The sequence below is a fragment of the Onychostruthus taczanowskii genome, unplaced genomic scaffold (genome assembly GCF_017590055.1).
Source record: "Onychostruthus taczanowskii isolate IOZ18803 unplaced genomic scaffold, ASM1759005v1 scaffold73, whole genome shotgun sequence".
Classification (NCBI taxonomy): Eukaryota; Metazoa; Chordata; class Aves; order Passeriformes; family Passeridae; genus Onychostruthus; species Onychostruthus taczanowskii.
This window is the reverse complement of record NW_024505118.1, coordinates 4,194,585-4,266,673: the sequence shown is the minus strand read 5'-3', so window position 1 is coordinate 4,266,673 and position 72,089 is coordinate 4,194,585. Positions and strand designations below refer to the sequence as shown.

Genomic DNA, 72,089 nt, shown 5'->3' with positions numbered 1-72,089 from the left:
AAGACAAAAAGACAACTAGTAGGTTGAGATAGGGCAGTTTACTAAAGCAAAAAGAAAGCAAATTTTTTTGCACCCATAAGCAAAGGGGAAAAAGTTTAATCTCTACTTCCAATGGTCAGTCTTTTCCCCAGAAGCAGGACTTCAGCAGGCATAGCAGCTGCTCTGGAAGGCAAACACTGTAGGATTATGAATGCCCACTGTTCTTCCTCCCTTAGCTTTTATATCTGAACTAAGAGCAGACAGTGTGGAATATCCCTTTGGTTAATTTGGATCAGCTGACCTGTTCTGCCCCCTTTCAGGATCTTGCCCACTCCCAGCCCCTTGATGGAGAAGGGGAATATTAGAAAGATAGCACGGCTCAGAAGCAGCCAAAACATTTGTGTGTTACCAACACCTTTCTATCCACCAATGCAAAACACAACACTGTGAAGGCAGCTATGGAAAAATGAATTCCATCTCAGTCAGATCAAATACCACTCTTCCAATAAAAGACACAACAACTACCAACCTTGCCTCATGGGTATCCCTAGATCACCAGGACCACAGTAGATCCCCCATCACTATGAATGATGGTCATCATCCTCATTTACATCTTGTGATCCATTTTGGACCAGCTTGGGGAAATATGCAGCTCAGGAAAGGTAAGTAATGGAATCCTGAGTGGTTTTGGAATCCTGAGATGTGTGAATAAGATTTTATGGCAAGGATGTTTTGGGTCTTTCTCTTTAAGGTAGTTAATCTCTGTGCTGCTTAGCTCTGAGACAAAGGCCATCAGTGAAAGTATTTCAGTGGTTCACATATGTCCTGCTTTTGGCTGGGATATGGACAATTTTGTTCTTAGGGTTTTGATGTTCTCCACTATAAGGCAAAGTACAGGTGGATCCTTTCCTTTCTCTTCTAATCCAGACCACAAACATGAGTATCTTCTCAGCTGTTCCAGCCTTCTCCTTCCCCTGAGTCTTGTGGCTTATTTTGCACCAAAATATACTGTCTAGGAATAATACCTTCCAGTCCATCTCTGCTCCTTTACCTCAACATGGAAAAGCCATTTCAGGATGATGATTTCATTATACTTCTTTGATGGGGGATAAAATATTAAAGCAGCTCATACAAAATTAAAGACATTTTACACGGGAAAGAAGTCCTGACAGTAACCTAGATATGCCACAAAAATTGACTCCACCAGTAGGAAAACCTGCCCCTTGCCAGAGCAAAGTGGGATAAATTATGAAAGATGCATAAGGGTAGAAGGAATGTGAACTGAAAATGAAGTGACTGGAATGACAGAGCAGAAAATAAACACATCAAGGTAAAGGAAACAAAAGATAAAAGTCAGTGGAGGAAAGGGGGAGTGAATGGGGGTTAAATACTTTAGATTAGGATTTATAAGAGTCTTGAGGAAAGAAGGGACCATAAGACATCTAGGAATCACTGGCAGAAGGGAGAGAACCAACCAAACTCAACATGATATTCATGGCATTAAAAAGAGCTATTGGATATTTTGTGCCTTGAAATTGAATCGCCCCAAACCAGGTGGAGAAACAAAGTCCGAGAAGTGGGCATTTGCTTTATTCAGTGTGCCAGGTGTGCAGGGCATATCTCCCCCTAATACACAACACTGGTACCCAGCAGATTACAATATATAGTTATAATTCATGCATATTCATTGTTTTCCTTAGAAAAGGTGTGGTTAGGCAAACTATTTCTTAGAACCCATCATTTCATTAGCATACCTAAAGCACAGGCGTAAAACACCCTGGTGGTCGCACTGAGGAAGGCTCCACATCTTCCTTGGTGGTCCTTTGATGAAGGCTGGACGTCTTCCTTGCATTCCCCTTTCACCCTTCTCCTCTAGGCATGCGCCGTCTTTTGTTAGCTGTTTCAGTGATTTCCTCACTGTTTTTAGCAAGCTTTGCCCTCCATTTTTTTTTGTTCCCTATTTCTTGCCAAGTTTCATCTAGCTTCTATATTGGTTACAGTGTATCTTATTCTTGCCCAAGAATGCCTAGGCACAATGCCTTAACCCTTTCAAAATTAGGAATTTGTTTTACATAAGCAAGCAGAAGAAATTAGCATAAGTAAGTAAGTACTTAGCACACGCATACATAAGTGCTTAGCATAAATTAGCATAAGAAAGACGGATAGACCTAGCTTGAGGTGACTGTGACTTGACAAAAAGTTTTAGACTTGGTATACCAGAGTAGCTAACAGGCAAGTAGGGAATCACCCGTGTGCAAGGAAGCAATCAGGAAGACTAGCTGCTTTAGGCTGTGTAGATTGTGCATGGACAGCACACGGACACTAACTTAAAGTGTAGGAATCTGATGCAATGTATTTTTAACAGCTTGCTTGTCGAATACTAACCTTACAGGTGTAAGGATGTATGGTATTTTTGATGAAATTTTTATGTAAGCCCACTGAAATTTTTAGGTGTTGGAGAAGTACTTTGGTGGAGTGTGGACCCCTGCTCTCCCAACAACTAAGTAAAAGCGCTTTTGCAGACAATCCATTTGTCTCTCAATTCCTCTGAAACACCATTTGGACAGACTTTGACTCGGGTAAATCAGCAAAGAGTCAATGTAGTTCTGCATAATTACACCTTATCAGGACTGTAAGGAAACAATTTAATTTTTATTTATGCCTGGACATTTTCTGGATTTCATGTTATAAACCCATTTTCTGACATCAGGTGGAAAATTACTACATGGGCTGAGCCCAACACGTGACATGTGTAGAAGGTGTCTAACACGAGTGATCGGGGGAGGAGACTGCCAGCATTACAGTCCCTATGCAGGCAGCCCCTGTACAATACGGATGGAAGCTCTGTCTCTGGGGTGATTTCCCCTGACAGCCAGTCGGGGAGAGAAAACTTCCACCACTGGGCTGCAAGCCACTCTCCTGCAGGCAAAACCTTGTTGTCCAGCAAAAATTTCCCTGACTAGACAATGGTCATGCTCAAAGGCCGGGCTATAGGAGGAGTCTTAGCACATAAAAGCTTTTAATTGCGCCATAATTACTTCCCGCCATCTCGTTTCTTGGTGGAGAGGTTTGGCTCGTTTGACTTCTGCTCGCCTTCTCCTTGCTGTCCTGCATCTTCCCGGCCTGTCTCCCCTGTCGGCGCCTGTTCCGTCTACCCTTGCTGCCCCGCAGCAAGCCTACACACTCCCGCCGGCAGTAGCCGCGCATGGAATGTGCCCGTCCCCACGGGAACACCCCGCTGTAATTCCAGCCTGCCCGACCCACCGGGAACATCCCGCTGCTACTCCAGCCTGCTAGCCCCCCTTGGAACATCCCGTTGTAATTCCAGCCTGCCCACCCCCCTAGGAACATCCCGCTGCAGCTCCAGCCCGCTCCCGCCGCAGCCGCTCCCTCCGCAGCCCATCGCTGCTCACTATCCCGCTGCGACGCTGTCCATGGTTCTGATCGCCTCCACGACCCCGTCGCAGCCTGTCGCGACGCTGTCGAGGGTTCTGACCGCTCCTGGGGCGCTGCAGCTTGTCCTGCCCGCCACTCAGCGCGGGCGGCGACCCCGCGGGTCTCCCGCCGCCCGTCCGTGCGGGAGATCCGCTGTCTGCCCACCATGGAAGCCGCGGCTCGGGAGTGCGGCAGGAACGCAGCTGCCGATGGAATGCCGACGGTGCGTCCCAGAATTCTGGTGGTTCTGTCCCTGTCCTCCTTTCTCTCTCTGTGTCATTCTTTTCCTGTCTCTGCTTGACTTTCTGGCCTTCTCTGGTCGGGACGCATACCCGTCTTTATCAATAAACAGTTCTCACATGTAATATTTGGCTCGTTTGTTCTTGATTTCACCTGAGAACTCTGTTAAAATTAACACCCCATGGTTTCCCTTACAGCAGAACGCAACAAGGACATAATCCATAAATAAGAAGGACAGATTAAACAATCCCAACAGTTCTGGTCACTTTACACCACAGACACTGTTGGCCTCAAAGCCTAATTGAATCCTCTTTCACTTCTACCCTGGTCTCTGATGGATCTGTCTGGAGCTCTCCTTAGCCACTGAACAACTTCAGTCACTGCCTCATTAAAAAGAACTAGCCCATAAATAAGGAGCTTTGCAGCATTAATCCCTGCCCATACTGCCAGTGCTGCTGTGACTAAAGCATCTCCAGTGTGAACTTTACACGTCTCCTTATCCCTGGGCAATGCTGTTCCCTGAAAAATCAGCAAATGCCCTCAAAGCTGTGAGGTCTAGAGCCTACAAGGGGTGAAATCCAGTTCGAAACACTCTCCCAAGCACTTTCTTCTCCTTTGTTTTTCAGTACTGCTGCACCTCTTCTCTAGGGGATATGTACTCTCTGGACCAGTATTACCCAGCTCCTGGATGGAGGAATAGAAAACTTTGCCCCTTTGTTTCTATCTGCCTCCATTGCATTATTGTCTGAGTTTGAAACACTAGTTTCATTGCTCTAATTTCTGGTTTCCTGTGTTGCTCTTATTTCAGCATTGGCTTTTTTTTGCTTGGGGGATTTCCTCCTTTCCCTCAGCCTTATACATTTACACCACTGCTGACACAAACCACAGCCAGGGCTGGAAGAACGTGGGACATACACCACAGATATATGCAGGCATGCAAAATTCAGCAGCATTGAATTAAGCTTGCTGGTGGGAGGGTAATTCCTACTATTACATGTATTACAGAAATACCTCAGGATAAGATCAAGATGAGCAGGTCACAAAATTAGAGAAACTCCCAGCTGCAAAGACTTGCAATCTAAAAGGAAGACCAAGAAAGGAAATAATCTATAATACGTGGGGTGGGCAGTGCAGTTATTAACTTGATTATTTTTGAAAGTAGGAGGGACCTAGTAGAAGAGAACATAATATGTAGGGAAAGAAAAGGTAGTGGAACAAAAAGTGGAAGGAAGCGGGTGTCTGAGGATAGCAGCTGACACCGGAAGGGAGGGGACAGAAACACTAGAAATAGAGAAATTAACAATTTTTCTTAATAAACTGTAAATATTCCAGCTTGTGGCAAAATTAATATTTCAATGTGATAAGGAAGTGATGCTGGCCTGCATCCCCCCAGTGTGGGCAGCTGAGGAGGGGGGAGACTCTGCCCTGTTCAAGAGCTCCCCACCTGCAGGGCTACCTGCAGCTTTGCTGTCCAAAATTAGAATAACATGGAGCTCCTGGAGCAAGTCCAGAGGAGGCCATGGAAATGCCCCAAGGAATAGAGCGCTTCTTTTATGGAGACAGGCTGAGAGAACTCAGTTCAGACTGGACAAGAGAAGGCTCTGGGGAGACCTTAGAGCCCCTGTCAGTGCCTAAAGGGACTGAGAGAGACACGGAGGGACTTCGGACAAAGGACTGGAGTGACAGGACAAAGGGGAATGGCTTCCCACTGCCAGAGGGCAGGGTTAGAAGGAACATTGGGAAGAAATTCTTGGCTATGAGGGTGGTGAAGCTCTGGCACAGGTTACCCAGAGAAGTTGTGGATGCCCCATGCCTGGAAGAGTTCAAGGCCAGGTTGAACAGAGCTTAGAGCAACCAGGTCTAGTGGAATATGTCCCTGTTCATGGCAGGAGGGTGGAATGAGATGGTCTGTAAGGTCCCTTCCAACCCAAACCATTATATGATTCTATGGTAAGTCAGAACACTGCAGTACTATATGAAATTAAATTAGAATTTTATTTTTTTTTGCTGTTTGTTTGTTTGTCTGAAATATTGTACCCAGTCTGGTGGAAAAATATGTTACTATTTACACAAATGTTACACAAATGTTACACAAATATTTTCTTCTGCCTTGATTTAGGTCAGCATTTAAATCAGCTCTATTGCTTCAAAACCTACCTCTGGGAAATTTCACATTCTTCAAACACATTTACCTACATTTCCCACTGGTGAAATGAAAGCTGGTGACCATTTGTTCCTGCTCTCACCTTCAGGGAACTGAAGAGGCAGACAAAATGTTTGTCTTCTGGTGTGTGTTTTGGTTGGATTTTTTGCCTTTCCAAGCCACTCCCAATAATCAGATACTGGTGGAAGAATAAGCCTCTTTTTCTCAAGTTTTCCACCATGGATATATGGGTTACTACCCATAATTGTGTAAGATAAGATCTTTGGCTAACTGGACACCAACAGCTCCAGGAAACTACAGCAAAACCTCCTGCAGTAAACAAATATCTGGCACTCGACCTTTGGACTGGTCTCCTCTCTAATAATTGTGGAATCATGGTAATTTTATACAAGAACATTTAATTACTTAATCATATGAAACAAGCATCCTTGAGCTGCTGAGTGAGGCACACACTCAGTGCATTATTCACAGGCATGTATTCTCCATCCCTTTGTAGTGAATATTTAGTTACTATTAGTTACTCTTGTCAGAGTAACTCCTCACAGGATGGCTTACCTGTTCTGCCTATCAGCTGCTGGGATATCTCAGGGCATCTTCTCCCTCACATGAATTTGCTCTTTGGTGAGATAACTCAAGCTGGACATCTGTCTGGTAGTGAGTTATTTCTTGTGCCATTGAGGTGGCATTTCCAGCTGACAGTAAATATCTTGCCCTAAGAGTGAGACTGAAGGAAGATAAACTTGAATTTCTGACTGACAGACACTTCACTTTACAAACTGTAAAAGCTACACAAAACTTTCACAAAGCAGAAGTCTTATGCACATTTCCTGGAAATGTGTGGGGCTTTTCCCTGAAGTCAGGACCGTACTTTGTGGTCACTCTTCCAGAGGTTGAGTGAAAGGACTCTATGTGGGATTGACTCATCATCAATTGGTGTAAAGAACACTGACTCCTAATCTATACTATTTCTTTGCTAGCTGTGATATAGGCACGTTTATGTTGTGCACTGTTTTATGGAAATCTATTAGTAGTTCTCTGTTTTAACCTTATAAACTTTAAACAGAGTAAGTAACTCTGTTTAAGGCCTTTTGTCTGTTAATCTTCTGTCTATTCATTCAGTAATTCATTTTATAATAGACCTGATTGGCCATTCCTGAGAACTTGCAGGAACAGGTTGTCTGAGTAAAGCTGCTGCCAAAAATCTGAACCTAAGGCAGAGCTGGTCTAAAGGCTCTCACTTGATCTACAACAGGTTGTAGAAACACAGTTGTGACAAATATTCCTCTCTATTTTATCCCTTTAACAAGGAGGATCTTTCCAACCTTCCTGCTACCAGAGAACTCCTCACAATGTGAACATTAGGAGGAGGAGGAGGAGGAGGAGGAGGAGAACGAGGATGTGGACAAGGAGGATGAGAAGGAGGAGGAGGTGGAGAAGGAATATCATGGACTTGCATTTTCACTTTGAAATATGTGAACGACTTCTCCAACCACAATGCAATTTTCTTATGAGCTAGACTCAGCAAACCAAACCCTCTGGATCTGGAGGGCTATGGAGCTGCCATGCTCCAGGGACTTCTCCCCACCTCCAGTGAAGTACCTGCTTTGCATGACTAATTTGTGAAGGAAGAGCAGCCTTTTGCCTAAAGTTACCACTTTAGGAAAGTAAACCTAATCTCAGCTCTGAGTGTTATAACCCTTCAGCCTAAACCTAGAAATATTTATTGCAGTGTGCTGAGCCACTGCCTTGCTGGAATTGCAGTCTAGGGTCTCCATGCCATCTGTACAGGACAGGCTGTAGAACTGGATTGCATCTCCCATCATGATGCCACATGCACCCTATACGGATCATAAAGGTTGGAAAAGACCTCCAAGATCACCCAAGTCCAATCTTATGAACTTACAGAAACTCACCCAGAAAATATGAACATACAGAACAACCATGAGTTGACCAAAATTTTCCTACATTTCCAATAGTGAACAACCTCACAATTTTTCAGTAAAACATTTTTTAAAAAATAAGCTGAGAATACTAATTTGCCAGCTTGTTGTCTTGTCCAGCATTTGATAAGGACTCTAGAACACCTCCCTGAAGAAGACAGGCTGAGAGAGTGAGTGCTGTTCAGCCTGGAAAGCAGAAGGTTGCGTTGATACCTTGAGAAGGCTGACCTAGAGCAGAGGCTAGACAGAATTAAAGAATAAACAAGGTGTTTATTAAAAAGCCTTAATGGATATACCTTGGACAGTACAAGAGCCTGGCCAGGGCTACACCCAAGATGAGCACAAAATTGTCACAGAAATGGATGACTGGTCATGAGGTCTCTCACTTCTATAAGTTCTGTTCCATTTGTATATTGGGGTTCATTGTCCAATTACAGCTTCAGATTATGAAGTCACATCCTTCTTGTTTTCTTTCTTTAAACTACCATTGTTTATGCTCTTGGGCCTGAAACTTGTAACGGTTGTCCTTGGTCCCAAGCTAGAAAAGGAATTGTTTTGTCTCCCTACTTTGTGAAGAGATCTTACCAATACTTAATATGATGCACACCTAGGCAGCACAGAATTTGAAATATATGAAAGCTAAAACTTAAGGCATCACCTCGATACCTCAGAACATCTTTCAGTATCTGAAGGAGCCTACAAGGAAGACAGAAAGGAACTCTGCATTAGGAAATTTAGTGACAAGACAAGGGTTCAGACTGAAAGAAGGGAAATTCAGGTTAGATATCAGGAAGAAGTCCCTCCCTGTGAGAGTGGCAACACCCTGGCACAGGTTGCCCAGAGAAGCTGTGGCTACCTCAACTTGGAAGTCTCTAAGGCCAAGTTGGATGGGGTTTGGAGCAACCTAGTCTTGTGGAATATGTCCTTCCCCATGACAGGGCAGTGGAACTGGATGATCTAATAAGGTCCCTTCCAACCCAAATAATTCTATTTGCTTTAAGTCATACCCAAATTGGCAATCAGTTTAATATTAACAGCCTCAGAAGAAGGTCTGAAATATTTGTGTCACTACAGCACAGTGACAAGGGGAGCTGCCAGATGTTGCACAAGGTGTGTCTTACCTGGCAATATCCAAACACAGGTTCCTGACAGTGTATAAAGTCTTCCAAGGATCTTTGAAGAGAGTTGTTGTTTCTATCAACCAGGTTTCTGGCATAATCTCTGAAATCCAGTGTGATCCTTCCACAGCCTATGGATATGAATCTATCTCTCTGTTGCCCACATAAAATAGAGACCTTTAAAACCAGTGTTGCTTCCCATCTATGAATAAAGGGAGAATTGGATCCATTTTTTTCTGTAACTTTACTATACATAAATCAAGGCACAGACATGCTAAGTACATCACCCAATAATTTCAAAGTGCTTGAGAGACAACAAAAGTTGTCATTCAGCTCTCATAATCAGCTTTATTTTATGCCAGCCAGACAATACACATTTCATGCGAACTATACATTTGCTCCAGCTGATGCTCAGATGAAGGTTCCTGACTTCATGTGAATTCATCCTTCACTAAGGTACTTGGTTCTTGGTCTGTAGCACCAATGTTTTTTTCAGAGGTCCTGGAAGCAGAAAAAAGAGCATCATTGTAAAGTTACCAGAGCAATCAGCTGACCCATGAGAACAAAATGCCACCCCTGAGGTGAACTTTGCTCCATGGCTCTGCAGAGTGTTCCCCAAGCAACCACACATTTGGTATGTCCTCAGGCTGGCTGGTAGGAATTGGTGCAAAACTCATGGTCCACAAAACATGTGAGGGCTTGGACTTTTTGACCAGCCCTTGGCTTAAATGTGACCAGGATCATGTCCACCATCAGCTACAAAAAATACTTGCCAATTGATTATAACATGCATTGAACAAACACCTTGCTGTAAAATTGTCTCACAAAGAGGCAGTTTGGTTCCCTCATGATGGGTGGTAAAAGCCCTCTCACAGTGGAGCCAAGCTCTTGTGCCACTCAGGAAGCACCTGGAACCTGTTAAAACAACCAAAGGAAAGTAAGCCCAGCTAACATACACTAGCCCCAGTTTGAGAGCGCCCCTTTTCTCTTTGATACCCCCAGGAGACACCAGTAGGTGATGGTGGCACCAAGGAACTGGATGACTGGCAGGGTCACCTTTGTACCTGGATAGTCTTGGGTGGCAGTACAAAAGGACAAAGGCACCCTGGAGGTAGGGTAGATGCTGCCAGTAGAAGCTCTGGACATGTGTTGGAAGGAAGGCTGGGTCTTGAGAAAGCACAGAGGGAGGGATGGGAAAGGAAAGACCTGTAGGAAACAAGGGATTCAGTCTTCATTAGGAAAGAGGAGGAGGATCTCTGGGGATAAGGATGGGTGGGAATGGGTCCATGAGGGTGCAAAAAGGCAGAAAGTTGTTGATGATGCAGTTGATGATGCACGAGAAAGCAGTTGATGATGCATGAGAAACCAGCTAAGATATAAAATGGGCAGCTTTACATGGTGGTTGCATCAAGGGACTGTGGAGATGCCCATATGTCCCCCAGTCTTGCACCATTTTTGTGCAGGGAATGGTTCCAGGTTGGAGGAGGGAAGGAGGGGCTGACACCATGGAGTGGCTGGTTACCATTTTCTTGGTCTATGAAATCAACCCAACCCAGACATGAGAAAAACCATTTCTGTGTGGGAGGCTCATGGGGCAGGACCATGTGAAGAGCCCTGGCAGGACACCTCTCTCTCAAATACTCACTCTCACCTTGCCCTTTTTGCTTACTACAAAGAGACATTAGCTGCCAGAAGCTGTTGGCAGAAGCTGGTAGGGAATCTGCTAAGTTATTTCAGCGCAGTAGTTCCTATGGGAATGAGGTGAGCCCAGAACCATAAATCAAAGGAAAATGCAGAGCAGCTTCTCTTTGGATAATGCCCCACTGTCAGGGTAGACCAGGTCCTTACTGCTGATGCAGAGGCATCTGCTAGGACAGGACCCATTGCTGGTCTTTGGAGGAGGCTGGGGATGCCTGCACATCCTTGCCAGTGGAAATGCTGCCCAGCAGCACCTGCACTTGCAGTTTGAAGGCCATCAGTAACTACTGCAGCTACCAAGCACATCTTCACACCTCATTTAGTGAGGGAGGATGCAGGAACCATGGGACATGATCTCAGGTTCTCCTGTGCCAGTGTGTACATGATGATCCACCTTCAACCCAATCCAGGTGGGTCAACACCAGAGCCATCCCACCTCTTCCTTGGTATCCAACCCTGCTTCTGCTGCCACCCTGCATTTCAGAGGAGAGCTTTGAAAGTAAAAAAATCATCTCTCCCTGATGCAACATGAACTATTTTCAATCCACCAACATTTTCTTGAGCCCTTGCTAGAATCACCAGGGAAATTTCTCCATCTCAGCAGCACTAGGGTGGTCCCTCCCTGTTGAGACAGTCGGAAAGCTGCTGCCTGAAGTGTGTGTTCTTCCTTTTAATCTACTGGCTCTTTTCCTATGACTGTGTGCATACTTCAGCCATGGATTTCAGGCCTGAGGAGGAGAAAGAGACTGCATCCCATCTCACCCCCTGGCTTCCCCTTTGTTTGCATGAATATAGACAATTGTGTGATTGTCCATCCAAACCTGTTTTAAACTGGAGGGAGTGTGAGTGGTAGGTAATTACTTCCCCCCAGAGCTGGTATTCAGAAACAACAGAGCATGCGCAGCAGAGAACAACCATGGCTGTTCCCTGCAGGGCTGCACAGCGAGGTCTAGCTCTAGGTACCAGCCTTGGGAAGAGTGAGCTGGCAGTGTGCAAATAGGAGAGTTGAAAGGAAAGCTGATGCTGAAACATAACAATCCCCAACACACATGCAGTAACATTTATAAATGATCTTTGTTTAAGCCAAGCAAGGAAAGAATTTGAAGATCTTTGCCCTCATGAGGGCTGATGATGGCAAATAGTAGTGTGAGAAGGTGAGAAATGTAGAAGAGATGAATTAGAGGTGACAGATTTCTCCTTGTTATGCCTGAGAGAGGTGCAGAAAGAGTATGAAATTCAGCAGGGGTTTGTTTCCCAGAGTCAGCACAAGGTGTCTGGAAATAACTAAGGTTGTTCATGGGCCACCATGAGCTCACATAGCACCATTTCCTCTTTGTTGGTCCTGGTATAACCACATGGAACTGGGATTTTGTGACTTGGGGTCTAAACTTGCCTCTGACAGCTCCAGAAATATTATCCTGTTCCTCAGAGATGTGGAGGACCTGCTCACATCTCATCTCTGTTCCTCTATGAATTCACTTCTTGATGTTTTGGTGGCCTCATATCAAAATGAGCTGATGACTTGTATTGTCTTCTGCCAAATTACTTTAATTTAAAGCAGTTTAGCTATTTGGGAGCTGTTATGAGTCTGTATAGGCACACAGAAAATTAAAAGTTGCCTTTAAGAGAACTAGAAGCAGCAGGACTCCTCTACCTGAATCAGTGGCTCAGAAACAGCAAACAGCATCAGCCACAGAACTTTGGTGCTGAAGGAACGTTTTAAAGAAAAAAACCATGAGAAGTCTGTCCTTTCTTTCCCACAGAATTCAGGTGAGGAAACAGCTCTTGCTGTGGTGGAACCACCTTTTGGTTAGTGCCCTTATCCAGGAGGGCATTGGCAGGTTCACATTCCTCAAAAGATAGAAACTCATTGATTTATGGGCAAATGCAATTCCAAGTTAGATTATGAGTAGGTTATGACAAGTCACTTCTGTCTTCTGAATGCTGTGTTGCCCTTTGTGCACTGAAGCTTGTTGTCTTTACAAAACAGCAACAAAAATACAAACTTTTTTTGTACTAAAAACTGTACTGAAAAATTACTTTATAATTGGTCTCAGTTGCATTCTTTGGAAAAGGCACATCAAGCAGTAGATATAACACTGTGAATTGCATCAGGGAAGTGCAGAATTTTAGCCTTGTTCTATACCTCAGCAAGCAGAGAGCTTGCTGTCCTTGCAAAGGTGTGAGACCTGGGAACATGCACCTGTATGGGGCCAGCAAGGTCTGAAGAAGAAAGTGCCTGGTTGTGAAATCAGGCCTGATGTAGGTGTGGGATGAGCAACAAGGAACTCAGCCCTTCAGAGTTCAAACCAAACCAGCAGATAGGCAAGCTCTCACAGAGCTCTGCCAGCCGAAAAGTAGGTGTTAGAATACTTCTGCATACCTTCAAATGAGATGAGAACCTGAGAAGCATAGATGAATCATGTCCTAAATACTGGTCAGACCCTAAAACTGCAGCTGAGATTTTTTTTCAGTGCTTTTTTACTGGTGGAATCTACAGCTTGGAGGAGGAGGCAGCAGCACTGTGGAAGCAAGGCAGGTGGAACTACGTTATGGTGGCATATAGGAAAGGATGCAGGATATCACCTACATCAAGGGATTGATCCTCTTTCCCAATGCTTCTTTCCAGCACCCACACCAAAATTCTTTCAGCCTGGAGATGTCAGGCACAACCCAGCTTCAAGTCTTGCTTGTTCTAGATGGCATTTCCAGGCTTCTCACTGAGGATTTGAGGTCCCCACACATTTAATCTCTTCTTTCTCCTCTTGCAGGCAGGACAGGACAGGAAGAGACACTGAAAGAAGCCCAGGGGACTGAGCACTGCTTGATCCCTCTCCTATCCATGTCCACCAAACTGCTTCAGCTTTGCCTCTCTTTAGGTCCTCAGACCTAACTCCTGCAGATGGCCCATGAAACCAGACTGGTGACCATGCTCTGAGCTCACTCATCATGACCAGGAGGCTCCTTTGCTTTCTGGCAGGCTGGTGTCACACCACAGGCAGTGAGGGTCACTGTAAGGGTAGAGGAATCGAGCTGCTCCTGCAACTTTCCATGTTTGTAAGGAGCACATGGAAAGAAGCACCATCTCCATGTACACCAACAGCTCAGCCAGCACCAACCAAACTAGCACTTTGAGGCAATAAATTAGGACAAGGAGGCAGCAAGGAGCCATCTGAGACTGAGCGACAGGTGGGTCCTTGATGTACTCACAGGTAGAAGGAACCACAGACAGGTCTAGTCCTTGCCTGGGATGAAGGAAGCAGATGTCCAGGGCACCTTCTCAGCCACAAGAAGCCTCCTGGGCATCCATCTCTGAAACATGCTAAGCCAGCTTTTGCTGATTCCCCTGAGAGATATATCTGCTTGGATTTCCACTGACACATTTCTGCCCACTGCTTCCTGTTGCAGGGGAATGTTCTTCCTTTACCATCAGCCACTTCTGCTCTGGGCTACAAGATTTCTCCTTCATTCTCCTCGGCTGCTGCTTTTGTAGAGCCACCTGGCAGCACAGGACATCTCTGCAGGAAGCTGGAGAAAGGCCAGCCTCTTTATCAGATGCACCAGAATGGCAAGGGACAGAAGATCCTGCTCTGAATGTGCCAGGCTCCTACACTGACAACAAAGCTGGTCCCTGTGGCTGTAAAAGAAAAGAAACAAAAGTACGAGAGGACAAAAGCATAAGCAGTGTCATCCTAAAAGACAGACAGGTCTGCAGAAGCAAGACCGACTGCTTGACTGGCCACCAGGACAGACACACAAGGCACTTGCAGACACATCTAGTGAAGTCACGCCAAGAAAGGAGAGAGAGAGAAGGGGCAGTTGGTAGGTGAGGTATCATTTATTCAAGCAGTGAGTGATATCACACAGTACAGGCAAAGAAAAAGGCTTACAGTCCAAGATAGACAGGACATAGACAGTATCTGAGGGAGGATGGGAAGGAGAAGGTCCTTGGTAGAGCTGGGTATTTGGGGTGATGTGGAGGGGAAAGTTGTTGGAGGGGGAGAGGTGGGAGAAAGCAAAGGACTGGAGAATCAGTGGTGGGACAGACACAGAAAAGCTGGCAGACAGGATGGAGGGAAAATTCTTCAGAAGGCAAGAAGGAATGGTGGTGTAGCAGGCAAATGGGGTGCAGATGGGGAGGTGAGGGCACTGCAAAGTGAAAGGGAAGGAGCCAATGGGGAGAGATCTCTGATCAGCAATGAACCTAGGGGAGAGGCAAGAGAGCAGGGGCAAGGGGGAAAAGACATTCACTGTCCTGCAGCTCCAAAGCACTATCTGTTTCATTAAATTCAGGGCACATTGGGGGGTTGTGTCTCTGCTGATAAACCACAGGATCACAGAATTATTTGGGTGGGAAGGATCTTCAAGATCCTCTTGTTCCCACCCCCCTGCCATGGAGAGGGACACTTTCCACTAGACCAAGTTTCTCCAGCTCCAGTACAACACTCGCATTGAACACTTTCAGGGATGGGGCAGCCACAGCTTCTCTGGGCAAATCTCTTGGGTCCAAGCAAGGTGGCCACAGCTGAGCTTGTCTTCAGTTGGGTACTAAATCCTGAACGAGGCCAAGGAGCAGGTCAGTCCAATGGCCAGGGGCTGTTCTCAGGATTTCCCTGCCTTGACCATCTGGTACTGGAACCATCAAGTGCTTATAGGTGTTGCTAAATGACAAGAACAGACCCATCTGCCACCCATCATGTGGTGCAATTCCCTCCACCATGTGCCATGCAGGGTGCTCCTCACTCTTTGCTGTGACCCAGTTCTCCAGACCTCTTTCAGGGCTAGAGAGGACACACTGGTTTCTCCAGCTCTGTTTGGGGACTTGGAGTTGTTGCATGCCACAGGCTAGGTTGGGGTGGGCAGAGGACAACAAGGAAGATGCAGAAATGCTTTCCCCTTCCCATCTCTTACATTGAAACACATTGAAAGCAATCAGGGCTCTCACATATCACTAAGATCTGCCACTCCCATCCATCATTTTTCTGATGGCTGGTCCTTGTCGTTGGCTTCCATGGAGTAGACTTCCTTTCCCTGAAGGGCAAGTTGGCATTTTAGAAAGCATAAAGATGCCTTCAATCCATGAGGAGGATTTTGTTTTATTCTTGCCTCACATGTCCTCCACCATGACAGTCAGGATTAGGGAGTTGTTCCCAAGTCACCCTGCAACAGAAATTAAGAGTCTTTACAAGCAATTCAGAATTCGTGACAGATCACCAGTCCTGAAGTATTCAGAGCCGTGTTACCCCTTATCACACACCCCTGAGCTTGGAAGTAGACCCAGTGGCATTAGTGAAATTGCTCCCAACCCAGAAAGTTCATGTGAATAAGGGCAAATGGAAGTGAGGTGCCAATTCCCCAACTGAATCAAACTTACCATGACACTGTTGGAACAAGGCAGAGCAGAAGCCCCTGTCTGAACACCACAATATTTTCCAAATGTAGAAAAGATACTGTTCTTAGAGCTGAGCACATCCGTATCATCATGTTTATACTAGGGAATTTCTCCTTCCTGTATGGCTCCTCTTCTTGATCTGATGTCACTGTTGGTTGTTATTCCTTGGATGTTGGGAGGTACAAGCTATGTCAGAAGCACCTTCTTAAAAAGTCTCTTTCTCTCCTGCACTGGCACATCTCTAAATAAACCCTAAATCGAAAGAATATCATGGCACAAGAGGCTGCATTTGTATAATGGCTGATATGTCAGCTGATGAAACATCCTTTTACCAGTCAGGGATGTAAAAATGATGACGGAGGTTTTCAAAGGGAGCTCAGTTCTGTGCCCAAGCTGGAGTGGAAGGATGGAGAGTGTCAAGGAAAAACTTCTTCATCCACCCATGCACAAGGATCCCAGACGAGTGTACACAATGTAGTTAAAAGCAGCTCAGTAAAATTGAAAGCAGGGAGGCAACTCCTCATGAGACTGCTCATGGCAGTCAAAGCGACACCTCTGCACAGCCTCTGATCACTCTCAGATCACAGAATTATTTAGGTTGGAAAAGACCTCTAAAACACTCTGTTATTAATTATTTGGGAGGGAGACTTGGCTTTCAAAATTCAATTTATTTTTCACTTCACCCAGACACTAACACTAACAAATAAGACTATTTCTCCTCCAGCCAGTGCCTCAACATCTCCACACTAAATGCTTTTGTAAGACAAAAACACTTCATTTTCAGTGAAGCCCTCCAGCACAGCCCTTGGAAAGAGGTGGGCAGTGCCAGTCACTAGTGATTTGGTGAAGATTAAGGAGTCAGTCAGTACCAGTGGGTTCAGATAGTGATGGTTAAAGACCAGGGATGGGTCCTACTGTTCCCTTAAATGCATCTTGCGCCCCTTTCTGCATTTGGGCTTTGCAAGGCTGAGTGAGTTCAGAGATCAACAGGGCAGCAAAAGTGTTTTCCAGCATTCACTTTGGGCAGCTGCAGGGAGGAGATGGATTACCTGTGAAGACAGCAGCATGGAAAAGACCCTGTACCTTTGTGTCATGGGAGAAGCACTTTGTTGCCCATCATGGATTGTCACAGATAAGCCCCAATAATAATCAATCCTTTAGAAAGGAGCATTTTCTCCACTACCAGCTGTACAGAGTGAAATGGTAAATCCTGCAACCTGCAGCCCAGCTGAAACACTCCAAAAATCCTGTAGATAGGTGTGATTCATGAATGGATGAAACTGGTGGAGAAGGGAGAAGGGAAGGCAGGGTGATAGAGAGGACATCAGAAAGCAGCACTGTTACTAGCATGTGGTCACAAATGGAATAAATTCAGAAAGTGATTTGTAAACAAGGCAGGGATGTGAAATAGCACCCTTAGCAACAGGAAGGCCCATGGATGTCAACAGAGAGGAGGAGGAGGTGGAAGAGAGGTTTTGAAATCATAGAATCATGGAATAGTTTGGATTGCAAGGGACCTTAAAGACCATCTAGTTCCAAACCCCCTACCATGGGAAGAGACACCTTCCAGTAGACCAAGTTTTCCAGGCTTGGTTTAGGGAGAAAATAAAAGCTGTAGGCAGTTTAAAAAAAGTGTAATTAACATTGGTAAATACACATCATCTACCCTCCCTCCAGCTCTCAATGGGATTTGATCTCTGCTCCCTGAGCCAGGACAAGGTGGACATGAGCAAGGCATTGCACTGACTCTCTACTCAAAGATATTTTATACAGAAAATAAGAGAAAACTTGCACCATCCACAAGACTTTACTGTCCATCTTTGCATTTGCAAACACTTACAGCTCATGCCAGACTGGTCTGAGATTAGCAGCCACCTAAAGGGAGTTAGACTGTGCCAGCCCAGCTGTCCCTACAGCAGGCATGAAAGTGGCAGCTCCAAGCAACACAAGCCTCATTTTGGTTGGACAGACATTTCTTTCACTTAACTGTGCTTCTGATTGAGAAAAAAAGATCAAGGAGGAGGTATTTGTCTTCAGCATTTATTTATCATTGGAAAAAGAACCCTTTGAGCAAGCAAAGATCACAAGCACATCACAATCAATTGGCGGTACATTAATGTGTGCACGTGTGTGTGTGTGTGTGTGTGTGTGTGTGTGTGTGTGTGTGTGTGTGACTTTCATCAGAATATCAACAATGAAAAAGCACCACAAGGAGGTGTGCTTAACATGTATACAAGAGACAATTTGTGATATGCAACCAAACCCAGGCCACAAAATATTAATTAGACACTTCCTATCTGCCTCCAAGAGGCAAGAGTTTGTGGAATGCATGAGCACCAGGTTTTGGCACCGGCTGTGCTGCAAATGAAGAAGCAAGTGATTAGTGTGCAAAGCAGTCAGAAAACAGGAGCTCAGTCAGCAATTAGCACCATTTTGCAGAAAGGAGTAACAGTACAATACAGTGAAAATGTGAAAGCAAGCAATAGCACAGGAACTCTCACAGAGTAAAAAGCAAAACATTTCTCTTTTTTTCTTTTTACAAGAAAAGGAAAACATATTACAAATCAGCAGTGGAACAGAATCAGCATTGTGGTCGCTGGAAACACAGAACAGCAGAGCACTGTTTCCCAGTGGAATTGACAAGTTCAGAGCCCAAGTCAATTTGAAATGGCAGAGATTTGGTCTCCTTTCTGATAAACCTGAGTGGGTTGGATGGGCATAGTGGAAGGTACAGCAATGCAGGATTTCACCCTGAGGCTTGCCTCTGCTGTAGTTCCTGGTATTCAGTGCAGGGCCAGCCCACGTGCTTGGATGTGTGTATGCTTGGATGCATGCTGCAGATGTGGTGCACATGGAACACAAGCCAGGATTTCTATTCCTATTTTGTTGATGTGAGAGGAAGGTATCCAGGCCTTACCAGTCTCCCAGGCTTCTTCTGCAAAGAAATCCTTTCAAGGACCATTCATTCCACCCAAAGACAGGTGTCAAAAATAGGCAGCTCAATGGTCCTTGGAAAGTTCCTTCGCTATAGAGGGAATTAAAACCACTGGCTAACACTTCATACCTAGCTTTGTAGTGAGCTGATGGAATGGCTTGGGTTAGAAGAGACCTTCTACTTCCAAGCCCTCTGTCACCAAAAGACTTCATGTATTATGGAAACAAATATTTTGACTACTCACTGTGTATGTTTCAAACACTGTGATAGATGCTCTTCATTAAGAAGAAACCATCCCAAGCTGGATAATCAGCAGTTCCTCCAGAGCCATGGAGATGCTTGGATTAGGTGGTCTGAGCATCTTAGTGATGTTCCTTGGTCAAAATTTAGTTCACCTTGAAGTCAAGGGCTGAATTCTCATTGAATTCCAGGTGAAATGGTAGCAAGTGTGGTGTATCTTTAAATGTGAAACTTAGGGCTGAAAAATAATAGGAAGAATTGTTTTGCATGGTCTGTCCTTATTGGAGTAATAAGAAAAGATTGGTGTGTTAAGCTATTTGAACTGTCTAGTGCCTTCCTGATGTGTTCTGCCTGCTGTGACATATCATCTTCACAGCTTATGCTACATCCTGTAAGGAAGGACATTACTGACGAGTGTGAAGATACATGAAACATCTCAAAAGACAAGGAATCACACCAAGTCTTGGGAGCTGCTCTTCTCTGGCCAGTTGTCCCTTATGTGACAGGTTGGAAGAGCTGTGAGCAGCATGCCTCCCCGCGAGCTCAACACAAGCCTTTTGCCGAGCTGCTCTGGACACAGAGCTGAGCAGTGCTGCAGGGCTTCTGAGCACTCAGAAAAGCAATGATCAATATGGACAGGTCAGCATCTCCATGAGGCATGCATATCAAAAAAAAAAAAAAAAAAAAAAAAAAAAAAACCACTACATTCACAAAGTTTTACTTCCTGGAGGATTTTCCCTGGTCTCCTCCTAAACAGCAGAGGTTTAAATATATATATATATTTCTATATATGAATATATATTTTCCACATACACAACCTGACTAGCTCATAGCACACAGTCTAACACAGCTAAGCTTGGAATTACACCACTGAATTCAGAACACTACATTTACTGATACTCAAAGGTTTAGGCTGTTAGCGCAAGGCAAACAGGACACATCACATGATACACTGAACTTAGCATTTATTCATTACTAAGGCCAGCAAATGTCATTATCTGTTAATCACAGAGCTTTCCTCCTCACTGGAAACTTTCACTCAACCTTGTAGCCCACCACTCATTTACGTTTCCAAAAGACTAATTCTAATAGGAAGAAACCCCAAAAAAGGGACTCCTCACCCTCCCAACTCATCCATTTTTCTGCTAGATAGCTTCACATCTCTAAAATACCCCAAGCAATAAGACTTTCCTTATTCCACCACCTCTACAGCAACACACCACCTCCCCACTCTACTTCCCATCTCTGTCTTCATGCTTCCCAATTATCCACTGCAAGTTTCAAGCTGGACTTCATATTAGGAGAGAAAATTTGGAGCTGCAAATATAAGGAACTGCATCTTAACTTGCAGCCACTCTGCTATGGGAAAGTCTAACAGCTCCATTTGGTGGGATAAAAATTAATCCTTATGTATTTAGGACCCAATCCGGAAGTTAGGCACATAAATTTGGATTGGGACCACAACTCTCCCACTGATCCAGTGACCCAGATTCTGTGGCATGCAATACCAGTCTGTTGGGCCAGTTCATAATCGCTGACAAATGGTCCTGCTGTGTTAAGGGCTTCCAAACTGGTCCTGGGGATTTCCTAGTGTAAGAGCACAGTAAATACGACTAAAACCCTGAGATCTTGTCTGGAGGGAGTCTAGGGATCCCAGAAACTTTTTTTTATGGCCCTCATGAGTTGCTCATGAGCCAACATGAACACAAACAGCTGGAAGAATAGACACAACGGGGGCTGACAGCTCTAGCCAACCTTGGTGACACATTTCTTTCTACCCCTCAGAAGGTCATGCCTGCAAACTAAACCACTTATTGAAACCTAGCTCTGCCTATTGGCATCCCAGAAGTGAAGAAAGCAGATCAAGATTTAAAACAAAACAGGAATAATTATAAGATCCATAACTAAGGGGAAACAATAGGGAAGAACAACCTGCTGACAACCTAGTCTAACCTGCCATGTGATTGGAAAGTCTTCACTGCTCACTGCACCTTCCCTCACAAATTTTTTTTTTTTTTAAATCAAGGCCTTCAAGTGGAATGATGAGTGAAGTTGCCTTGATGCAGCTAGATGTACTCCCAGCTACCCCTGGGGAGGATTTGGCCCTTTAGTTCCATGGGATCTCCTTTCCTGTTGCTTCTTGGAGCAGAATTCCCATCAGTGTCAAAAGGGGAAATCGTTCTTGGCCCACACCATTGATTTTGGTGTATTTACAGCATATCCATGGCACCATGAATGAACCTGATCCTCTCTGCCTCCAAACCCCTTTCCCTGTTGACACTAGTGGGAGATGACACAACAATGGCCAACCCAAAAGGGCCTCATGGGATGAGAGCACAGCCCCTCCATGGCTCAATGGGCACTTCCATGCTGTCAAAGCACTGAAGAACCAAGCCCAAGGAAAGGGACAAGCTGTTGGATGTAATCACTGTTGATCCATCACCTTCATCTCTTAGGACCCTGCTTATGCACTCTCACATCCCTCACTCTGTGCAGAGCCGTGTTGTGCAGGCAAAGCAGAACAACCTGACCTCAGAAACAAGGATTTCCTAATCCTCCTTGGAAATAAAACAGAAAAGCTTCTAATACAGTCAGAACAAAAAGCAGATTAGAAGCCTCTAATTAATTTTGTGGCCTTTATTTAATCAAAGGGGAAAAAAAAGAAAAAAGGAAGGAAGAAGGAAAGAAAAGGAAAAAAATGAGAAAGAAAGTGCAGTGACATTTACTCTTTTGCCTCAGCCAGTTTATTGTTCATCTCTTTACTTTTCTCCTTATCTTCTGGCTTTGCAGTGTTGGAGGTCTCGGCGCTCTTTTTCTTGGCAGCCCGGCCAGATGCAATCTGCTTGTCTTTGGCCTTTTTCAGGGGTTTATGGCTTGTTGTGGTCTTTTTTGGTTTGGAAGGCTTTATGCTAGGCTTTTCCACCTGCATGGAGGGCGACAGGGAAAACAACAACATAGAGATGGAGAAAGAGAGAGAAAGAGGGAGAAAGAGAGAAGGAGAGACACAAGGACAAGCGGAAAACAGGATTCAGATCTGAAACAGCACAAATGTTACTTATCTGCTCATCTCTGCCCTGCCACAAAGGCAGGGGACCAGCTGAGCTTATGCTGAGTTGCAAATGGCCAGCTGCTTTGAGGATGCCCTGAAGTCAGTGCCCCTGAAGCCAGCAGAGCCCATTGTATCCAGATCAGGATAGAGCAGGGTGAATAGGAGAAGGAATATTATTGGTCATTTTATCAATTTCTGCATCTTTCTCTGACTTCAGGAGGGGTTTTGCAAACCCACAGAGGATTCTCTCTCTCTGGACTAGAAGCAGAGAAATGGTGCTCAGGACAAAGAGGCTGCTATAAATCTCCATCCTTCTTGCAGGAGAGGACTCCTCTGTTTGTTTGTCCTTAACAGATTCCCAAAATGGAGGAAAATTACCTTGGGATACCTGAGGTGCAGAACACTAATTGGCACATGAGAAAATTCCACAATGTCTTGTTTCTACACCCCCAAAGTAGGAAGGACAGGTAAAAAAAATTAAGGGAGAACAGAAGTCTTCATCTCCTACATGCTCGCCCTACAATCTCTCTTAGTCCTCACAGATGTAAGCACTCATCAACTTAGGGAACAACTTATGGTCCTCCATTTAAAACTTCACAGACAGACTCCTTTAATATGCAGATCCTCTGTTGGTCCTAGAAAATAAGGCTGGAAAACATTTCAGCTCAGGCCCTTCTCTACACATGTTCTTAATCTGATCAAAGCCAGAAGTGCATATTGTCAAAATCTGTGTAATGCTCTGAATTAACAGCAAAAAATGTAATGTGGGGGTCCTAAAGTTTTGGAGGGAGGAAGAAAAAGCTGCCTGGATAATCACATAGGAAATGACAACAGAAAAACCTTTTCATCTTGGCTCTACCATCACTCGACGTAGAGCACTATTGTCCCCAAAGTGCCTCAAGCTCTCCTAGAGCCCATAGAATTATAGAGCAGTTTGGGTTGGAAGAGTCCTTAAAGAACGTCTTGCTCCCTACTCCCTGCATATGCTGGGACATCTTCTACACCTGATTGCTCCAAGCTCCTTCAAACCTGGCATTGGACACGTCTAGGCATGGGGCAGCCACAGGGCCTTACCACCCTCACAGCCAAGAATTTATTTCCAATATCCCTTCCAACCCTGCCCTCTGGCAGTGTGAAGCCATTCTCCACTGTCCTGTCCCTCCAGGCCCTCATCCAAAGTCCCTCTCCAGCTCTCCTGGAGTCCTGTTAGGCACTGACAGGGACTCCAAAGTCTCATCAGAGCATTCTCTTCTGCAGGCTAAACATACTCAGCTCTCCCAGCCTGTCTCTATAACAGAGGTTCTCCATCTTTTGGAGCATCTCCATGGCCTATTCTGGACTCAGTCCAACAGATCCATGTCCTTCCCATGCTGAGGACCCCAGAGCTGGAGGCAGCAGTGAGGGTGGGGGTCTCACAGAGCAGAGGGGCAGAATGTAACAGTGGGGCAGAATCCCCTCCCTGACCTCCCTGTTCATGATGTGGGATCAACCCAGGACCCTGTTGGCTTTCTGGGCTGGCAGCACACATGGCTGGGACATGTTTAGCTTTTTATTCACCACCACCTCCAAGGTGGATCTCAAGATGCACCTGCTGGTTGGAATGAGGATACCACATAAGGGGAGTGACAGCCCAGCCTTACTGTGTTGGACATGTCTCACCAGGAGCAGCAATGGCCCTGGGTCCCTTCTGCCGTGTTTCTCACCTTTGGAGGTTCTTTGTAGGGTTCACAGTAGAGAGTGCGTATCCTTCTGCGTTCCAGGTATTTGTTATCAGCTGGAGAAGGCTTACTGGTTTCCCCCTTGAACTGAGCACTGTAACTGGTTTCATGGGTCATTTTCTCCTCTGGTGGCTTGTACTGGGGCTTTGCTTTTATCGCTTTCACGGGCTTGACATCTATCCAGGGTCTGAACTCATTTCTACAGATCAAAAAGGAAAAGGGTTCAGGAATTAAACCAACAGGAGAACAATGATAACATGGGAATGGAGTCCTGCATTAATCAACCAAGTCTATGTGGAAAGGATTTTGCCTCCATCCAATCAGATTTACATAGAAACTGTCTCCCAACAATTCATTTTTTACCTCATCCAGAACCTATTGACACATTGTGAGAAATTCAAATGAAATGTAGTCCGTTAAAGTCAGCCAGTCCTGGATACCCCCTAGCCATGCCTGTAAGTAGAAATCAGTATGATCCCACCTACATTGCACCTATGACACAGAAAAGCTTTGTTAATTCCATGCTAACAGATAAATAATTGGGACTAACAGATAATTAATTAACAAAACACCAAGTAAGATGTAAACTCAAGCAGAGCAGGGAATGCAGTTTATCAGCTATATTTTGAGTTATGGCTTCCCTTTATTAACTGATAGTGAATTCCTGAATTACAGGGAAAAAATAACACTATCTTTATTTATTTTGGAGAGATCTGAAACTTCTGGTAGAAAAAAACCCAAACACAGTTAAAAATGTGGATCAATGTCTTCTGGACACATCCAGCTTCCCACCCACGGCCTCCTTCACTTCCGTTTTTTAGTTCTTCCCAATACAACACCAACAACCTTCCAGGTTTGAAGCAAAACATTTCAATTTCTCTCTAAAGCTCACCATTCACCTGAGAATGGGGAAGGAGAAACCCTAAAGGTGTTGCTAACTTGGAGGGTTGTGCTCAGACATAGACCAAGACAATATTTAGATCCTTAAAACTCCAGTGCAAGCCAGCATCTATCCTACCAGTCTTGATACAAGCCCTCTACAAAGGGGTAAACTTTCCTTGAAAAATCACAGAACTGCAGAATGGTTTGAGTTGGCCAGGACCTTAAACCTCATCTCATTCCAACCCCTTTCCATGGGCAGAGACACCTTCCACTAGACCAAATGTCCACTAGATACCTTCCGCCTTCCAAGTTGCTCCAAGCTCTTGTCTGAATTTCAGGGCTTCAAGGCATTAACGCTTTTAAATTACAGAGCCTGCCCCTCCTGCCTGTTCCACTTAACTACTTCTGGGTTGTATTACTCATTTTCAGCCTGTATTACTAGGTGTACTGGTTTAAAAGACAAGTGTCTACCAAGGAAGGCGGGAACCTTCCTAGAATGGGAAAATATGATCCCCTCCTTACTATTATAACTTCAAAATTATAGGGCTCTCAGGCAAAAATAAGGGAAAAGGAGTAACAGTCTTTACTGAAATACACATATATATTTTTATATATACACACATATACTACATTTATATATATAAAAACATAAAACAAGGCAGGCAAACATCAATGACAACAGCAACAACAACAAACCAGAAAAAATTTCCCCAAACCTGCCTTTTCCTGCCCATCAAGCAATTTCCCCTTTGTTGCAGTTAGGATCAAAAGCGGCAGTAGGCCCGGACAGCTGCTGCTGAGGCAGAGGCTGCAGCGCCTCCCCCACGGCTGCAGGGGGCGCTGCTGGCTCCGTGTGAGGCGGGGGCTTCCAAGCAAGCGCTGAGGCACCGCAGGGGCAATGGCAGCCTGCTGCCACATTCTCTTCATAGAGAAAAGCAAGGCACAGTTCTTCCCAAAAATATTTCTGAGATTCGCATTCCCTGAACCTCAGAGAGAGGGAAAACACAATTCTTATCACTTGCTCTGCCTGTGTTGTGCCAAAGTAGAATGCAATATGGAGATTGTTTACGCAGCGTGAGGATGTTTTGTTCCCTTGGCCTATCAGGGCCTGTCGGACTGTCACGAGTGCAGTTCTGTGCAGTTGTGAGCAAGGGTGTGTGCATGGCAGATTCAGTTTAGATGCAATGTATATAGTATTGTATAACAAAGTAATTAATTAGCCTTCTGATAAGTTGGAGTCAGATGCATCATTCTCTCTCCCCTTGTCGGAGTCGCCCTTGCTTCAATAGTGGCGCAGGGAGGAGTGAGAATGTGGAGGGCGAGGGGTGTTTCTGTTTTCCCCCGGCTGTCACACATCCCAGAAGCCGAGGCTCCAGTAAGCAGCCGCAGTGCTCTCTCCTGAGAGAGAGGAGATGGGGGCTTGTTTTTCCCCTGAGACATCCAGGCAGATGGTGAGGATCTTTCTCCCAGCAACGGCAGGTGCTGAAAAGTCCCAGTGCAATAGTCACTCCTGAGAGCAGGGGCCCACCAAAGGCAAGGAGAAATGGCAAGGAAGGCTCAGCAGTAGCAGAGAGTCCCCCTGGGCTGGACAAGTCCAGCACCAAAACCTACAACCAGCAAAGACTGAACCACCTCCAGCTAAGAAACTGCCGAGCACCACTCTGCTTCTCCCCCTCCCCCAGAACCATTCCAGTGCTATGCCAAGGCCCTGGCTACATCTTTTGTCTTTTAAATCGAGGTCCATTCACCATCTCTATGACAACAAATGGAGGAAAATTCCCTAAAGGAAAAAAAATGAAAACCTAACCCCCAACACTAGGGAAATTAACTCTCTGTAAGGGAGCTGCCAGTCAATCCCTTCCCTTAATACTTTTGAACATCTTAATCAGCTTCAACCAAATTTGTCAAATGGGAATGAAGATATTTCGTTTTACTTCTATGAAGATAAGCAGCTTTATTGAGTTCAGAGGATCAGGAAAGCTTAAGTATGGACATGTGCATGTCATCAGAGGATGCTCATGCAGGGATGCTAGGGCTGCAAAGGATCATCTGTTTCCTGGCTGAGGACAGAAAACCCAGCCCAGCCACCTTGCCCTGCCTGCCCTGTTGTCTCTGTTAAAAACCAGAGCAGGCTCCCGGTACTAAAGTGATTTCAGCATTTATTATAAGAAAAAATAAAGGCTTAAAGCAAGGGGACCCGTGGGCCAAGCAGGAGCGTTCCCATCGAGGACGCTGCAGAACCGGTGCTGGGTCTTCTTGAGCAGCGATGTCGCGATGTCCCCGATGTCCCAGATGGAGTGGCACACAATTTAGTGGGTTAGAAGCCCCTTTGTATCCTGTTTTTGTCCCTTTGGATTGGTTTCTTTTTGGATCCTTCATTTGCATGAAGGTTCAAGGCGCTTGATTGGCCCATTACAGCTCTGTCCAGGCTGGCTCGTTTCACCTGGGGGGTGGTGCACTTTACTGAGGTGTGTTATGGTAGGCTGAGAACCGTATTTCTTATAATGACCCTTTTAACCCCTTTTACAGTATAATAACCAACCCAACAGTACATGCTTAACGATCTATCAACTACTTTGCAACAGTTTTTAGCCTATTTTTAACAGTCTCTTGCTGCAAGGAAGGCAAAGTCCTTCCATGAGTTCTAGTGCCCTGACCCAGAGAACACCAGTCAGAGCTCTAGTTGTCAGGGAGGCAGAGAAGGGGGGTGGGAGGAACACTGACATCACCTTTCCCTTTGTCCTTCGAACCACACACTGGATTGCCGAGCACCATCTTGGTGAATGTGTGTGTGTGTGTGTGTGTGTGTGTGTGTGTGTGTGTGTGGCCGGCATTTTGGGGTGTCTTTTCATTCTGGGGGCAGTCCATGAGATTTAGAAATTTTGAATCTCTTTGCTTTTTTTGCCTGTTGTTGCTTGTTAGTAAACTGTTATTTTTTCAGTTATCTGCTCATCTCTGTTTCTTATTGGATTGTTAGAACCTATAAAGGTAGACAACTAATTCCAGAGTATTCTCCTTTAAATTGCCTCAAATCAAGCCAGAATGACAAACTCAAAGTTCATCCGGTTAGGGGTATAGTTAGTAATTCTACTCTGCCGCAGGTGAAATAAAGAGTATAAGAACTGTTCCCTCAGAACAGCCAGTGTGGATGAGGGGGATTTGGTGCGATAGAGGCCAAATCCACGTTCACCCAGCCTATCTCCTGGGGGTGTTGTGCTGTCAGTTTGATTGTTGGCTGTCAGGACTGTATCACAGTCACGAATAAATTCTTTTTTGTTTTTATTAGAATTGGGCATATTTCATTTTTACCTGTAACAATCCTAAACTCCTGAGAAGAGGTTTCTTCCTGGGATCCACTTTTGTTGCAAAGTAGACTATATATGTTCAATACGTGGCAATAAATAAAATGGTGGACTAATTCTCTCTGCCCATTTCTATCTCTCTCTGATTTCTTTCCTAGTGTTATAGATGAGTAATGCAATGGTTGGCTCTCACAATTAAGGGATGAATATTATGAGTATGCTAAGAGAAATGTTATTGATGTATAGTCATGTTATTGTGATATGTTCTCCCCATAGTCCTCTTTCTCCTCCCATTTTATTGTTGTCACAGGATGGCCTTGGTAGTTGGGACATTTGGGGGGAGGGCAGGCTTGTTGCTGGGGGGGCATGGCATGGCAACACCTGACCTTCAATCAAATTGCAAGAAATTAGTCTCCTACAATGGACAGTGAAGAAGAGTTGACTGACTGACTTTGGGACAGGTTAGGGTTACCTGATGCTACACCAGGAGTATAAAAGGTGGAGCAGCCATTTTGTGGGTGAGCACATGGCGGTTTAGTTCCATGCTCCCAGCGCTGTAATTTTTCTTTATTTAGTGTTTTGCTGTATTTTGTTAAGGTTTAATAAACCTTTGAAATTTTAAAAGTGAGTGTCATTTCTCACACTAGTGACTTCAAAACCCATTAGCTATTTTCTGCTGTATTTGTGGCAGAAGTAGAAATCTCAAAGGTGAAAATCACAATAGCTTTCCTCAAGATCAGTGAATGGGCACATAGGGAATATCCAAATGGTGTTCTGCAGCTGAGGGAAAGAGGTAAAGTTCATGTTTCTCACTCATTCTCAGGACAGCTGAACAACCAGCCTTCTGGATCACCAGGTCAACCAGCAAGACGAAGCACAGGTTGTGTCTACAGAATCAGAGACAAAGGATGAAGGCTGTTGTACTGTGGATGTGGGGACTGGATTTTAGAGGTGGAACACAAACCATGATTTATTCATTTTTCTGCTGGTAGAATGCTGGTTTATATAGAAGTGAGCTCTGAAGCAGTGTGACTGTATTTGTTACCATAGTGCCTAGCAACTTCATTAACAGATATATTATGCAAACATAAACATGCAGGAAGTGACAGGCTTTTCCCCCAAACCCCTGTGATCTCTGCTGAAAAGGCACAGAAAAGCCTTGTACTCGCTGTGGGCTGTCAGGGAATGCATTTCTGCAACAGAGCTGGGCTCTTAATGCAACAATCAGTTTCATCTGACTGTGAAAAATGAGACTGCTTGTCTCCATCCTTGCTCTGCTGGTCCGAATGCAGATGTAACAATTCTGTGAATACTCAGCTCCACTGTTCTTGGTGATTGGACTTCACCCTTGACTACTTTATGTCTCCCAAGATGAGCCTTTGCAGGCAGGTAATAAAACAGCCATTCTTACGGGTGTGTGCATTGATGCACTGTGTCTACCAGCCCTGGAATAGCTCAGCCACAACCTCTGGAAATCAAGGATAGAAGGCTACTGATCTAGAAATACCACACTTCGTTGACAAAGAAATTCTAAATACCAGTGTGTCACATGTATTCAGTGCACATCTAGAAATAACAGGTTGCTCAGAGATGCTGTGACTGTCCCATCCTTGGAAGAATTCAAGACCCGGTTGGATGAGATTTGGAGCAACCTGGTGTATTGGAAGTTGTCCCTGGCCATGGCAGGGGGGTTTGAATAAGACGACCTTTAAAGGTCATTTGCAACCCCAACCATTCTGTGATTCTGTGTTTATATTCTAAATCTAAATCCACATCTAAATCCTTTTCAGGCAGAATTTTTAACATCACCAGCTATTACACTACAACTGGTCCCTTCAAGTATGTGAGACAGCATGGGCCACGTTCATATGGAGCTCTACCACATGTGGGATGGACCAGACATTCCCTGTTGTTACTACCGCATATACAGAATCAGACTGGTTTGATTTGAAAGGGACTTTTAAGTTCATGTCATTCCAACTGCCCTGCCATAAGTAGGGACAGTTCTGACCAGACCACTGAAACACTCAGTGTGTCCAGTTCTCCATATCTGACATCCAGAGCATGCAGAGACAGCAGAAGGAGGAGAGAATCTCTGACCATTTACTACAGCTACATCTGGTGCAACAGGCTGGTCTCAAAGCCTATTATGATATTCAGGCAACACATAAACTTTAAATAAGTGTTACTAGATGTCCTGGATTGCAAGATAAGTGTGTATTATATTTGCCATCTCTTAGAGGTGGGGCAGTTATCGTCTGTTAATTGAACAGTTTTCTTTATCTCTTTCACAAACCAGTCCTCCCTCCGGGAAATATCTTCTGTTTATGGGCCATTGAGTGTCACTGCATGACTGAGAAAATTACAGCATCCCATTGTGAGACATTACACTCAGGGGGAGGAGCCAAGCATTCCTAACTGGATATAATCTGAGATTTTGGGACACCACAGCAGACTTTTCCACTGGATTCCCAGAGGAGCAGCTGTCTTCTCCACTGGATTCCCAGAGGAAGACCAGGCCCATCTGCACCACCACTGGACCTTCAGAGGAAAACTACACTCTTCTACAGGATCACTGCTTCAACAGAACGACATCTGCCACTCCAGGAGGACTGCAGCATTCAATCGGACTGCTCCCAACACCCTGACCCACAGGGTATTAGGTTGTATTCTGTCAGTAGGCTTTTTTTGCTTGTATTATTACATTTGTATTTTTAGTTTTCCTAGTAAAGAACTGTTATTTGTATTCCCATATCTTTGCCTGAGAGCCTTTTAATTTCAAAATTATAATAACTCAGAGGGAGGAGGTATACATTTTCCATTTCAGGGGAAGCTCCTACCTTCCTTAAGCAGACACCTGTCTTTTCAAACCAAGACACTAGAATAGACACATCAGTGCCCAGAAACTCAGTATGGTTAATGAAAACTAATTCTTAAGTCTCTCCATCTCTACCACAGATGAGTGAGGGAAAACAGTCTGTTGGGAAGTGCCCTTGGAATATGCCAGCTCCTGAATCCAACCCAACAATTGTTTGGAAAAGCATTAGTTACAATGGGCCAGAATTGCAGCCAAGAGTGTGCTAGCAACTTTGCAGTCTGGATCACCATGTTTGAGTGTCAGGCACAGGGAATTTCCTCATGGAAAGTATGAAAGAGGAGGCAGGTGCCTGCTTGGGGTCTGCATCCCTATTGCTTGTAGGGGTGAAGGGGATGTCTCAGGAAGGTAACCTAAATCCCCCTTCCAAGTCTGATGACTCTTCATCAGAGGTCTGTCTGATACTATTCAATGTCACCTTGACCTCGTGTTGTCCAAACAGTGCATGGCACAGATACCTTCTCCTAAGGCAGTTGTACTGTACTTCCTGTGCAATGCCCTATTGCTGGAAGTCAAGGTCTCAAGCTGGACAGGACTTGGAGCAACCTGGTCTAGTGGAAGGTGTCCCTGCCCATGGCAGGGAGTTGGAACTGGATGGTCTTTAAGGTCCTTTCAAACCCAGACCATTCTGTGATTCTGTCCTCTGGAACTGGCCTGATTCTCCAGGATCTTTATGTCACTCAGAGATGTTATGTTCTATGTTATGAATAAAAAGTTATCTATTTTTGTTTAAGGTTACAGAGCTAAAACCGGTTAGACCAATTGCTGTTAAATTAGCTTCATTGTTAAGAGTTCTTCTTTAATTGCCCGTCAATGGTTGGTGATTTAGCCATTGTCCTCCTGATGCTTGCCCAGGAGCAGCGGCTGGACACGGCAGCATCAGGAAAATAGGAGTGGCCTGAGACCACGTATGCAGATGAGAAATGCACTGCTCCAAAATCTTCCCGTTTTCCGGGAAAACCCCTAAAAACCACGAGCCAATATAGAATTAGGGGACCCTAAGTGATGTCTAAGGATGGGCGCGAAGTCCAGTGCCTGCTTGAATCCTTTTTGCTTGTCACCCTGACCTGAAAGGATGTTCACTAAGGAGGGGACCCAAAGTGTTGGACCGAAAAGCAGGAATCTGTGAATCTCCCATGAGGACGCAGTCCCCAGCTCTGCCTGCAGACCAGCAGACAGAGCTGCATCACCCTCCTCCTCCGTGCCACTCTTGGGGACAGCGGCGGCGTGGACGCAACCAGTCGATTTCTCCCCACCTGAGCTGAATCTCTTTAATAAAGGCATTAAAAAGGAGAAAGATCTCCTGCCCATTTATTTCATTATACATTTAAATACTTCTTATATTCAGTGAAGAAGCAAGAGGAAAATTAGTAACTTTAAGAGCTAATTAAAGCAAAATATTCTGGGTATAGTAAAAAATATCTGTATTCTAAGGTACCATATAGGTTGCTTCTGTAGCACTAAAACTTATGCTGGTTTGGAGAAAGATCCTGTCATTCTGAGACTTCCCTCATTATTATTCAACATTCCAAGGTAAACTTGTGGGGAAGGTACCCAAAAAGTTACAAATTACTTCTGCAACCTGAAATAAGCTCTGAAAATGTTACTTTCCCCTTATTTTCAGAACAGCTGGTCATAGTGGTGTCTGGACCTTTGAAGAATTCTGCACACCAAATTAGCTCTCAAAGTATTCAAAGAACCTAAAAGAGGTTGGTCTCACAGCTCACGTAAACCTCTGCTCAAGTAGCAAGTATGAACCGTGGATCAGCTCCAGTCTGGGTATAACCAACAGGCACAGTTTAGTCCAGCTCTCAAATTCTTATTCACTGCTCTTAATTTTGCTGAGGAAGATTTTAAGAACTGCTCTTTTTGCGTGAAATGGAGGGTTGAACTGAAATAGCAGCCAATTACATGTCTCCTAATTTCTGCCTCGTTCTGGTCCCAGCCTTACAAAGAATAATTAGAGTTGACAGGGAACCCAGTGCTGACCTGAAATAAAAATCAGTGAAAAAGAGTATATCAGGTGTCAGGTGACCTTTTGCGAGCCATGTTCAACAGAAAAATTTCTCAGTGAGGTTAAAGAGAGTTTATGTATCTACAGACCTGATGAGAACATAAGGCTGTACAGGACAGGGCAGATGCCTCACAAATGCATAGGCAGTAGATCTTATCAGATGACAGTAGCCTGGGGGGGTGGTGGCCTCATTCATATCCATTTAAAGCCTAGCCTGGTCTCCACATGGATCAGTGAACACCACACTGCTCTTGCGTGAGGCTTTGTCCACACTGGTTTTTTTAATTGCATTTTCCCTTTGACTGAGGATTGCTGAAGTTGGTGGCAAGATGAAGATGACCTGAACACCCTCTTTCAGTCCAGTCAGGGCACACTGGGGTTAAAATGATCTCCCACTTGTCTCTGGAGATGCTTGTAGGCACAGATGTAGGCACAGACTGCTTTTATCTACTGAGGTCAAAGGAAACACAAAAAGGGGAAGGAAGGACAGAACAGGGCAAGGTTTAACCACTTCAAGCTTTCACCTTCTTTGAAGGACTTTAAAGAGAGGCTACATGTGCTCAGCAACATCACAGCGTGTTCAATGTATTCTGCTGACAGCAGCTCTGCTGACACTGAGCCAGGCCAACTCCCTCTTCTTGATGTACACATACAAAATAATGAACAATGCAGAAAGAGGAGATAGGGGACTTCATGCTGGAGTCCTGCACAGGAGGGATATTTCTAGCTTAATCTGGAAAAGTACATCTTGGTGAAAAAAGAAACATATTCTCATTTTTCACTAAAAAAAAAAAAAAGAAAACTTTAGAAAATGTTAGGCCTGAAACATTTAATTAATTCTAAAATGAAACTTTAATTTTCTTTTTCAGTTTCTTTAATTCTTTCCCATCCCATTTTTTCCCCTTATTCTACTCAGGACAACGCCAAAAACTGTGAATCCTCATATGAAGCAAAGTGCTTCACAAGGAGTATTTTAGAACATCAGATTTCTCGTTAATGTTTGTCTAAACAAAACAACAACAACAACAACAACAAAGGCACATTTGAGCCAAACTAAGCAGAAAATATGTCCGGGATCTTCAAATTATTTTGCCTTTCTGGAATACAGTGTCACTTACTCTTAAGTATTCTCCTGCTCTTAAAACTGGAAAAGAGGTATTTGGTGAAATGAAATAGTGGGAAACTCAAAATCCATAATAATGGCTTGAATAATGGTTGAACTCAATACCAAAGGAGGACAATGAACTTCAGTATATAATGAGATTTAATTAAGTCATATCTGTTTAGATGGATATTAAGAGTATTCAGGCTTTTCTTCAGCATTTAACTGCTCCTGAAAAACCATGAGCCAATGCAGGAGTTCCTCCATGATACGGGAATCTCCTCCAATCCCCCTCTGGATGTCTGGTTCTGGCTGTGATTGGCCAAAGATCCTGGCCTAAATGGGTTCTAGGCAAATTCTGCTCAGAAAGGATTGCTCGGATGAGGAGCAGGCTTGTGTTTTGATCCCAAAGCTGTTCTCTTTTCTAATGTGAACAAAAATAAATACATTTGGACTCAGCATAAACAGGTGCATTCTCTTGCAAACACAACTGATTTTAAAGACAAGCCTGATCAATGGCTACTGCTCTGCAAGAGCCAAAACCTGCCTCCTAACCCATTTCCAGTCCAAAAGGAATTCTGCCCCATGCTGAGGTCTCTCTAAACAGTGCAATGTGTTCTTGCTTCACAGAGAAATTAACCTAAAATTCTGGGCCAGAGTGATTTCTTGCTTCACCTGGCATTTTACTGGAACACAACATGTCCCCTGCACCCCAAAAACTGGAGCTGTTGGAATGAATTTGGAGGAGGCAACAGAAATGCTGCGAGGGCTAGAATCCCTCTGCTCTGGAGACAGGCTGGGGAGCTGAGGGTTTTCACCTGGAGAAGGCTCTGAGAGACTTTAGAGATCCTGCCAGTACCTAAAGAAGCTCCAAGTGAGCTGGAGAGGGACTTTAGACAGGGGACTGGAGTGACAGGACAAGGGGAATGGCTTCTCATGGACAGAGGACAGGGTTACATGCCCTCTGGGATATTAGGCAGAAATGGGATACTGGGAAGAAATTCCTCCCTGTGAGTGGTGAGGCCCTGGCACAGGTTGCCCACAGAAGCTGTGACTGCCCCATCCCTGGAAGCATTCAAGGTCAGGTTGGATGGGGCTCAGAGCAACCTGGTCTAGTTGAAAGTGTCCCTGCCCATGGCAGGGGGCTGTATCAAGATGCTCTTTAATATCACTTCCAACCCAAACCAGTCTGTGATTCTGTGATTCAGCCATTTAATTCAATTTGCCATCCCAGCCTTCTTTAGTTAAAAGTTCAATTTCAACCAGCTTCTGTTTTCAATGGTCTTGTCAACATACAAATTGCCACTCCAAGTACAAGAACACCCTTGTCACTGCCTGCTGCATCCAGTGGCCCATCTCCAGCTCTTACATGGAGGCTTCATGACCGATTTATCCTCTAATCCCTGTGCTATAATCTTGAACACAATAATTTACTGTAAAGCTTCAGTAAGATTGTGAAGGGTACAAAGAGGCTCCTGGTGGCCAAGAGTATTTTTTTCCTAAACAATAATATAATCAACCTCTAAGACATGCACATACATACTCCCACACACATAAACACATGTACAGAGAGCTAGTCTGTTTGGATAAGCCAATTGTGTACAAAGACTAAAACAATGTGAAATACATTAATTAATTAATTTGAAACTTGGGCAATGGACAATAAAGTGAATGTGAGCAGGATGGGGAGGGATCAGTATCTCTAAACATCCCTGGTTAGGGCCCATCAAGCACAGCACTGGCACAAAAGCAGAGAAAAGTACTGAGCCTCCAAGAAGGTGACTTTACCACTGGCTGAAGGAGGTTATGATCAAGAATATGTACTGGAAAGGATGAAACCAAGTCATTTGGCAGAGCAGAACCATGTTGCCATCCATTTATAAAAACTGTTTGATTCAGCAGCTCCCAAGTAATGGATATTGCATTGCCTGAGGACCATGCAATGTGGGCTTTCAAGGAGGAACAATTATTGTGCAGGCTGTCATGATTAAAATGTCACAAAACCGGGACTGAAGGTGACAATGAACACTGCAGAGAGCCAAAGAGCTGAGTGAGATACATAGTTGTAGGTGAGTAACTCTAAGAGTAACATCCCAGCCAGTGTGGAGAGGTGCATGTATGATGCAAAAGGGTGAGATAAATCCTCACACTCAGACTGAGTGGCACCTCTAGGCAGCTTTGTCACACAAAATCGACTCTGCGGACCTCAGGGTAAACACCAGCACCCCCAGGATTGTTTCCTTCTTTCCAATGCTGCCTTCAACTTAGATCTGCTCTCCAGCCTCCAGCCTGCACCCAGTGCCCTGTGCTCCCCAGCCACAGGGAGAGCACAGTCTGAGCCTGATAAAGGATATCCATCAGCAACAGCCCAGGAACCCAAAGCTATCCCTATCTCCTGGCACCTAAACACCTGCCAAAGGGAACAGCATGGACTCTGGGAAGCCTAATCCTTGGAGATTCCACAGCAGAAATCACAGAAACCAGGAAAAAGTGTATCTGGGGATCTGGAGAGAGGTTAAACCAAACAATACTGACACCTCCTGGTGTGAATCACAACCCTGTGGAAATTTGCCAGTTTATACCACTCTGAATTTCCCTGTGTATTATAAACTTACAGGTTCTGATAAGGAAGGGACAGATGTTGGCCATTCCATATAGTAGTTTTCATGTTGTCTCCATATAGGCTCAAGCCTGTACAGATGATGAACTCGATGTTGGTGTCACTAAGGAAGCCAGACCATGCAGCCTCCTAGAAAAGCTCCCAGGGTGATCACAGCCTGAGCTTGCTTGCAGAAATAATCCATCTGTAAATGTCACCCCTGGAAAATGGGTCAGGATCAGGTCAAAGTTCTGCCAACACACCATTTAATTGCCTGCATGTTTATTCTCCAGTGGGTTGGTCTAGGAGGAGCAATTCAGCCCCCTTGTCCTCCATAAGGACAGAAGACTGTAAAATTTGCCACATAGTAAACAAACAAAGCAGTTCACAGCATGGATGCTTTGACACAACAGCATCTTTATCGACAGAGTGCGGTAGGATTGGGAAAAGTGTTGCTACAGGCAGACCTGGATAGGCTACAGGAACCAGGATATCATGAAAAGAGCCTGTAGCTGGACTGCTGCCCTTGCCACCATAAAGCTTATCTGGTTTTTTGTTAGCTGGTGCAATAACTCAGGGAATCTTGCTCTGAGTTAAGCACCACATAAGCCTTGGTGAAAGACAGTTTTGCCTTTTATTGAGTTATTTTGGTGCCACGGAATTGATGCTTTCAGCTGACAGGAAACATCTTGCTGTGGAAGCAGATGTGGGAAGATAAGCTGGAATTTCTGACTGACAGTTCGCTTTACAAACTATAACAGCTACACCATATTTTCACAAAGCAGAAATCTTCTGCACATTCCTCAGAATGTGTGGAGTCTTCTCCCTGAAGTCAGGATGCCAACTTTCATGGTTACTCCCCTGGGGGTTGAGTGATAGGACTTTGTGTACCCATCATCAATTGGTGGTAAGTTACATTGACTCCTAATCTATACTGTTTCTTTGCTAGCTATAACATAGATACATTTATATCATGCACTGTTTTATGTAATCTAGTAGTAGTCTTTTGTTTTATCCTGTGTAGTAAGTAACTCTGTTTAAGGCCTTTCATCCGCTAAGCTTCTGGTTTTCAATAAATAACATATTTTATAGTAGACCTGATTGGCCATTCTTAAGAACTTGCAAGACACAGCAATTTAGCTGTGGGTCCCCTGAGTAAAGCTGCTGCCAAACATCTGAACCTAAGGCAGGGCTTGTCTAATGCTCTCACTTGATCCATAATAGAGCCAAAGTGCTCTTTTGAGAGTTTGCTGGGCCAAAGAGCATCCCATATCTGACTATCTGTTCAAGACAACACACAGAAATGCACAGAAATACAGACGTGAATTAAGTAGGCTCATCTATAAGGGTCCCAGGAATAAAAACCCTTAAGAAGAAATCTTCATGTTAGGAAAAGTGGAAGAAATTGCAAAGACAATACAGCATTGGAAATTCTTCTCTAAGTGCAAAGATTTTTCAGTGCAGTTCAGTTTCAATGAAGTAATACAAATATCTGATGGGAGGCAGAGAAACTGGCAGCTGCCTGCCTCTGCTCATCCCCAAGCAGAAAGGGCACGATGAATCACTGAATCTTTAAGAATGGAAAAATCCTCTAAGATTATTAAGTCCAACCAGTCCCCCAGCACTGCCAAGCCCACCACTAACCCATGTTTCCAGGTGCTATAACTATCTGTCCCTGTTAAATCTGTGTTAAATCCCTCCAGGATGGAGACTTTACCACTGCCCTGGGCAGCCTGTGCCAAGGCTGAACAACCCTGATCTGATGGCCTTGTGAACCTTTGGTTCTAGTGGGATTCTTGGCAGAGAGATGTTTTCAGCACCTCATTTAAAGTGTCTGAAGGCACAAATTCCAGATGAACTAAAAATGCATTATTTCAGTTCATCAGAAAACTTCAGCATATGCACAGTGGCCCTTAGCTGCTCTACAGAGGTAAATATGGACAATAAAATACTTCCTGAATCAGAGCTTCATACTGCAAAAGCTATGAATTAATACATGTGAATCCATTACATGACTTGTAAGAGGAGAATCTGGTGCAGCAAAATGTGCTAGGAAAATAAGCTTTTTAAGGTGAAATGAAGCCATTGCATTTCACAAACTCAATGTCATCAGCCCTTGAGGGAGATCCAGCAGCAGGATAAGGAGAGATGCCAAAGGCATCAACTTTCAGCAAAGACGGGACAGATGGTTGGTTAAAGAATTGAAGAGCTACTGCCCAAGGAGATAAAGGACAAGTGCATCTCACTAATTAGCACCACTGACAACACCTCTGGTCCAAATTCATAGAATACCAGAATGGTTGAAGGGATCTTAAAACTCATGTCATTCCAATTGCACTGCCATAGGCAGGGACACCTGCCAATACACAAGGTTGCCCCAAGTCCCACACAGCCTGGCCTTGAACACTTTCAGGAATGGGATAGCCACAGCTTCCCTAGGAAACCTGCACCAGTGTCCATTCACACTTCTAGGGGGAGTTCCAATTACTCTCATAGTGCTGGGCAGGGATTGCTGGGGAAACCCCTCTTCCCAGACTTTATAGAAAGCTCTGCTAAGTAGAGAAGCAATAAATGAAGTCCTATGGCAAAGTTAATACCCAGAATATCACAGTGTTGCATCCCAAGACATAGAAGGGGATGCTTAGGCAGGATGCCTTGGGAAGAGACACCCCTTTAAGTTAGGGTGACACAAAGAGATGTTCTCCCAGAGTTTCTTGTGCCTTTATATTAATGATCCAAGTTATGTCATCCCTTTTCCCTCCCCAGTTCTAGAATGTTCCCCACTCCCATTTCCCCTACTGGTCCCCATTCCTTGCAGCTCCCCCCCTGAATCCCAGTTAGCTGTTACCCTCTACCCCGCCTCTGTACCATCCGTCCCCTCAGCACATTGGCCCTCAGATCCAACACTCTCACCTCCATTGTCTTGTATATAACCCTGGACCCTCATTTGTTCTTTGTCCCTGGTTCTCTTCAGTGTACTCTTAATAAAGGTCATTGGAATACCATACAAAGAACCCCTCCTGTCAGCTGTTCTCTCTGTCGATCTTCAAATAACATGGTGTGGTGAGTGTGCTCGGTGCACTGAGCTATCCCCTTCTCGAGGAGACGCTCTCAGGAAGGCGGTGGCTTCGGCAGCTCCTGCCACACCGCCGCATCACAGAATTGCAGAATGGTTTGGGTTGGAAGGGACATTAAAACGATCTTATTCCAGCCCCCTGCCATGGGCAGATACACCTTCAAATAGACCAGGGTGCTCCAAGCACCATTTAATCTGGCCTTGAACACTTCCAGGCATGGGGCTGCCACAGCTTCTGGGAGCAACCCATGCCAGGGCCTCACCACCCTCACAGGGAAGAATTTCTTCGCAATATCCCACCTAACCCTGCCTTCTGCCAGTGTAAAGCATTTCCCCCTCATCCTGTCACTCTTTGTCCAGTGTTCCTCTCTGTCTCTTGGAGCCATTTTAAGTACTAGAAGAGGTTCTAAGGTCTCCCCAGAGCCTTGACCCTGTGGTAATGAAATTTTTCCTTGCACTGGGCTGGAGCAGTGACACATGGCTGAAAGTCCAATGCAAAGAGAGTTTTGAATAGCAGCTACTTCTTCTGTCCATACTGCTCGTGGAAGGTACATTTATCATCTAACTCTGCAGTTGCCTGGCATTATCCCTGCATCCACCTTCAGTGACCCTGCAGAGCTGAGGGAGATACTGCAATGAGGTCACAGCTCTAACTGCTCTCACCACCATGGATGCCTACAGAGTAGACAAGCCTGCAGCTCAGCTCAGAGACCAAGCAGACAGGATAACCTCGTGTTTTCTGTTCGATCACTGAACTTGGGGTTGTAACAAGAAGGTACCATGTAAGTGATCTTATGTTTTAACATCTTAGAGCCTCCAAGCCAAAAGTACCTCCTGTGAAAGCAAATCACATGCTGAAAGTCCAAAGACACCCAGTTTTATCATATTTTAGTGTATAAAGTCAAATACAGACATATAATCCAAACTTCTTGTATTTATAAATGCTTTTTGTGCATAGTATCTTATTCTTAGAAAGGAAGGAGAATTCAAATCCATGATGCTTTATCCATTCTCAAGGCATGTCTTCTAGTGGTAGTTCCATTGTACAGAGGTTTAAAATCACAGAATTATGGAATAGTTTGTGTTGGAAGGGAAAGATCATATCATCTGTCACCTTCCCTGAAATGAGCAGGGATATTTTCAAGTAGATCAGCTTTCCCAGACCAGGTAATTGTTTATATTTATTATACAAATAAATAATAATTAAAAAACATAATACTAATAAAATACATAATTTTATATACTACATAAATATTTACAAATACTATATAAAATGCATAGTAATAAAAATATTGTGGCAGGTATTTTTTGCAAGACCTACCCTCCAGAAAACCCTTCAATCTGTCCACTAGGTGCCAGGCCCAACAGGATGACTATTCCACAGCAAAAATTTCTGCAGCTTGGTGAGCTGCATTTCCCCATTTCCAACCACGTCCCAAGTGTGTAACACATGCCAGGGACAGTGAGACGTGCTACACACAACATAGGTAGTATGACAACAATACAGCCTTGAATAATGCAATACAGATGTGGAGGAATGCAGATTAGCCTACATTTGGTCCAATCAGCTGCCTCTGCCATGCTTTCATGTGTGTATTTGAGGTTGCCCTATTTCTTTACAAAATGTTACATATATAATGAATCTAAAATAATTTTTAACATTCAAAAATGACAAGCCAGTCACTGGCTTTGACTGAATTCTGCTTGTCAATTGATGCCTTCCTGTGCAATGCTGCCACTGAATGTTTCTGTAGTTGAAATTAAGAGGCTGTAATTCTTTTTAACTGGAAAAACCATAACAGATCTGATTGTCAACTAAGTAGATGAAAGAAGAAAGCTGAGACTTAAGCAAAGAATTTAAGATAAAGGATTACTGAGCTAAGAGAAAGGCTGAGTTGGATTTCCCCTCCCATCTTTACCCTTACATGCTGTGTTATTGCAAAGGCTTCAAAATCCAGTTATAAAATTGGTTTGTGCTGTAGACATTAAGGTGCAGAGTTTGCACAACATATGTGGAATTACTGGAGAGGAAATGTGGATTATTCCATTGAAATTGCCCTGGATACTGTGAGGAAAGTTATTCTAAAAAGCACCATGAAAATCTAGGACAAGGCAGAAGGTGCTTAAACTGAAAGCAGGGTGATTTAGATTACATATTAGGAAGAAATTCTTCCCTGTGAGGGTGGTAAGGCCCTGGCACAGGCTGCCCAGAGCAGCTGTTGCTGCCTCATCTCTGAAGCATCCAACACCAAGCTGGATAGGTTTGGAGTAACCTGGTCTAATGGAAAGTACCCCTGTCCATGGCAAGGGGTGGAACTGGGTGGTCTTTTAAGGTCCCTTCCAACCCAAACCCTTCTGTGACTCTGTGACTAAAGTGGGATGAGCAGACAGTTTTAGGGGACAATGTGGGAGAACTAGGAGTTGGGAAAGCTTCTTTGGGAAGAGACAAAGCTTAGGATGACCATGCATTTTTTTTTTAGGAAACCATACAACACACCAGCACAAGTCACTGGGACTGTGTTGCTGTAATGGAGAGCAGAATAAGGGCCATTAAAGTTTATCACTTTTAACAGTGTAATACTCAGTTCAATCCACTTCAATTAACATATCTTTCTTTAGAAGCTATCCCTACCAGAGGAAGACCTAAATTTAGATGAATTTCAGGAAATAAAAAAATGCTCTGCATGTTTCTACCCCAAGCTTGGGAAACTGCCAGGGTCACTTAAACATCAGTAATGTAATGGGGAGGACTCGCTGACTCCAGCTCTGTAACAACTTGGTTTAGTCCCATGGTACCAGATCTGTAAATGCTAGGACCACCAAAGCTGCCTTGGGGAAGTATGGGGAAGAGACAGCAGAAGGCACTGGAAAAGATGGCTCTATTGTGGAATCTCCTCCTAACTACTTAAAAACAAGGACTGATATGAGTGAACAAGGCAACTAGTGGTCTCTGCATGTACCATGCTGTCCACACCAAAGCTGTCACAGTGTAATAAAAAAAGGATTGGGATGACAGTAGGAAAGATTTATATAGAAAACGGTGAGAAAGTATGTTGTGGAAGAAAAGTTGTTTGATATTTGATTTGTTATTTTCAAGGGCTCCTCCAGTGTTTGCATAGAATGTAAAGCTCTGAAAGCAAAGGTCAGACCAAATGGCTTGTGTCTTTATATCAAAGGTGCTCATGGGTTGTGTCTTTATATCAAAGGTGCTCATGTCTAGAGGGCCCCACTGTGCTCCATCAAAAGCATCATGCTGAGCACACCAAAAATATCAGGGAGACACACCATTCACACACGCATAAGAAGAAAAATCCTATGTGCACAGCTATGTGCACAGCTGTCTGTGCCAGCAAAGGTGCTTTAGAAATATTGTGTGCAGCAATCAAAGCCTGGAAAGCTGCACAGGCTGGGAGAAAACCACAGAAACACTCAAGAGACTCAGATCCTATTCCCATTTTGGGGAGCATCTTGCATTGCCATGATTTGTGAAGCTGATGGGATGTTACCACTCAGGGATCTGATGTCCCGGGGTCTTTTGGCACCTCCAGGCCCAGCCTGAAACATCTAGAGGAGGTTGCAAATGAGCCGCATGCTTAGAGACAGTGCTGCAGGGATGCTGATGTGACACCTGGACTAGATCACGGTGCCATTCTAATGTGGATGTAAATAACCTTAAAAACATATCTGGAAAATAGAAACCCACTTCCCAAGAAAGGTACCATTAACATAGAACTGAATAAAAATATTTCTCCACTGCACAGTCTCCGCATGCATCACCCATGCCAGACGTACCTGCCAAACCCAGCTGCCAGCACACAAAAGTGTGCACAGCAATCCCTTTCTTAAAGAAAAAGAAGCTCCCAGGCAGTAAATTTAGGAACTAAAAAATCGAAGCACCACTTTTATAACTCTTCTGTGAAGAACTAGGAGGAGGATTTGTTGTTACAATGCACTTCTTACAGTGCACAGTGCACACAGCAGATGTTTACAGCCTCTCCAAGCCATTTGTATCCTGCTGGGTAAACTATTTGTCTCATTTGAAAATGAGGCGATCTACAAATACTTCTTCCTTTGGATTTCTTCCAAAATTAATCAAAAACTAAAACATACTAGGGACAAATGTATTAAGCAGGTATTTAATTGAGAGAAGAGATTATGGAAAAAGGCAGAGTTCTTGTCTCCCAGGCAGAGCATCCAAGCTTTAAACACACTCTTGGATTGATACTTACTGCAACTGACAGAGCAGAAAGGCTCCTTCCCTTCCCATAAATAATTCACCTCCCAAAGCAGTTCATAAAATGTTTATATTTAGTAATAATTCAATTTTGCATTGCAAAAAGAAACCCCAAACATGCTAACCAAGAAAAAAAATCAACCCAAAGGAGCATGGGAAAATGATTGCTTGGAAGCTGTCATTGCTAAAGCAATTCAGTGGGGTGATGCTTGGCTGTACTCTGCCCTGTTTGGCCAAATCCTGATCCTGCCCTGAATGGTTTTCCATTAATGTCTGCAACAGCTGCATGAAGCCTGCTCTTGAGTCATAGAATCATAAAATCATTTATATTTGAAAATACTTCTATGATCATCAAGTTCAACCATTACCCCAGCACTGCCAGGCCCGCTATTAACCCCTGACTACAAGTGCCACATCCACATACTTTCTGAACATCGTGAAGTGTTCTCCAGCCAGGCAGGGTGGGTTCAGTGTCCCACATTAAGCTCTGCTGTCATGCAATGATGCTTTTAATTTCAAATCAACATGAATGTGAGGGGGCTGTGCGTCCACTAACAAGTTATTTGTCTTGGTTGCCAAAATACACAAGGTCCAACATGGCGTAAGACTCCAACAGTTGGAGTCCAGCATGGGATGGAAGACTGAGAGGATGGGAGGGAGGAGAGAGGATAGTGGGACAACGACTGATGATAAGCAGAAGCCACCAAAATAATAGAAATCCAATGTCACCACACATACACCCAGGCAGCTTTTATTAAAATTCTAATTGCTTGATCCAACCTATGCCCTGGGGAGCATAAAGAAAAGCTAGCAGCATCAAGGTCACTGCAGACAAAAAATCAATGCAGAGAATGATTGATAATGATTTTTCTTTCTTCTAGATTCACAGAGAGGGACTGTGGATATATCTTCCTGGCATCTCCAGAGATGCACACTATCCCTTGGACTTTGTCCAGCAATGCACTTAATACATTTTTAACTTTTGACATCCAAGTTTTGCTCCTCTTGACTGCAGCAGATTTGAGCATCCTAACCCACTGTTACATTTCATAGATGCAAAGATCCTAACCCACTGTTGCATTTCATAGATGCAAAAATAATCCATTTCTCTCTTCCAAAACCATTCCATTCTTTCCAGCTTCCTGCAATGACCATGACTGCTGCACTCCTGGCCTCTTTAATGGGTGTCCTCAGAACCTTCTCTGGTCAATGACTGCTGAAGTACAAAACCAAAACTTGAACAAAAAAAAAATCTACCCAAGTCTTGACTAATGTGGAAAAATGTTACATCCTTTCCATGTATCTTATTTTGGGAGCTGAAATCCTCTTGTAAGCTATGGAGAAAGGACTCTTTTTCCTTATAACACATGAAACTATGGGGAAATAAAAGTATTCAAATTTATTTTGAGTGAAGGCCTCCATGTTAAAGTAGCAGATGTTGAAACGGCTATGATCCCATGAGAAGTTTGAGCAAAGAAAGAGAGAAGAGTAGCTCTGTGCTTTCAGGAGAAGAAGATCTCTATTCCCAGGGATTAAGATGATTTTAGATTATGAGAACTTTTGCCTTTGAACAGCTCATCTTTAAAACAATACCCCATAAGTTGACGTGGCCAGTTGACAAGCTGTGGGAAGGCTTGTGGAAATGGGAAGGACTTCACGATGGCAGGGTTCCCTGGGTAGCTGCTGTTGGTGAGGAAATTGAGAGCCACAAGAGGACTGTTTTCTTTCCTCTTGTGGAGAATCTCCATAACATTAACAAGAGAGACTTCTTTCTCTAAGTGAACTGAAGAAAGACTATATATATATATATATGTATATATATATATAAAGGTGGTAAATTAACTGGAAATTTTAGGTTTTGTTTCTTTACATTGTCAGTGGGAAAGAAAAGGTGGGGGAAGGAGAAGTGCTCTGAAGGGCTTGTTTTGATTTTTACTACTTTTTTCTTTTAGTTACTTTTAATAAATTTTTCTTTATATCCTTTTAAAGTTTTGAGCCTGCTTTGCCTTTCTCCTAATCCTGTCTCACAACAGGAAGTGAATGCACTGGTGATTGGCCAGCACTAAAGCCCACCACACTCATCAGCCATTGGGGAAATCTCAAAATTGGGGAAATCTGAAATTGGCAAACCAAAACCACTACACAAAGTACCAGTTAGAATTACAGGAGGAACATCGTGCAAATGTAAATTGCCTGTTGGATACTTAAGGCATCCTACACCTAAAGAGGCTCCAAGAGAACTGGAGAGCGACTTTGGACAAGCGTCTGGAGGAACAGGACAAGGGAGAGTGGCTTCCCACTGCTAGAGGGCAGGCTTAGATGGAATATTGGGAAGAAATTCTTCCTTGTATAGTCCTGGCTACAGGTTGCCCAGAGCAGCTGTGGCTGCCCCATCCTTGGATGTGTTCAGTGTCAGAGTCCTACTAATGGGCTATTCAAAGATGAATCTCAGATAAATAACCCCTAAGTGATATGAAAGACCCGCGCAAAACTGGATTTGTAGTCACCAGCTGAAAAAAACCCAAGGAATGATGTAAGAACTCAAAATCTGGCGTCCCTCAGGCTGTCCACCAGTGATCCTTGTCAGATCACCTGAACATGGACATCTCTCTACCTGCAGAGTGAGTGTAAATGAATGAAATCCAAGGAAAAAGAGGAAAAATCTAGTTTTTTATATATTTTATAAACAAGTGTTTTTTCCTTCCACAAGATCTTAAGCTGAACTTTATACAGTAATTTCCTATAATAAGTAATAAGTAGAATATCCTTGATCACTTTTGTTCCTGTGGAAGCTTGAACACATTTCCAGCACCTGTGCAGCTTCCCATGGGATGTCTCCACACAGCAAAGAAGGATGCAGTGTGCACAGCAATTGAGGTCATGGTGATTCCCCTCATTTCCCCTTCTGCACAGCACATGAATGCAGTTTCTATGTCAAGGGCATAGCCCTGAACCTGGACACTGCCAGACTCTAGCACCCAGGAATGCTTCTATGGGCTGGAATGTGGTATTTGCTGAAATCCAGACTGGGGACCAGGTTAAATTGGAACTGTTTGCAAGTGTTTGGAGACCTTAAAACAAAATACAGCCTCTATTTCAGTGCTTACAGCACCCCTCATTAGAGCAACATGGGTATGAAAGTGGGGTACAGCAGTGCACCACCTTCACATCTTCACTCTTCCCAGGCCATAATTACAAGACAAGCCTCTGTTTCCTCCTATTTTGCATCATGTCCTAAGCCTGACGTGAAAAGACCAATTTTACACAATCATCCAGTTGGACTTCCCACCCAATTTCCATATCAAACATCAGTGTGACATAGTCCAAAGCCTGGTTACTAGATCCCAGCACTAACTCCTTGGAGAACCCCTACTGCCCAAGAGGGTGTGAGAAAGATGATGATATATGTGTCACCACTGATGAACTACTAGATATCAAGACCCACTGGAAGACCAAAGATTGAGATAGGAAGGGCTGGACAGACACGTCTGGCTGCAACCACAGTGTCTTAAATTTAAAGAAACATCTATCAGTTATTCACTGCCAGCTTTGGACATGGCACCACCTTGCAAGATCTTTGTTCTAGAAGAAGCTGGCCTTTGCAAACACTTACCAAAAATACTGCCAAGACTAGAGGTACTAGCAGAAACCCAGTTAGAAAACCATCCTCTAAGGCAACAGATGTGCTTCCAATTTTCAGAGCAGCCAGGGAGACAAATTGCAACTGGTCATAAAAGAGAAATCTATCTTGGGAGGATAAAAATCCTCCATGTACAGGGATCAGCATGCCATGTTAGTATGCAGTCCTGGAACAAGCATGAAAGAGAATCTTGGGAAATAGGGCTGGGGAGAATCTCAAGAACACATTCAATTCATCCCATGCTCTGGGATCAGGGTCAACCAATGGACCTTTGTATCTCCTATGAAAGCTGGCTGGCTTTCTGGAAATGCTACAGACAGTCAATGGCTGAAACAACCTGTCCTGTGTCATCCCAGAATTCACACCAGCCAAATGCTGCAGACCCTCTCACCCTTGTGGGTTACACAGAGCCATGGGAGAATTTCTATGAGACACCAGGAAATCACCTTTCCCCTTAAAGCAAGTTGTGGCTGCCCCATCCCTGGAAGTGTTAAGGGCCAGGTTTGATGGGGCTTGGACCAACCTGGTCTAGTGGAAGATGTCCCTGCCCATGGCATGAGGTGCAACTGGATGAGCCCAAAGAACCCTTTCTACCCAAACCATTCTGTGATTCTGTGATCCTGCTCCAAGCTTTGTTCCAGTGCTGCTGTGCTGTGAGAAGCTTTTACCCATCAAGGGAGGCTCAATCACTGCAACTTTCAATGCCACTTTCCCTGCACTCTGCATGATGTTCCTTCAAAAACCCATCCCAGTTTCCCAAAGGGAACACATGATTTTTCTTGTGTCCTCCCTCCACTGGGCTGCTTAGCAACACATCTCTCTCTGGGAATCTTCTGTGTGAGTTGCCATAGCTGCTGACTGACACTGTGACAAAGCTCTGCTGCTTGGCCAAGACCCATGCCTTTGTCAGCTGGATGCACAGGATACCTGGCTAGGGGCTGTCACACAGACATGGCAAACCCAATCCAGGGCTTTCATATCTTCATAGGATCTTGCTTGGGCAACCTTCAATCCCACCTTTCCTTTCTCATCTCACATTTTTTTCACATCCATTTATATCCAAATAACAAGAGCATGAAATGTGTTCAGAGTCCTGATCTGCAACTCAGCAAGCTGGTGTTCACAAATCCAGCACACTGGAATAATCAGACCTTGTCGGCTAATTCCCTCTCTAGTTTTAGGAACTTCACTGTTTAGTCTGTTCTGATGCACTGGTGGAAAAAGTGTGGCTCAGGCTGCAAAAGAGTTTGCAAGATACCCAGGGTCCTTTCAACTTCCTACTGAGGCTCACAGTGATGGAACTACAGTCAAAATGGATGTGAGAAAAGAGAGGAGACACCTGTGTGGTGAAATGGCATCCTGAAGGCATCTGCAGATTTTCCTTTGAAGTCTCATCCAATAACCTAACCACAACCCCACTGCTGCCTCAGCCTGGGAATGGGACCAGTCAGAATTCACATCCCTGCCTGTGATTCCAACCCATCAGCATGTGATGCTGATTCCTTTCAGTCAAATCTCCCTGCACAAGAGCCTTCAAGGTGAAAGGCAAAATGAAATTTGGGAAGAAGCCTGAAGCTCAGCAATCAGGTCTGAAGAAATTCCTTCTCCTGCATCTGGATAACCTCTTTTTTTCCCATTCATCTAGCACAAAGACACTATTAGCTCTCACAGGGTGTTCATCTGCCCAACCTTGCAGATGCTGAATTAGAAAACAGACAGAGATTTCTCACTGGAATACTTTGCAAGGTTGCTGGTGCCTGACTAATGGTGCTTGGCTGTTGCTCTTTTTTTCTTGTGTTTTAAAAGGGTTAAAGATATTTGATGCTGTGCAGGTACTTTGCTGCTCAGAAAGGGGAAAAAACAGAAGGTGGTGATCTTAAAAACCCCATGGCCTTCTGTAGTGAAGCTATATACTAACTAATCTAATTAATTAATCCCAGAATGTCTTGGAATGAGAGGGACCTTAAAAATCATCTCATTATGACCCCTGCCACAGGCAGACACCTTCCACTAGACCAGGTTGCTCCAAGCCCCATCCAACCTGACCTTGAACACTTCCAGAAATGGTACAGTCACAGCTTCTGTGGGCAGCCTGTGCCAGGGCCTCACCACCTCACAAGGAGGAATTTCTTCCCAATATCTTACCTAAATTTCCTCTACTTCCATTTGAACTCATTCCACCCTATCTTGTCACTACTGTTCCTGATGAATAGTGCCCCTCTAACTTCTTGTAGGCCCCTTCAGACACTGCAAGGTGCTGTGTGGTCTCCACAAAACATTCTCTTCTCCAGGTTGAATCACAGCTCCACCAAAAAAAAAAAAAAAACCAAACAAACAACCCCACCCACCCCCCAGAAAAAAAAACCCAAACAAAAAACTTCAAATAACTAAAAACCAGTTTAAAATTAAAAAAAACATAAATCTTATTTTTAAAGTAATTCTTAAAAATATAAAGTTTTAACATTTAAAAACATTCATAATTTTTCTTAAAGAATAACAGTCTTCCCACCTTCTCAGCACCAAAATCTCCTATTTTGTAATGTTAAAAGCACAGCTTGCAGCCAACTCACCAAAGCACCAACAGCCTATCCATATACACACTGTGTGTGCAAAGAGCTGCAGGGTCCCCTCAGCTGGAGGCACTTTTTGACCAAAAAGAAATTACTGATTGAAAAAATAGTTTGCCATACGTCTTGGTTTGAAAAGACAGGTGTCTGCTAAGGAAGGCAGAAACCTCCCCTGAAATGGAAAATATAAACCTCCTCCTTCTGAATTCTACTCATTTTGAAATTACGGGGGTTCTCAGGCAAAGGTATGGAAGCAGGAATAACAGTTCTTTATCAGGGAACAAAATTAAAAAAAAAAAAAAGGCAGTAATACAAACCAACACTGACAGAGTCAGAATACGACCTGACACCCTGTTGGTTGGAGTGTTGGGAGCAGTCCAATTGGAATTGTGGCTGCAGTCCTACTGGAGTGGCAGATGTGGTTCTGTTGAAGCAGTGATCCTGTAGAAGGGTGTCGTTTTCCTCTGAAGGTCCAGTGGTGGACCTGGTCTTCCTCTAGGAATCCAGTGGAAAAGTCTGCTGTGGTGTCCCAAAATCTCAGATTATATCCAGTTCGGAATGTTTGGCTCCTCCCTCTGGGCATCTCACAATGGGATCCTGTAATTTTATCAGTCATGCAGTGACACTCAATGGCCCATTAACAGCAGATATTTCCCAGAGGGAGGATTGGTTTGTGGAAGAGATTAAGAAAACTGCCCAATTAACAGAAGAAACTGCCTCACCTCTAAGAGATGGCAAACAGAAAAGACACTTATCTTACAATACTGGACACCATATATGAGCTATTAATCAAAATAAATCAGTTATTAATAGAAAGTAAAATGTGTTTGCAATAGAACACCTGCAATGCTGGATTTGGGGAGAAGAAATGAGTTGGAGGCTAAAGGAGTAACTTGGTGAACAGCCCAGTTTGTGTGTATAGTATTTCAATAATATATACAAATAGATATACATAGATATAAACACAATATATAAAATGTTAGTATATAAAATATATTAATATATAGAAATACATTATATATCATTACAAATAATTTTTATACATACATATATATATATATATGTATACATACACACACACACATACATACATACATATATATATATATAAAGAACATTGGGAGGATGTCCAGAATATTCAGTTATACAACAAGAGAAATAAAAATTCCATTCTATAAAACTGTCCTAAAATGGCCCTTTCCCTCCTGGCTGGTACTGACCATGACAGCAGAAGAGCATCCCTGCTCTTGCCCCAGTGGAGCAAGGCTTAACCAATGACCCCATACAAATATTATATGTAAACATACACACACACACACACACACACATATACATATATATATATATATACACACATTTAGCTCAGAGCAAAGAACAGTGAGATTGATGCAAGATTGAGTGCAGAAGTACTTAGAAAGCTTGTTTAGCTAGTCAGAGACAGGAAAAGGAAAGGTCATGCTCTAAATGCAAGAGGAGACATATTTGTAACAATATATGTCTTAGTGATTTATTTGAAAAAAGAAAGGATGGGTAATCTAAATTAGTTGATCTCTCTCCTCTTTATTTACTTTGTGTTACAGTGGTGGCTTGAAGCCACCAAGGACAAGTGGGATCTGCCCTACAGCATCAGCTCCTGCATCCCAAAGAAGCTGGTGGTCTCACCAGACACAGATGTGTGTGGAAGGGGAGGAGGAGAGATGTGTGTGACGTCCTTTGACACGACAACTGACTTAACAGACAAAATGTGAAAATCTATTTGGTTTCAGCAAAGCATTTTATCCAGGGCCATGTGAGAAATCATTAATTAAGCCAGTGAACATGAACATCAGCAGAACGGGAAACCAGGCAAGGGAAATGACAGTGATGAACATTGGAAAGCTGAGCTGCAGCCTGGAAGAAGGTTAGCAGTGTTTAACATTTTGGCACTAAAAAAGTAGGGCAACATTGATGACACCTCCTAGTGACAATGTAATGGGAGCACCAATGTGTAGGAGAATTGAGAAATCACAGAGGAAGGAGGTGATTGACTTTGACTGACATGTTCAAAATGGAATGAAAATTAGTAGTTAATTCTAGGCTTGGTACTAATCACCAGAATTTTTTGCTACAGGATGTAACTGCCTAAGAAGGAGAAGTAGGAGAACAGTATGGACATCCTTGGTATCAAAGAGTGAATGAGGGATTCATAATGAATCTGTGATGCCCACAAACATGACTCGTGAGTCTTCAGTAGGAATAGGGACCTCATCTCCAAAGGGCAATAGTCTCCATCTCTGTTTAAGAAAAAGAGATTTCATCTAGGAAGAGCTAGAGAGACAAGGCTGATACCAGGAAGTAAAAATTTTTGCTTCCTAGCTACAGAGCCAAACGATGTGGATACTGTATTTGGAGACACTGAGCAGTGACATTTGGACAGGGGAAAGTCACTAAGTATGCCAATAAAACAGAAAAAAATACAAGAGAGAAATAAACCAAATACAGCAAACTACAATCTGTCCACTGGCCCAGACTGTAAACGAGTTGCAAATCATCAGAGACTGAGGTCTTGGCACAGCCTTCCTGCTGGCATAATGCAACTAAAAATTCTGCATTTCCTTAGACAGAGCCTTGGGTGTTACTCATAAAGACTAAATAACAAACCAGATAATTGGACTTCAAGGTTCAGAGGGTCCCATCCAGCTCCATGTCCTGAAGGTCTCTCTGAGGTGACCCAGCTGAGCAGGAGCAGAGGAACAATTGCTCAAGCATGTTGACTCCATCACCTGAATGCCACCTCCATCTCTTCCTCCTGCTCTACCATGTCCTAAGGCACGCACAGACCAGCTCCACTTTGCACATAGTCAAAACAGCAAAATTCAGTTTTACCTACAATGCTGAGCAGCTCCCCGTTGGCTTTTGGGGCTGGACGTTGTCCACCTTGAACTGACTGCAGGGAATACATTGCCACATACTCCAACTTGGAGCTACCTACTTGCAAGTGTCCTCAATTTGAAGACACCACTGGTCTTTCTCAACTGCTGGACTACATCCAGAGGAGATCAAGAGTGTGGCAGAATAGCTCTCTGCCTGTGTGTTGTGGTTTGACACTGGCCAAATGACAGGCAACCACAACAGATGCTCGCTCATTCACCCTCCCCTGCTACAACTAGGAAGAGGAGAGGAAAAAAAATTAAATTAAGGGTTCAAGAGTTAAGATAAGGACTCAGAGAAAACACTCCAAGGGCAAAACAAGCTCAACTTAGAAGTAAAAAATGAATTTATTACTAACAAAGTCAGAGGAGGATAATGATAAGTAAAATAAGCCCTTAAAACACCTTTTACCCCAACCCCTTCCTCCTTCCCACCAACAGCTCAGGGAGACAGTGGGTGGGGGTTTTGGTCAGTTCATCACCCAAGATTTTCTTCCACTACTCAGGGAGAGAAGTCCTTCTCTTGCGACGTCATGGCGTCCCTTCCCACAGGAGACAGTTTTCTGTGAACTTCTCCAGCATGGTTCCAGTCTCACGAGCACCAGTCCTCCCAAAACTGCTGCAATGTGAGCATCTTCCATGGGAAAACATTCCTCCCAAAACTGCTGCAGCATGGGCCACTCTTCCATGGTGCGCAGTCTTCCAAGGACAGGCTGCTCCAGCCTGGAAGCAGGGGCCCTCTCTCCACCAGGTCTCTCACTGGATCACAGCCTCCTCCAGGCATCCACTCGCTCTGGCATGGGCTGCGGGTGGATCTCTGCATCCCCCACAGATACCCATGGGCTGCAGGGGCACAGCTGCTTCACCATGGACATCACCACAGCCTGCAGAGGAATCTTGACTCTGACACCTGGAGCACCTCCTCCCCCATTGACCTTGGTGTCTCCATGTCATTTCCCTCACATGTTCTCCCCTCCTCCTTTTCTCTGGCTACAAAAGAACTGTGCCCACTTTGTTTTGATTTTCTTCTTAAATATGTTATCACAAAGGCGTTACCAACATCTCTAACTGGCCCAGGCTTGGCCAGCAGCATGTCCATCCTCAGAGCCATCAGGGATTGGCTCTGCCAGATATGGTGGAAGCTTCCAGCAGATTCTCACAGAAGCCACCTGCACTACCAAAACCGAGGCCATGCAGGACCAACAAAGCCTGTATCATCCATCTCCATGCTCTGTGTCTTCATAAACACCAGGGCCATTAGTCATTAGTTACTCATACAACCGGTCCCTGTGGTTTCAGCAGACATTGTGTCTCCTCCTGCTACTAAAGGTATGTATCAAGTGACCCCTGAGACAGAGCTCAGCCTTTGCCAGAGCTGCCAAACACCTCTCTGAACAGCCTATTCTGGATGGAAGAGAACATTCTGCCCCTTCCCTTCCACCTGAGAAAATTGGATCCATCTGCCTACATGGTTACTTTAATAAACACTCTCATAGCTGAAACAACAAGGATTTGGAGAATGGTATCTGCCCAGGAATGTTCTCCAGCAGCGGAGTCTGGGATAGCCCTCACTCATGCTGTTAAACCTCTTTAACCTCTAAAACCAAGGTGGTTGCATCCAATCTGATTGTAGGGATAAGTTCTTGGCTTGGGAGTGTGTGCTACCAAACTCAGTGTGAGAAGAGGGCTAGGGACAGTTCTAGGAACTGGAGTGTACATGATGTTTCCACACCCAGGAATGTGTCCTGGGACTCTTTAAATTTACTAGTACAGACATCGCTATGGCTCTGATCAGAAATTTCAGAAGGCAATGGAAAATTTCCCATCTTACAGCATAAGCAGTGTTATTGGCATTTTCACCAAGATAGGAGATGCCCTCCACTGAAGATTTTCAAGAATACGTTAGATAAAATCACAGGAACACAGAATGGCTTGGGCTGGAAGGGACATTAAACCTTATCTTGTTCCACTCCTCTGCCATGGGCACAGACACCTTCCAGCAGACCAGGCTGCTACAAGCCCCGTCCAACCTGGCCTTGGACCCTTCCAGGGATGGGACAGCCACAGCTTCTCTGGGTAACCTGTGCCAGGGCCACAGCACCCTCACAGCCAAGAATTTCTCTCTGATATCCCTTCTAACCCTACCCTCTGACAGTGGGATGCCATTCCCCTTTGTTCTGCCCCTCCAGACCCTTGCTCAAAGCCGCTCTCTGGCTCTTGGAGCCCCTTTAGGCACTGGCAGGGGCTCTAAGGTCTCCCCAGAACCTTCTCTTGTCCAATCTGAACACCCCCAGCTCTCCTAGCCTGTCTTCAGAACAAGGAGGAGTATGAATTTCATGCCCTTTTGTATCTTGGTCCAGCCTTCCTGTGTGGATATCCCTCCCTAAATTATCTCTGCTGTATCTCTGAAAACCAGGCAGCAAGTCTCCAGTGCTGACTCATTCATCTCTATAGCTACTACAAATTCTCATTTGCTCCACATCTTTAGTACCTCCAGGGTTTAAGATGAATGACAGAACATTAGCAACAGGCGATTCATTAATACTAGAGGCAGTCCAAAATTTTCCATTGAAGCCTTTATTGTCTTGTTCCCTCTGCTAGGAAAGGAAGTTGGTGGGAGGGAAAAAATAATTGGTTTGGTAAAAAAAAAATTAAATCTGGTTTCACAATATTACTTCTCAGGGGGAAATTAATTCTCTTAGTACTCATTTTGATACCTTACAAAGGGGATAAAATGGTTCCTTTCAGTTTTGTATCTTTTTTTTCAGGGAATAAAGGTAACAAAAGAAGCAGAATGCAAGACAAAGAAGAAGGGGGGGAAAAACACCCAAGAAACACCAAATTCTGTCATTTTCCCCATAATTTCCAGATAATAATGGAAAGTATTGATTCATTCCTTCTTTTATTTTTGCCAAATGTGCTTTTAATTGTTTCGCATCCACCAGCAAATGACACTGCGAGCATATTTTGTTGCTTGTTCTCTCTGATCCCAAACCGCCAGAGTCAAGTCCAGCCCACTCCATCCTTTGGTGCACCAGGGAGAAATGCTCTGCCCATCCCATCCAGAAGTTCAAGAGGAGAAATCCCCTCACCCATACAGATAAAGCCCTCACAGAATTGAACAAGAAACAGCTTAACCCACCACCAGTGGCTTTCCATGGGGCTTGTCACTGACCTGACTGAAGGATTTCCTGGTCCTTGGTCCTTCAGGGTCCACAGGCCACCCTGAGAAGCAGGACCAAAGAGAAGGGGTCCTAAGTTTATAGGTAACCTGCCTTGGTTACCTATAAACTTAGGCAGCTCATGTGCTAGGGAGGGAAACTGAGGCAAGAAGCCCCTCAGTGCTGGAACCTTGCTTGACCATTGCACACTCAGTGAGAGAAGTGGGAATAAGTACATAAAAAAATCCCATATATAACTGAATAGTTAACAAATTAGAGTTAATAAATATATAAATATATAAATATAAATAATGTAAATACTGTGAATAAGATAAATAGATTCTAGAAATACTGGAAATAAATTCTGTTTTTTCTGTAGGATCCCTGGGCACAGGCAGTCTCTGGCAGACATCCATGGTCCTGCCACTCTGGCCTCACTGAAAGCTTCTTGCTCAAATGCTAATACAAACAAATCCCTCATCCCTCTAGCTGGGAGGAACCTCCATCACCACCAGGCACCACCTCTGCTCTGTATCTCTGTGTGTACCTGGGAGGAGGTCACAGGCACATGGTCTCTGTGATATTCTAGGTACACAGAGGTTAAAACAGAGAATTCTTCCCTTTAGCATGGACTTCCTCCATGACCTTGGGCTGGTTGCTGACTCCATCTCATGCTCTCAGGTATTCCTCACATGGAAATAATACCCAGTGGGACAGAGTGAGCTTAAAAACTACTGCTGGCCTGCTCTTTGGTTTCACCAAGGAATTGTTTCCCAGCCTTGGAAACACTGATTTGCAGCAGTGACAGAGGACTGTAAGGAAATCTCCCTCCCACTCTCTGCTAATGGGGAGCCTTCATCCATGCACAAGGAAGAAAAGCCCCATGTGAGCTACTCTTGCTCCTCTCTAGCAAGAGGCCATTAGGGGGTAATTTTTGGCTGCTGGGTGGCCCATAAGGCTGCCCCAATAGGCTGTAAGTCTCCATCCTTGAAGATATACAATATCCACCCAGCATGTCAGCAGCCAGGTTCTTGGCAGTAATTAGGATTTGGAGAATTTGGTTTTTTATAAGAATCTAAACAATAAACAACACTTAGAAGATGCCCAATTTGAACAGAAAATTAGAACAATTAGCCAAAACATCACTTATGCATTAATGAAGAGGCGCTTCTATGGCTGAGTGTCAGAGCAAATACTTCTACAATATGCAGCAAGGAAGAAAAACATGGAAGTGAGAGAACACTTTCCCAAGTGGAAAGAGAAGCCCTAAGAATATTGTGAAAGCCAACAACTACACAAAGAAAGCTGAATCCTTCTAGTTCTTCTTAGATTTAACATCCCTGCTGATCCAACCCCTTTCTTTGGGAGGAATACTAGCCCAGTGCCTTAGGAATTTGCTGGAGCAGACTGGAGGGATAGGAAGGTGAGCAATCTGCATTTACATATGCAAATAAGTCCAATTATCCTTTGTAGCAGTGAAAGAGAAGCAACACATCAGCCCTCCAGATCCAGGAGAGCTTTCTGCTTTAGCCCTGCTATCTCCAGCACGAGCCCAGACATTACAAGGGGAGAAGACAAAAAGCTGAGTCTCAGTTCACAGCAGATGTAAGGGCTGTGTCACTCCTAGAGACTCCTTTCCCAACACTCTCCAACTCTGTAAAACAGAGCCCCCCAAAATTCCTGGCCACTTTCTTGTGTCTCAGCCAAGCACCACGTCACACCTGGATGGACCTGAGCCTCCAGCATTACCCAGGGAGAGTTAAGAACTGATGCCAAATGACAGCAAAAATCTCACTGCTTGAACTGTTTCCCACTTAGGCAGGGGGGAAAGCAGATGATTGTCAGCTTTGCTCAGTGGGACAGAGGAGTCAAGTCCCAGCTTCATCCTAAATCTGCATGAATGTAGTACCTGCTTGATGGCCAGATGTCACCTCTAATCTCCCCAAGAAAGGAAATAAATAATTCAGAGGCATAAATAGCTCAGCATTCACACAGCTATAGAGAAAAGCAAAACGGCTGCAATCATCACAGCTTTGCTCTATTGCCACTTCCACCCAGCCCTCGGCAGTGGTGGGCTCCGCCAAAGAAAGTGCTGGAAAACACAACTGCAGCAAACCCTCCTTGCAAACGTACATGCAGGGCAACCACCCCATCACTTGTTTTTGCATTCCCAACACATTGAAAGCCCTGACCCGGAGAGAAAAAAACAACAGCAGCTCACTGCAAGGAGTTTCACACTCCGAATCCCAAACAAGGTCTACTGCTGAAGTGAAATAAGGGCATCCATTTCTAGTTGGCTGGGGGGGACAGAAGGATGTGTCATCCCCTGCTGCGCTGCATTAAAACATGGCAGCATCTGAAGGCTGCCCCACCCAAGCGGCCTAGGATGCATGTCCCTCATCCTGGCGCATCCCTGGGATGCTTTGTCTTGAGCGTGGGCCAGCCTAAGATGCTTCCTGGGACTCTTCTGCACCTGGGGCATCCCATTCGTGCATGGGCCCCCGATGATATGGTCGGGTTGCCGGTCCTTTGGGTTGGCTGCAGCCTGACAGCCAGGGATGTGCTTGGAAAGGACCAGAGGTGACTTGCACATTCCACGGAGGTGACCCCAAACATCACCCCTATGGAAATCCAGGGTGGAGGGTGTCTTTGAATTTTGGAATGCATTGGAGGGGAGGGAACAAAAGACACTCAAACCTGCTGCCAAATCCAACAAACTGCCAACAAAAAGTGGCCATGTATTCACTACCTGCACAATACGTACTGCCCCATCATCGATTCTCAGAGAGATGGGGAATTTAAGGACACCCCCCGGGCAGGAAATCCGCAAGCCCCCCGGAACGTTTCACAGCCTCACTCACAGGGTGGGATGCTCCTCCACAGAAGCGCACAGGGGGACTGGATAAGAGCTGACGAGGGGCCGGCAGGTTGGGGATCTAGACGGAAAAGAGGGGGGGGGGCGGGGAGGAGCCGGGGATATGTCTCCTCACCTGTAGGACGAGCTGACCCCTGCCGCCACCTCCTCTTTGATCTGCCTGTTGACAGCATCGGCAGCCGCCCGGCCTCTGCTCGGCTCCGCCGGCTGCCCGCCCGCCTCCTCCGCCTTCTTCCGACCCTTCTCTCTCCCATCCCCGGGCCGCACTGTTTTGGGATGCTCATCCTCCACCTCGGGGTGTTCCTCCTTCTTCTCGGGAGGGAGGTGCACCTTCCGCCGCTTCTCCTGAGCCGCTTTCTCCAGGGGAGCGCGGTCCAGGGCCAGGACAGGGGAAGGTCCCGGTTTGGGGATCCAGGGATGGTCGCCCCGCTTGGGGATAGGCCAGGCACGGAAATCCTTCTGGTACTGCGTCTCCTTCTCGAAGGGAGTGTCCGAGGGCTGGTACTCGCTCTTGGGCTTGCAGCTCGGCTCCGGCCGCTGCACCTTCCAAGGCTTGTAGTCGTGCCGCATGACCGAGTCGGCCGGGGGAGAGGCGTGCGGGGCCGGGCCGGGCCGGGCGGGGCCGGGAGCCGGCTCACCTCCTCCGGCCCCCGCAGCCGCTTCGCCGCCGGGCTGGGTCTCGATGGGGGCCGCGGGGCGCGGCGGGGGCGCGGGGGCGGCAGGATGCTCGGTGGCCTCCGAGTATTTGGTGAAAACGAGCGGGACGGCGATGTCCGCCTTGTCCAGCTGGTTCCAGAAACGGGCGATGCAGCAGGCACGGGTGATGCAGGGCCACGCCATGGCGGCCCTGCGCCGGGAGCGACCGCTCCACGCTCCGAACCCCGCACCGCTCTCCGCCCCGAGCTCCGCGCTCCGCCCGCACCGGGGGCGGGGAGGCGGGCGGGGCTTGCACGCACACGGGCGACACACCTCCACATCCACGCATTACACACGCGTGTGATACACGGCTATGGGTGTGCCCATGCTTGCACATCCACGCATTACACACGCGTGTGATACACAGCTATGGGGGTGCCCAAAGCTGCACAGCCACACAGCTGCACACACATGTGGGAATGGCCGTGTGTGTGCCCACACCTGCACAGCTACACACTTGCACAGCCACAGAGACTGTGAGACTTGGCTACGTGTGTGCATAGACCTGCACAGTCACACACACTTGCAAACACATGTGAAACACACCTATACATGTGTGCGCACACATGCTTGGTCACAGGCCTGCACAGACATGTACAAGGCACTTGTGTGCACACGCTTGCATGCAGGGTCACAGAAACCTGCACATACAGATTTTAAAAAGCCCACGTGTGTGTGCACACAGCTGCACTGCCACACACCTCCATAGCTGCACATCTGCATACACATGAGGGGACACACCCATGTGGCCCATGTGTGCACACACCTGCATACTTCACACACACCTGGACAGACACACCTGCACAGTCACACACCTGCACACATACATGCCAAACAGTGCACAAACACTCCTCTGTGTGTACACACGTGCATCATCACACACCTGTACACATGTGGGCAAGTCATATACATGCATGTGTGGACACACCTGCACAATTGATCACACACATCCACGCATATGTGCAAGACATGGTCACACACACACCTGCACACATACATAAGAGATGCATGTGTTTGTGTGCACACATCTGCACAGTCACACACAGCTGCACACATGTGGAGACATGCCCATGTATGTGTGCAGGTAACTGCAAGGACACACACCAGAGCACAAACATGCAAGAAATGCACATGCGTGTGTGCAGACACACAAATGCTTGGTCACATACCTGCAGACATATGTGCAAGGTGCCCATGTGTTCATGCACATGCATGCATGGTCACTCACCTGCACACACTCATGCACAGGAATACAAACACACATGCAAGACACTCTTGTGTGCACACACCTGCACAGGCATATGGGCACATGCACACACATGTCAACTGCACACAGGCACAAGGACATGCAAAACCACACAAATCACATTCACACATGCAGGTTCTCATGTAAGTGTAGATGCAGTGCACACTGACATTTGTACACACAGATGTGCACACGTGTGTTCACACACATGACTGTACACACATACAAGCACATCCAAACACATGCACGTATACTCAAACCTGTACACATACACAGAATTCACAAAATTCACAGAATTCACAGAATCACTGGGTCGGAAGGGACCTTCAGGATCATCAAGTCCAACCCATGCCCCAACACCTCAACTAAGCCATGGCACCGAGCACCATATCCAGTCTTTTTTAAACACATCCAGGGATGGTGACTCCACCACCTCCCCGGGCAGGCAATTCCAGTACTTTATCACTCTTTCCATGAAAAACTTTTTCCTAATATCCAGCCTATATTTTCCTTCCCTACAGTCAGCCCTGTACACACATGCACAAGCATGCACATGAACAACTGAAAATGCACCCCCGTGCTCATACATGCACAACGGTATGCACACCTGCATTCACACATGCAAGCACATACATGCACACAGACATAAATATGAACATGCACATACATATGAACACACACACAGTTAGACATGTCTGTCCACTCACATATGCCCATCCTGCACATGCACATTTGTATGCACAAGCACATTCCTGTGTGCACGTGCATGCACACATATGCACATGTGTACATACACTCAGATGTGCACACACATGTCCAGTCTCACAAATATGCACATGCTGTACACATGCATGTGAACACGTGAACAGATGCACCCATGAGCAGACAGACACAGAGACAACATGTGTGTGCTCCCATATGCATGCACTCATGCACAGATACTTGCTCACATGTGTACACATATGGGAGCTGCTCATCTGTGTGCACATGTATGTACACACACACACACACACACTTTATTATTTCCTTTTGCCTCTTTTGCAGTTGCAAACCCAAACCGCCCCTTTTTCATTTGCAAACCCAAACAAAAAACCCCCCCCCCCCCCCGCCACCTCCTGCTGACAGCTTCTTCTGAAATCTGATTCCCAGGGTGGGTTCCAGCCCCAAATCCCATCTTCCTTTCTAGCTTTGCCTCCACCTTCACCCCATCCATCATGCCAGACATCCAACCCTTCTGCCATCCCTCTGTTTCTCCATCCTGCCATCAGTCCCTCTAACCCTCCCTCTCTCCATTCCTCCCTCTGTTTCTCCATCACTTCATTCCTCCATCACTCTATTTCTCCATACCTCCATCTTTCCATTCATCCCTCCATTCCTCTCTATCTCCATCCCTTCATCCCTCCATCCCATTCTCCCACTGTCCCTCCATCACTCCCTCAACCCCTCCATTCTTCTCTGCATCTTTTTCGTTATTCCCTGGTGCCAATAAAGTCCATTTGCACCCAAATCACATCCACACTTGAAGCCCTCCAGTCTTTGTCAGCCTTGCAGCACTGCCAGCATTTCCACCAGGAGCAGAACTCAAATAAAACCAGTGAAATCCACATACCCAAATGCTGAATTACAAAGAGAAAAAGCAATTCCCACTCATCAGTGGCTGCAGCTACTGGGAGTACAGTGAAAAACAGGATTATCCCTGTGGGAATTGTTTCTCTACTATAATGCTTTGTATTCCCTTTGTGATTCTTAGACCCTGAGGATTTTGGGCTTGGGTTTGGTGTTTTTTCTTTGCTTGTCTTTGCCTGGAATGGCTTAATTTCATTCTTACCTGTAGGCAAATTGTGGAAACTCATTTTATGGATGGTATTGGAGCACTCAGTGCTGGAGATGGATGGCTCAAAAAGCTGCCTTTGGAAAGAGAATAAATAAATATCAACTAGAGGTGTCTTTACACAGACATTACTTTGTCTTCCAGAACTGTATCATTCCCACTATTACATCCAGTGCAATTAAAAGTGAGGATTGCAATTAAAGATTTAGGAAGCTCCTCAGTATTTCCCAAGTTGGGACCCATAGTGCTCTGGGGCATCAATGCACTGTGCATCACCTTTGTAATTGTGCGGTGTACTCCTGTACATCCACGATAGATGTGCTCATCTCTGCTTAGGCTGGGCTTTGAAATAGAATCACAGAATAATTAAGGTTGGAAAAGTCCGCTAAGATCACTGAGTGCAACCATTCCGTCAGCACTGCCAAGGCCACTACTAAACATGTCTGTGAAAAACACGCTCACTCTCCTGTGAAAATTTTAAAAGTTTACTAAAGGACAACAGGAGACAAGGACCACAGAGCAAAGGTTATTCCAGCCAGGTGCATCTAGGCACTCAGCAAAAACCACAGTGTTATCTTTGGAGATACCCCTTAAATTTAACCTTTTCCCTTACATCAGCCTGTTACATATTCATAGACCCTAATGCATAATAAACTTTCCCCCAAACTAGTTTACATATTTTTACATGGCCTCTCCTTGGGTCCACCTTTTTAGAACATGCATATTCCTTGGTTATGATTTTAGTCCATTTTTATCATCCTCTTCAGTTTTGGGCCTTGGTCCACACTGTCTTCAGACACTGAGTACTGATAGCTAGCATATCTGTAGCAAGTGTCCTCATCCTATGTTCACTGGATGTTATCCCATCCAAGCAGGCATTTTAACACAAGCATAGCTATTTCACTACTATGTCTAAGCTTAATTAACAACAGAAATAAAAACTATATCTTTATGACAAAGTTACTTCAACATTACACATATAAAATCCATTTTAATATTTGTGAAAAGCCAATATTATAATATGTATCTATAACACGTCCCAAATGCCACATCTACATGGCTTTTAAATCCCTCCAGGGATAGGGACTTCACCACTGCCTTGTGCAGTCTTTACCATGGCTTGACAATCCTGTCCATGAAGAATATCCAGCCTAAACCTCTCCTTGTGCAACTTGAGACCATTTCCTCTTGTCCTGTTGCTTGTTACCTGGGAGCAGAGCCCAACCTCCACCTGGCTCCAGCCTCCCTCCAAGGAGTTATTATGAATGGAGATGAGCTTGGACAAGTGCTGCCTTTGACTCAGATTTCTGGCACTGGTCTGTTTGGGGTGGCCTGCACCCAGATTGCTCTTGTTCAAAAGTTCTTAATAATGGCTGATTAGGTCTATTACAAAATTAATTATTTATTGAATAGACACAAAATTAACAGACATAAGACTTTGAACAGACTACTTACTACACAGGATAAAAAAAAAAAACAAAAACCAACTCCTAGTAGATAAAATACGGTGCACAATAAAAAGGTACCTATATTACAGATAGCTAAGAAATAGTATAGATGAGGATTCAATGTAACTTACCATCAAATTGATGATTGAGTACACATAGAATTCTTTCACTCAGTTTTCAGGAAAGTATCCACAGAATTTGCATCTAAACTTTGGGGAGAAGTCCTACACATTTCCAAGGTGTGTGTAGGAGGTTTCTGCCTCTGTGAAAGTTTGTGTAGCTTTTATAAAGTGAAGTGTCTCTCAGTCAGGAATTCCATCTTATCTCCCTATATCTTGTTCTCAAGGCCAGGTGTTTATTGGGAATTCCACCTGACAGAGAGAAATAACTCACTAGCTAGCCAAGCTGGCCTGGGTTATCTCATCAATTCATGGGGGGGGGAGAATGTCTGGAGCTATCATCTGATGGATAGACCAGATAAGCTCTACTGTGGTAGGAGGGAAGTCCTGCCCCAGGAGTTGAAGACAGTGAGAAGGTTCCCCGTTTTCGCCAGGTTGAAAGGCGAAAAGGAGCCTTTATTCCTCCAGGCTGATTTCCCTGCCCCCGCCCCATATCCCTCAGCCACTCCTCATGTTCCAGACCCTTCCCCCCCTCCATTTCCTTCTCTACATGGTCCAACTCCTCAATGTCCTTGTCAGAGCAGTGGGCCTAGTGAGCCCAGAACTGCCCCCAGCACTGGATGTGGCTCAGCACGGTAGGATGGTCACTGCCCTGGTCCTTTTGGACACACCACTCCTGACACAGGTGAAGTGCCCTTGTCCTCTTGCCCATCTGGGCACACCTGGGATCATGTTTAGCCACTCTCAACCAGCACCCCTTGGTAGTTTTCCAGCAGCTGTGGGGGGGCTGTGGGGACTCCAATGATAGAATCATCATGACACTGCTGTTGTCAGACGCCAGCTCTGTGTTTCCACGCACACTACAGGTTAATGGCAAACAGCTTTTGCATTTGTTATACATGAGTAATGGGATGATTGGCTCTCAGAATTAAGGGATGAATAGTGTGTGTATGTTAAGAGACGCTTTATTGATGTATAGTTATGTTATTACAATTTGTTGTTCAGATGTCCTCTGTTCTCCCCACAGGCCCCTCTCCCCCCTCTGTGTTGTTGCCACAGACAGCCTGGGCTGTCAGGGTTGTCCAAGACATGTGGAGGGAAGGCCTGTACCCAACCCCTTGCGTGGGACAGCTGGGAATGGGGAAAGCTTGTTGCTGGGGGGCACAGCATCACAACACCTGACCTCCAATCAAGCTGCAAGAAAGTCTCCACCAGTGGACAATGAAGAAGAAGTTGACTGGCAGACTTTAGGGGGGACCAGGGTTGCCAAATGCAACCCCCAGGGGCATAAAAGGCAGAGCAGTCATTTTGTAGAGGAGTGCATGGTGGCTGGTCATGCACTACCTGTGCACTGCTATTTTTCCTTATTCAGTCCTTTGTTGTATTTTGTTAAGGTTTAATAAACCTTTGAAATTTTTAAAAGTGAGTAGTTGCTTCTCACACATTGAATGGACTATGGTACTACAAAAAATTAATATATGTATGGAAACAGGAACAAGGAAAATTGGAAAAGAATGACTTTATGATGGTGACCCAAGGTCTGCAAGGAAGATGTGCAATCAGAGTATTGCAATGGGATCAAGCTTTCTGACTGGTGAAGTTCAAGATTATGTTTATTTTTAATAGTCTCAGTAATTTTACTTATCTTAAAGCTGCCATGGTGATTTTTGAGAGTGTGAACCCAGTCTTGCTCTGCGAACTGCTGCCAACAGCGGCCCTGCACATGTTTGTGGACTTTCCTGCAGAAAACCTTTTGAATTGTGTTGAGAAAGATGAAGGTTTGACAAGAAAGTTTCACAGATATGTATGCTTGACAGAAAGATTTTTGAATGTAGACTCTGAAGAAGGAATAGAAATAAAGCAATTTTTGACATAGAGGAAAAGAAGTGCTGAGCCAATTTTACTGGATAACTAAGAAGGCAAAGTGTATGTTAGTTAGAAGGGGTTTTTATGGCTTATAGCAAAGGATAAACCCACCTCAAACAAAAAGATGTTTTTACCAAGCAGAAAGATTCCACACGCAAACAAGGCTGCCGATGTTGCAAGTAAAAAAAAGTCTCAGAATTTTCCACTGCAAGAAAACTGAAACACAACTTCTAGCTTAAACTCTAACATGCTAACTTTTAGTGATTGGAGAATATTAACATGAATATGGTAATTATAGTAGTTATGATAGGATATAGATAAAAGTTAAGGTATAGATTGGCTCTTCCCTATTAAAATGCTCAGCAAAGAAAAGTATATAATGCATTGTAACCAAAATTAAAGGGTCTCCAGGCCTGTCTGCTGCTGGAGGTGACAGCTGTAGGCACAGGCTCTGTCACCCATGACCCTGGACTGCTGTAACATCTTGGATGTAATAAACTGCATTTTGAAGAGCTGCCTGGAGTACTGCATCTCTCATTCAGGCTCTTATTAATGGCGCACACCTTTTAGTTGGCAAAGTCAGATTTATTGGCAGTAAGAGACCTCCCGGTGAACTCAGAAGGAAGTGGCCGCAAGGATAAGGCACGTGGGAGGAAGGTGACTGGGGCCCAGACAGGAATTGCTGCTGGACAATACCTGGATTGGAGCCTCAACATGCAACACCTGCTGCATAGCTGGACAGCAGGTGAGCACAGGGAATAATGGGGCAGAATAGATCTGTCACTTGGAGAGATGTGTATCAGCAATTAAAATCTTTGTGTGAGGAATGCGTATTTTATTATTGGCTTTTTCACAAATATTAAAATGAATATTGTATGTGTTATGTTAGAAAGCTATGCTGTATTAATTTTCTTAAGTAGTGTGTTAAATATAGTCTTAGGTTATAACATTATGTGAAAATAGAAACTATGCTATGTAGGATACTTTTTTTAAAGAGAGGATTCGCACCGAGACAGCAGCCACAGGACACCTAAATCTTTCCGAGAAAGATAATTTATTGCTCCACTATCAGAAGAAACTAACTTCTTCGCACCTTGCTCAGCCCTGAAGACGCCGATAGGATTAGGAGGAAGAAGTTGACACTGACCAGACAGAATCCTTTGTTTGAATGGAATTTATGCATCATGTATGAGGTGTATGAATATGCAACAGGCTATTGTTTTTAAGGGTTATAAAAAAAAAAAAAAAAAGAACTTAAAAATCTTCTAGCACGCACTGAGATCAACTTCCCAAATGCCGATCCCACGGCTGTCTATACCAGAGACTACTGGGTCTCCGTAGGGTCAAATTACACAATGCTGTTTCTCGCCGCCACAAAGCAGCAGCAGCAGATTGAGTCCCCGCTTGCCGCACGCTTGTAGAAATCTTTGCGGCGCAATCCCCGCCGCCAAACCCTTTCCCCGCTCCGGTTCCGCCGCGCCGGTTCCAGCCGAGCCGCCGCTCCAGCCGCGGGGAGTGGGGAAGGGAGAGCAGAAAGCAGCGGCTGCGGTAGCAGAGGTAAATGAACCTGAAAACTGTTCTGCCTCAGAAGGTGAGGCTGATCCTTTAAATCCAAGACTAAGAAACCCCGAAAAACAACCAGATTTGTTTCAAAATGACCCCAGGGACTCCCCAGTGCCTAGAGGAGATCTTTCAACCCAAAAAGAAAGGCCGAGCCCCGGTAATTCCCCGGCGCTGCTTCCCGATTCGGAAGAATCCCCGCAGGGATCGGATTTCCAGCAGCCCGGCAGCCTCAGAGAGGGGAATCCCACCCCCCCTCAGGAAATTAAAGAACGGGTTTTACAAAAGGGCAGCCTCCACGGCCCGGCTGCTGTCCCTGTGCGGCGGGGCTGGCGTGGGTTCCATGGCCCAGGCGCCCGGGGTCGGCCCGGCCACTTCAGCTGCGGCTCGGGCTCCGTGGCCCGCCGGGTGCTGCCCGCGATCGAGGCACCCGGGGCGGTCGAGGACCAAGACGAAGGCCAGAAGTTGATTCCACAGGGGTGGCAGGACCTGCATCTCGTGGCCAAGAAAGTTGCCACCACCACCAAGAGCCACTGAGGGAGCCAAAAAATCATCCGCCAGATCTCCTACTCTTGAAGCTAGCAAGGCTTTAGAGAAAATTACCGGTGCTCTGCAAAATAGACAAACACTTCGCTTGATAGATTCATTATTCCAGTTAAACCTTTTTTCCTTGCAGTTTTAGGAGAAACACTGAGATTGTATGGCCTCATTTTTCATGGGACTCCTCTCAAAATAATCCTTTTTTGATAATTGAATGGGTTTTTCTTGCTTACAGGTCATCAAAGACAATCTTAACATCTTTAGAGATTATTTCTCAAAGTATCGTCAAATGCAGGGCAAGGCTTCTTTCTATAGAAGGTCACAAATTTGCAATAATCTATTTACCTATGATTAAATCCTATTTTGATTGGGCAATGCAAAAATCAGAAGATTTGCTGTATGCCTTGTTAGGTTTTCCAGGCGTTTGCTCCATTCATTATCCAGCACACAAACTGATCAAAGCTAAATTATGCTACAAAGAGAAATCCCTGTCAGTGAAGAATCTTTAGATGCAGTTACTCTCTTCACTGATGGGTCAGGACTAATACACAATTCAGTAGTTGCATGGCAAAATAAAAATACTACATCCTGGGAATGAGATGTTCAAAAAGTCGAAGGTTCTTCTTGGATTGTTGAATTGGCAGCAGTTGTAAGAGCATTTCATCTCTTTCCAAAACCTTTTAACTTAGTCGCTGATTCAGCATATGTTGCTAACATTGTTAAGAAAATTGAAGGGTCCGTTTTAAAAGATGTTAGCAACAACAAATTGTGTCTTTGGCTTACCTGTTTTTATCAAATTTTGTTATACAGAACTAATCCTTACTTTGTTGCTCACATTAGAGCTCACTCTGGTCTCCCAGGATTTATGGCAGAAGGGAATGCACAAGCTGATGCATTGGTGTCAGCAGCGTGTGATGAGGGAACTGCAGGAGACATTGAAGATTCCACTTTGGTGCTTTCTGCAGCTACCTTACCTAACATTGCTGAACAAGCTAAATTGAGTCATGCCTTTTTTCACCAAAATGCACAGGCACTCAGACGAGATATTCATATTTCCCTAGAGCAAGCACAAGCCATTGTATAGGCTTGCCCCAACTGCCAGCTTGTCCAACCTACCCCTTCTACAGGAGCAACCAACCCAAGGGGGTTGGAAAGTTTGCAGAAATGGCAAACAGATGTCATAAAGTACCCTTCTTTAGGGAAGCTTAAAAGTTTCCATGTCTCTGTTGACACATTTTCAAATGCAGTTTTTGCTTCTGTACATACAAGAGAAACAGCTAAGCAGGAGCATTGGTTTGTGGAAGAGATAAAGAAAACTGTTCCACCTGGTTTTAACAGGTGGCCTAATTAACAGAAGAAACTGCCCCACATCTAACAGATGGCAATAGAATACACATCCCCAGCAACATCTTGCATTTGCAACCGAAGACAATTCTCATTCAGGAATCAACTACGGAAAAGCATCATCAAGTAAAATCCATTAGCTCTAATCAGCGGAATTGATGTGCTGGCTGCAAACATCTCTGAGAGAGGATGAGAGTAAAATTAAAAAAAAAAAAAAAATCTGTTTTTAAATTACAGCCACCATGCCAGGAAGGAGGAATTCCTTCTTCAGCCTCCTCTGAGAAAAGGATGTGGCCAAGTGTGATGCCACGTTGTGGGACATGGGGTGGCCAAGGACATAGGTGTCATATAGCATCAGACTTCATAAGTCTGGGGCACAATCCTACCAAAAAGGTTATTATCAGGAAGAAATTCCTCCCTCTGAGGATGGTAAGGAACTGGCACAGATTACCCAGAGAAGCTGTGGCTAATCCATCTCTGGAAGTATTGGACAGGGCTTGGAGCAACCCAGTCTAGTGGAAGGTGTCCTTGCCCACCTCCTTGGCAGGAGGTGGGACAGGATGATCTTTAAGGTCTCTGTCAACCCAACCCAGTCTGTGATTGTATGATTATGCTAAAGGCACCACGGTGTGGTAGAAACCTGAGCAAGACTGGTATTCTGCAGCCCCCAAAATCACCACCGACTTTGAGCAGAGCCCCAAGCAGTGGTTCCTTGTCAAGCACCCCTTGTGCAATGACAACCAGCATGTCTTGGAAGCTGATTAATGAGGTAGCTGATAAACCACCTTCTCCTCACATGAAGCCAGGACACCTTTCAGTCAAACTTAAGCTATTGGAGACCATCCAGGGACATTTTTGATAGTTTCTCCTGCATTTTGTGATGGCATGAAGAGCAAGATGACTGGCAATGACGATGGGAGCAGATGTTTATATCTCTGCAGGATCTGATGACAAAGGTGGACTGGCTTCTTTTCTCAGACAACCAGCTGACATCTCATCACATGCTGTCTGTACACATTCTCCCCCACACCCTGTACACACATATCCACCTTTTGGCTGGTCTTCCAAAAGGTCTTCCAACTCTTTTAGGAAATAATGCTATGGCATTGTGAGAACAGCATGGCAAAGCTCAGGGCAAGACCTTATAGGAGTGGACCCCGGGTTTATTCAGGGAAAACACACCATACAATGGTAGCCATCACAAAGGTAGGCACCTAACTCCTTGTTAATCACTGATGAGAGTCAGAGGAAGGGGATGGCAGCTCATCCCCTTGCTCCCAGGAGATCACTGACAAAAGCTGGGATTAAGTGAAAATGAAGAAAAAAATCAGGTAGGAGCCCCACATCTTCTTAGGAGCCTTTTTCCTCCATTATAGGAAAGGAGATGCCCTGCACTAAAGGTAGGTGAGACTCCATCTCCAAAGCCAGAGCTGGAGCACACTTGCAGCTCCCTCTGTGGAGAGTGTTCAGCTCCACGCTACCCCAGTGAGATGCAGGAAAGCTCTATTGACTCTGGCTCTTCCAGGCACTCTGTCTGCTTTGCAGGAGATGTCCTGGCACCAGTCACTCCCATCCCGAACATCTATCACCAGGGACAAGAGAATATGACAACACTGCAAGTGACAACCTAAAGGGGAGTTTTAGTGGCCTCTCACATCTTAAATCATTTTATAATCGTGCACAGCTTCTGCCTGGTGGGTTCACAAGGTTCAGCCTGGCGTGTTCTCATTTTCCTTGCCAAATGTGCTTATGATTCATGTATGTTGTGAGAGTGTTTCGAGGCCAAATGGGACAGGAGCCAAAACAAATCCATATCGGAGTGCTGCATAAAGAAAATAATTGAAATGCATAAAAAGAAGTTTGACCAATAAATCAAGTGCTCTGAAGGACATCAAATTATTTGATGTAAATCACTGGCATAACACAGCCAGAATAAGAAGTGATTTTGTAACAGGTTGAAGGGGGAGTAAATTTTGAAAGAATTTGTATTAAAAAAACCCCAAAACCAAAAAAACCCAAACCCAATAAACACACCAGGCAGAAGTGAGCTTTTCTCACACCCATGCCCTCACTCAGAGCTGAAGAGGGACAAAGACCAAGCTTGGTGAAATGGTATCGCATAGGTTTGGGGTGGCAGAAAGGAGGAGAACTTCCCAAGGGAGGAGCACTTATTACTGAAGGAGTGATGGGTCAGAAAGGAATGGGACTTAGATAATCCAGTGTGCAACTACCAAGATGGTACATTCAGTTTCCTTCTGATAATTTTTGCCACTGGAGGTTAAATTAGCTCTAGGA

General features: G+C 44.8%; 1 protein-coding gene across 1 annotated transcript; it reads right to left on the bottom strand.

The window, feature by feature from the left end:
- Positions 1-21,863: 21,863 nt before the first annotated feature.
- On the bottom strand, positions 21,864-59,984 carry MAP6 (microtubule associated protein 6). Its single transcript, XM_041422403.1, has 3 exons — positions 59,260-59,984; positions 23,894-24,107; positions 21,864-22,064 (listed from the first exon to the last, which is right to left on the bottom strand). The coding sequence occupies exons 1-3, from the start codon at positions 59,982-59,984 to the stop codon at positions 21,864-21,866; spliced, it is 1,140 nt and encodes a 379-aa protein (XP_041278337.1).
- Between the last annotated feature and the right edge of the window lie 12,105 nt (positions 59,985-72,089).

What these genes read in the sequence shown, in the direction of transcription:
- MAP6 (XM_041422403.1), bottom strand. Translation starts at nt 59,984, where the DNA reads ATGGCGTGGCCCTGCATCACCCGTGCCTGCTGCATCGCCCGTTTCTGG. An exon ending in GGGGTCAGCTCGTCCTACAG is followed by an intron (nt 24,108 to 59,259) that starts GTGAGGAGACAT and finishes TTTGATCTGTAG; the next exon opens with AAATGAGTTCAGACCCTGGA. An exon ending in CCTACAAAGAACCTCCAAAG is followed by an intron (nt 22,065 to 23,893) that starts GTGAGAAACACG and finishes CCCTCCATGCAG; the next exon opens with GTGGAAAAGCCTAGCATAAA.